A 72089-nucleotide genomic window follows, 5' to 3' on the forward strand; every position below is an offset into this window, starting at 1 on the left:
TTGTTTAAACTTGTATTCGTTGATTCGTATATGTAAAGTGTACGTAAGTGCACTCTTTTCAATGTATTTAACATGTATGAGATGAGGCCGGAGGCCAATGACATGTATCTCGTTTTCTATGCACTTTTGTTTTCAAAGTTTATTATGAAAATATTAGAAAATGTTAAGTCATTGCGTCATAACTTTCGCATCGGGTGTTGGAATTTCATATCTTTTCTGCCCGGACTCAGAATTAGACGATTCTTGAGTCTAATTTTGTTCATTTTTCATTGTCCTTCCAATGGTGTGCACGGTGGCACCCTTTTCAGTGAGAAATGACCATTTTGCCCTTAGTTCATCTCTTTTCGGGTTAGGCATTCTTGCTTCATTTGCTTGGCTCATTTGAGTTCCGTGGCTTCATGGAGAGTCATTTTGGGGCCTTAGGGATGACGTACATCTCTTGAGGTCAGTTGGCTTCTTTCGCTTCTGCATTTCGGGTCCGTTATCGGGTCAACTTCCGGTTCATCACTAACGCACCAGGTTGAGAAATCCGGGTCGTTACACTTTTGGACGTCAAAGGGAATTCGAATAAGTTAACTCAAAACTCTCATTTTCTTTCAAAGATATAATCTTTATAGATTAAAAAGGTATACTGACATAATAGGTACCTTGAGTGAGGTATTTTCTTTCGAAGATTCCATCTTTTGTCATTAAAGCACTCTTCGCAACTTTATAGGGGACTCGAATAAGTTAAACTCAAAACTCTAATTTTTATTCAAAGATTCAATCTTTATACGTTAAAAAGGACTAGTAACATAATAGGTACCATGATTGAGATAATTTCTTTTAAAGATTCAATCTTTACTCATGAAAACACTTTTCGGAACGTCGAAGGGAACTCGAATAAGTTTAACTCAAAACTCTCATTTTTCTTTTAAAGATTTAATCCTGAAACAATAAAAAGGTCTACTGATATAATAGGTACCTTAATTGATGTAATTTCTTTCAAAGATTCAATCTTTGCTCATTAAAACACTATTCGTGACGTTAAAGCGAACTCGGATAAGTTTAACTTAAAACTCTCATTTTCTTTCAAAGATTCAATCTTTATATATTAAAAAGATCTAGGGACATAATATGTACCTAGATTGTTGTAATTTCATTCAAAGATTCAATCCTTACTCTTTAAAACACTCTTCGTGACGTCAATGGGAACTCGAACAAGTTTAACAAAAAACTTTCATTTTTTTGTAAGATTTAATCTTTATAAAGTAAAATGGTCCAGTGACATAATAGATATCTTGATTGAGGTATCTTCATTGAAAGATTCAATTTTTGCTCATTAAAACACTCATCGGGACGTCAATCGGAACTCGAATAAGTTTAACTAAAAACTCTCATTTTCTTTCAAATATTCTATCTTCATACATTAAAATGGTCGAGTGGTATAATAGGTACCTTGATTGATATTTTTTCAATCAAAGATTCAATTTTTACTCATTAAAGCACTCATCTGGACGTCAAAGGGTAGTCAAATAAGTGTAACTCAAAACTCTCATTTTCTTTGAAAGATCCAATCTTTATAGATTGAAAAGGTCTAGTGACATAGTAGGTACCTTGATTGAGATATTTTGTTTCAAAGATTCAATTTGTAGTTATTAAAACACTCTTCGTAACTTCATAGGTAACTCGCTAAGTTAAACTCAAAACTCTAATTTTCATTCAAATATTTAACCTTTATACATTGAAAAGGTCTTGTGACATAATAGGTACCTTGATTGAGATAATTTCATTCAAAAATTCAATCTTTACTCATAAAAACCCTCTTTGGAATGTTAAAGGGAACTCAAATGAATTTCACTCAAAACTCTCATTTTATTTCAAAGATTCAATCTTTAAACGTTAAAAATGTCTAGTGACATAATAGGTACCTTGATTGAGGAAATTTCATTCAAAGATTCAATTTTCATTCATTAAAACATTCTTCGTGATGTTAAAGGGAACTCGAATATGTTTAACTCAAAACTCTCATTTTCTTTCAAAGATTTAATATTTATACATTAAAATGGTCTAGTGAGATAATTTGTTCACTGATTGAGGTATTTTCTTTCAAAGATTCAATCTTTAGTCATTAAAACACTCTTCGCAACTTTATAGGAAACTCGAATAAGTTAAACTCAAAACTCTCTTTCTCTTTTAAAGATTCAATCTTTACACATTAAAAAAGTCTAGCGACATAATAGGTACCTTGATTGAGGTAATTTCATTCAAAGATTCAATCTTTATTCATTAAAACACACTTCGTGACGTCAAAGCGAACTTGAATATGTTGAACTAAATACTCTAATTTTCTTTCAAAGATTTAATCTTTATACATTAAAATGGTCTAGTGACATTTTAGATACCTTCATTGAGGTAATTTCATTCAAAGTTTTAATGTTTATATATTAAAATGGTCTAGTGACATAATAGGTACCATGATTGAGGTATTTTCGTCTAAAGATTTAATCATTAGTCATTAAAACACTCTTTGGAACGTCGAAGGGAACTCATGAAAACACTCTTCAGAACGTCGAAGGGAACTCGAACAACTCAAAACTCTCGTTTTTCTTTCAAAGATTCAATCCTGAAACATTAAAAAGGTCTAGTGACATAATAGGTACCTTGATTGATGTAATTTCTTTCAAAGATTCAATCTTTGCTCATTAAAACACTATTCGTGACGTCAGAGCGAACTCGAATAAGTTTAACTCAAAACTCTCATTTTCTTTCAAAGATGCAATCTTTATATGTTAAAAAGATCTAAGAACATAATATGTACCTTGATTGTGGTAATTTCATTCAAAGATTCAATCCTTACTCATTAAAACACTCTTTATAACGTCAAAGGTAACTCGAACAAGTTTAACAAAAAACCCTCATTTTTTTCTAAAATTTAATCTTTATAAATTAAAATGATCCAGTGACATAATAGATACCTTGATTGAGGTATTTTTATTAAAAGATTCAATTTTTACTCATTAAAACACTCTTCAGGACATCAATCGTAACTCGAATAAGTTTAACTAAAAACTCTCATTTTCTTTCAAAGATTCAATCTTTGTACATTAAAATGGTAGAGTGGTATAATAGGTACCTTAATTGATATATTTTCATTTAAAGATTCAATCTTTACTCATTAAAGCACTCTTCTGGATGTCAAAGGGTACTCAAATAAGTGTAACTCAAAACTCTCATTTTCTTTGCAAGATCCAATCTTTATAGATTAAAAAGGTTTAGTGACATAATAGGTACCTTGATTGAGGTATTTTCTTTCAAAGATTCAATTTATTGTTATTAAAACACTCTTCGCAACTTCATAGGTAACTCGCATAAGTTAAACTCAAAACTATAATTTTCATTCAAATATTTAACCTTTATACATTGAAAAGATCTTGTGACATAATAGGTACCTTGATTGAGATAATTTCATTCAAAAATTCAATCTTTACTCATAAAAACCCTTTTTGGAATGTTGAAGGGAGCTCGAATGAATTTAACTCAAAACTCTCATTTTATTTCAAAGATTCAATCTTTAAACATAAAATAGGTCTAGTGACATAATAGGTACCTTGATTGAGGAAATTTCATTCAAAGATTCAATTTTCACTCATTAAAACATTCTTCGTGACGTCAAAGGGAACTCGAATATGTTTAACTCAAAACTCTTATTTTCTTTCAAAGATTTAATCTCTATACATTAAAATGGTCTAGTGACATAATAAGTCTAATGACATAATTCATACCTTGAATGAGGTAATTTCAATCAAAGATTCAATCTTTACTCATTAAAATGTTTTTCGTGACGTCAAAGGAACTTGAATAAGTTTAACTCAAAACTCTCATTTTCTTTCAAAGATTTAATCTTTTTACGTTAAGACGGTCTACTGACATAATATGTACCATGATTGTGTTATTTTCATTCAAAGATTCATTCTTTACTCTTTAAAACACTCTTTGGGACGTCAATGGGAACTCGATTAAGTTTAACTCAAATCTAACATTTTCTTTCAAAGATTCAATCTTTATACTTTAAAATGGTCGAGTGACATAAAAGGTACATTGATTGAGGTATATCCATTAAAAGATTTAATCTTTAGTCATTAAAACACTCTTCGCGACTTCCTAGTGAACTCGGATAAATTAAACTCAAAACTCAAATTTTCTTTAAAAGATTCAATCCTTATACATTAAAAATGTCTAGTGACATAATAAGTGCCCAAATTGAGGTAATTAAATTCAAAGACTCAATCTTTACTCATTAAAATACTCTTCGTTACGTCGAAAAGAATTCAAATAAGTTTAAATCAAGACTCTCATTTTCTTTCAAAGATTTAATCTTTATATAATAAAATGGTCTAGTGAAATAATAGGTACATTGATTGAGGTATTTTCATTCAAAGAATTAATCTTTAGTCATTAAAACACTCATCACGATTTCATAGGGAACTTGAATAAGTTAAACTCAAAACTCTCATTTTCTTTCAAAGATTCAATCTTTATGCAATTAAAAGGTCTAGTGACGTAGTTAGTACCTCGATTGAAGTGAGTTCATTCAAAGATTCAATCTTTACTCACTAAAACACTCTTCGTTATCTCAAAGAGAACTCGAATAAGTTTAACTCCAAACTCTCATTTTCTTTCAAAGATTTAATATTTATACATTAAAATGGTATAGTGACATAATAGGTTCGTTGATTGAGGTATTTTCTTTCAAAAATTCAATCTTTAGTAATTAAAACACTCTTCGCAACTACATAGGGAACTCGCATAAGTTAAACTCAAAACTTTAATTTTCATTCAAAGATTTAACCATTATACGTTAAAAAGGTCTAGTGACATAATAGATCCTTGATCGAGATAATTTCATTCAAAGATTCAATCTTGACACATATAAACCCTCTTTGGAATGTCGAAGGAAACTCGAATGAATTTAACTCAAAACTCACATTTTATTTCAAAGATTCAATCTTTAAACATTAAATAGTTCTAGTAACAAAATAGGTACCTTGATTGAGGAAATTTCATTCAAAGATTCAATTTTCACTCATTAAAACACTCTTCGTCACGTCAAAGCAAACTTGAATAAGCTTAACTCAAAACTCTTATTTTCTTTCAAAGATTTAATCTTTTTACGTTAAAACTGCTTACTAATATCATATGTATCTTGATTGTGGTATTTTCATTCAAAAATTCATTCTTTACTCTTTAAAACACTCTTCGGGATGTCAATTGGAACTCGATTAAGTTTAACTCAAATCTCACATTTTCTTTCAAAGATTCAATCTTTATACATTAAAAAGATTGAGTGACATAAAAGGTACCTTAATTGAGGTATTTTTATTCAAAGAATTAATCTTTAGTCATTAAATTACTCTTCGCGACTTCTTAGGGAACTCGAATAAGTTAAACTCAAAACTCAAATTTTCTTTAAAAGATTCAATCTTTATATATTAAAAAGGTCTAGTGACATAATAAGTACCCAAATTGAGGTAATTTAATTCAAAGACTCAATCTTTACTCATTAAGACACTCTCCGCGACTTCCTAGGGAACTTGAATAAGTTAAATTCAAAACTCAAATTTTCTTTAAAAAATTCAATCTTTATACATTAAAAAGGTCAAGTGACATAATAAGTACCAAAATTGAGGTAATTTAATTCAAAAACTCAATCTTTCCTCATTAAACACTATTCGTTACGTCAAAGGGAATTCGAATAAGTTTAAATCAAGACTCTCATTTTCTTTCAAAGATTTAATCTTTATACAATAAAATGGTCTAATGACATAATAGGTAGATTGATTGAGATATTTTCATTCAAAGAATTAATCTTTAGTCATTAAAACACTCATCGCGACTTTAAAGGGAACTAGAATAAGTTAAACTCAAAACTCTCATTTTCTTTCGAAAATTCAATCTTTATACAATTAAAAGGTCTAGTGACATAGTTAGTACCTTGATTAAAGTAATTTCATTCAAAGATTCAATCTTTACTCACTAAAACACTCTTCGTGATCTCAAAGGGAACTCGAATAAGTTTAACTCAAAACCCTCATTTTCTTTCAAAGATTTAATATTTATACATTAAAATGGTCTAGTGACATAATTGGTTCACTGATTGAGGTATTTTCATTTAAAGATTCAATCTTTAGTCATTAAAACACTCTTCGCAACTTTATAGGGATCTCGAATAAGTTAAACTTAAAACCTTATTTTCTTTCAAAGATTCAATCTTTATACATTAAAAAGGCTTAGTGACATAATAGGTACCTTGATTAAGGTAATTTCATTCAAAGATTCAATCTTTATTCATTAATACACATTTCGTGACGTCAAAGCGAACTCGAATATGTTGAACTAGATACTCTAATTTTCTTTCAAAGATTATATCTTTATACATTAAAATGGTCTAGTGACATATTAGATACCTTCATTGAGGTAATTTCATTCAAAGTTTTAATGTTTATACATTAAAATGGTCTAGTGACATAATAGGTACCATGATTGAGGTATTTTCGTCTAAAGATTCAATTTTTAGTCATTAAAACACTCTTTGCGACTTCGTAAGGAATTTGAAAAAGTTAAACTCAAAACTCTCATTTTCTTTCAAAGATTCAATCTTTATACATTAAAAGGTCTGATGACGTAATAGTTACCTTGATTGAGGTAATTTCATCACAGATTCAGTTTTTACTCACTAAAACACTCTTTGTGACATCAAAGGAAACTCGAATAAGTTTAACTCAAAACTCCTATTTTCTTTCAAAGATTAAAACATTGTATAATAAAATGGTCCAGTGACGTAATAAGTACCTTGATTAAGGTATTTTCATTCAAAGATTCAATCTTTACTCATTAAAGTACTCTTTTGGACGTCAAAGGGAACTCGAATAAGTTTAACTCAAAACTTTCATTTTCTTTGAAAGATTTAATCTTTATAGATTAAAAAGATATACGGACATAATAGGTACCTTGATTGAGGTATTTCTTTCAAAGATTCCATCTTTTGTTATTAAAGCACTCTTCGCAACTTCATAGGGAACTCGAATAAGTTAAACTCAAAACTCTAATTTTTATTCAAAGATTCATTCTTTATACACTAAAAGGGACTAGTAACATAATAGGTACCTTGATTGAGATAATTTCTTTCAAAGATTCAATTTTTACTCATAAAAACACTCTTTGGAACGTCGAAAGGAACTCGAATAAGTTTAATTCAAAACTCTCGTTTTTCTTTTAAAGATTCAATCTTGAAACATTAAAAAGGTCTAGTGACATAATAGGTACCTTGATTTATGTAATTTCTTTCAAAGATTCAATCTTTGCTCATTAAAACACTATTTGTGACGTCAAAGCGAACTCGAATAAGTTTAACTCAAAACTCTCATTTTCTTTCAAAGATTCAATCTTGATATATTAAAAAGATTTAGGGACGTAATTGGTACCTAGATTGTGGAAATTTCATTCAAAGATTCAATCCTTACTCATTAAAGCACTCTTCGTGACGTCAAAGAGAACTCAACCAAGTTTAACAAAAAACTCTCATTTTTTTTCTAATATTTAATCTTTATATATTAAATTGGTCTAGTGACATAATAGATACATTGATTGAGGTATTTTCATTCAAAGATTCAATCTCTACTCATTAAAATACTCTTCGGGACGTCAATCGGAACTCGAATAAGTTTAACTAAAAACTCTCATTTCTTTCAAAGATTCAATCTTTATACCTTAAAATGGTCGAGTGGTATAATAGGTACCTTGATTGATGTATTTTCATTCAAACATTCAATCTTTACTCATTAAAGCACTCTTCTGGACTTCAAAGTGTACTCAAATAAGTTTAACTCAAAACTCTCATTTTCTTTCGAAGATTCAATCTTTATAGATTAAAAAGGTCTAGTGACATAATAGGTACCTTGATTGATGTATTTTCTTTCAAAGATTAAATCTTTAGTTATTAAAACACTTATAGCAATTTCATAGGGAACTCACATATGTTAAACTCAAAACTCTAATTTTCATTCAAAGATTTAACCTTTATACGTTAAAATGGTCTAGTGACATAATAAGTACCCAAATTGAGGTAATTTAATTCAAAGATTCAATCTTTACTCATTAAAACACTCTTTGTTACGTCAAACGAAATTCGAATAAGTTTAAATCAAGACACTCATTTTCTTTGAAAGATTTAATCTTTATACAATAAAATGGTCTACTGATATAATAGGTACAATGATTGAGGTATTTTCATTCAAAGAATTAATCTTTACTCATTAAAACACTCATCGCAACTTCATAGGGAACTTGAATAAGTTAAACTCAAAACTCCTATTTTCTTTCAAAGATTCAACCTTTATACAGTTAAAAGGTTTAGTGATAAAGTTAGTACCTTGATTGAAATAATTTAATTCAAAGATTCAATCTTTACTCACTAAAACACTCTTCGTGATCTCAAAAGGAACTAAATTAAGTTTAACTTAAAACTCTAATTTTCTTTCAAAGATTTAATATTTATACATTAAAATGGTCTAGTGACATAATAGGTTCATTGATTGAGGTATTTTCATTCAAAACTTCAATCTTTAGTCATTAAAACACTCTTCGCGACTCAATAGGGAATTCGAATAAGTTTAACTCAAAACTCTCATTTTCTTTCAAAGATTCAATCTTTATACATTAAAAAAGCCTAGCGACATAATAGGTACCTTGATTGTGGTAATTTCATTCAAAGATTCAATTTTTATTCATTAAACATACTTCGTGACGTCAAAGCGAACTCGAATATGTTGAACTCAAAACTCTAATTTTTTTTTAAAGATTTAATCTTTATACATTAAAATGGTCTAGTGACATATTAGGTACCTTCATTGAGGTAATTTCATTCAAAGCTGTAATGTTTATACATTAAAATAGTCTAGTGACATAATAGGTACCTTGATTGAGGTATTTTCATACAAAGATTCAATCTTTAGTCATTAAAACACTTTTCGCGACTTCATAAGGAACTTGTAAAAGTTAAACTCAAAACTCTCATTTTCTTTCAAAGATTCAATCTTTGTACATTAAAAGGTCTGATGACGTAATAGTTACCTTGATTGAGGTTATTTCATCAGAGATTTAGTCTTTACTCGCTAAAACACTCTTTGTGACGTCAAAGGAAACTCGAATAAGTGTAACTCAAAACTCTCATTTTCTTTCAAAGAATTAAACATTGTACAATGGAATGGTCCAGTGACATAATAAGTACCTTGATTGAGGTATTTTCATTTAAAGATTCAATCTCTACTCATTAAAGCACTCTTTTGGATGTCAAAGGGAACTCGAATAAGTTTAACTCAAAACTCTCATTTTCTTTCAAAGATTTAATCTTTATAGATTAAAAAGGTATACTGACATAATAGGTACCTTGATTGAGGTATTTTCTTTTAAAGATTTCATCTTTTGTCATTAAAGCACTCTTCGCAACTTCATAGGGGATTCGAATTATTAAACTTAAAACTCTAATTTTTATTCTAAGATTCAATCTTTATATGTTAAAAACGACTAGTTACATAATAGGTACCATGATTGAGATAATTTCTTTCAAATACTCTTCGCAACGTCGAAGGGAACTCGAATAAGTTTAACTCAAAACTCCGATTTTTTTTTCAAAGATTCAATCTTTATACCTTAAAATGGTCGAATGGTATAATAGGTACCTTGATTGATGTATTTTCATTCAAAGATTCAATCTTTACTCATTAGAGCACTCTTCTGGACATCAAAGGGTACTAAAATAAGTTTAACTTAAAACTCTCATTTTCTTTCAAATATTCAATCTTTATAAATTAAAAAGGTCTAGTGACATAACAGGTACCTTGATTGAGGTATTTTCTTTCAAAAATTAAATCTTTAGTTATTAAAACACTCATCACAACTTCATAGGGAACTCGCATAAGTTAAATTTAAAACTCTAATTTTCATTCAAAGATTTAACCTTTATACGTTAAAAAGGTCTGGTGACATAATAGGTACCTTGATTGAGATAATTTCATTTAAAGATTCTATCTTTACTCATTAAAATGCTATTCGAGACGTCAAATGGAACTTAAATAAACTTTACTCAAAACTCTCATTTTCTTTCAAAGATTTAATCTTTTTACGTTAAAACAGTCTACTAACATAATATGTACCTTGATTGTGGTATTTTTATTCAAAAATTCATTCTTTACTCTTTAAAACACTCTTCGGGACGTCAATGGGAACTCGATTAAGTTTAACTCAAATCTCACATTTTCTTTCAAAGATTCAATCTTTATACATTAAAAAGGTTGAGTGACATAAAAGGTACTTTGATTGAGGTATTTTTACTCAGAGATTTAATCTTTAGTCATTAAAACCCTTTTTAATCTTTCTAGGGAACTCGAATAAGTTAAACTCAAAACTCAAATTTTCTTTGAAAAATTAAATCTTTATACATTAAAAAGGTCTTGTGACATAATAAGTATCCAAATTGAGGAAATTTAATTCAAAGACTCAGTCTTTACTCATTAAAACACTCTTCGTTACGTCAAAGGAAATTCGAATAAGTTTAAATCAAGACTCTCATTTTCTTTTAAAGGTTTAATCTTTATATAACAAAATGGCCTAGTGACATAATAGATACATTAATTGAGGTATTTTCATTTAAAGAATTAATCTTTAGTCATTAAAACACTCATCGCGACTTCATAGGGAACTTGAATAAGTTAAACTCAAAACTCTCATTTTCTTTCAAAGATTTAATCTTTATACAATTAAAAGGTCTAATGACATAGTTAGTATCTTGATTGAAGTAATTTAATTCAAAGATTCAATCTTTACTCACTAAAACACTCTTCGCGACTTTATAGGGAATTCGAATAAGTTAAACTCAAAACTCTCATTTTTTTTCAAAGATTCAATCTTTATACATTAAAAAGGCCTAGCAACATAATAGGTACCTTAATTGAGGTAATTTCATTCAAAGATTCAATCTTTATTCATTAAAACACACTTCGTGACGTCAAAGCGAAATCGAATATGTTGAACTCAAAACTCTAATTTTCTTTCAAAGATTTAATCTTTATACATTAAAATGGTCTAGTAACATATTATGTACCTTCACTGAGGTTGTCTCATTCAAAGCTATAATGTTGATACATTAAAATGGTCTAGTGATATAATACGTACCTTGATTGAGATATTTTCATCTAAAGATTCAATCTTTAGTCATTAAAACACTCTTCACGATTTTATAAGGAACTTGAAAAAGTTAAACTCAAAACTCTCATTTTCTTTCAAAGATTCAATCTTTATACATTAAAAGGTCTGATGACGTAATAGTTACCTTGATTGAGATAATTTCATCACATATTCAGTCTTTACTCACTAAAATACTCTTTGTGACGTCAAAGGAAACTCGAAAAAGTTTAACTCAAAACTCCCATTTTCTTTCAAAGATTTAAACAATGTACAATAAAATGGTCCAGTAACGTAATAATTACCTTGATTGAGGTATTTTCATTCAAAAATTCAATCTTTTCTCATTAAAGCACTCTTCTGGACGTCAAAGGGAACTCGAATAAGTTTAACTCAAAACCCTCATATTCTTTCAAAGATTTAAACTTTATAGATTAAAAAGGCATACTGACATAATAGGTACCATGATTGAGGTATTTTCTTTCAAAGATTTCATTTTTTGTCATTAAAGCACTCTTCGCAACTTCATAGGGAACTCGAATAAGTTAAACTCAAAACCCTAATTTTCATTCAAAGATTCAATCTTTATACGTTAAAAAGGACTAGTGACATAATAGGACCTTGATTGACATAATTTCTTTCAAAGATTCAATCTTTATTCATTAAAACACTCTTCGGAACGTCGAAGAGAACTCGAATAAGTTTAAGTCAAAATTCTCAATTTTCTTTCAAAGATTCAATCTTGAAACATTAAAAAGGTCTAGTGACATAATAGGCACCTTGATTGAAGTAATTTCATTCAAAGATTCAATCTTTACTCATTAAAACACTATTCGTGACGTCAAAGCGAACACGAATAAGTTTAACTCAAAACTCTTATTTTCTTTCAAAGTTTCAATCTTTATATATTAAAAAGGTCTAGGGACATAATAGGTACCTATATTGAGGTAATTTCATTCAAAGATTCAATCTTTACTCATTAAAACACTTTTCGCGAAGTCAAAGGGAACTCGAACAAGTTTAACAAAAAGCTCTCATTTTTTTCAAAGATTTAATCTTTATATATTAAAATGGTCTAGTGACATAATAGATACCTTGATTGAGGTATTTTCATTCAAAGATTCAATCTTTACACATTAAAACACTCTTCTGGACGTCAATCGAAACTCGAATAAGTTTAACTTAAAATTCTCATTTTCTTTTAAAGATTCAATCTTTATACATTAAAATGGTCGAGTGGTATAATAGGTACCTTGATTGATGTATTATCATTCAAAAATTCAATCTTTACTCATTAAAGCACTTTTCTGGATGTCAAAGGGTACTCAAATAAGTTTAACTCAAAACCCTCATTTTCTTTCAAAGATTTAATCTTTATAAATTAAAAAGGTATAATGATATAATAGATACCATGATTGAGGTATTTTTTTTCAAAGATTCCATCATTTGTCATTAAAGCACTCTTCGCAACTTCATAGGGAACTCGAATAAGTTAAACTCAAAACTCTAATATTCATTCAAAGATTCAATCTTTATACGTTAAAAAGGACTAGTGACATAATAAGTACCTTGATTGAGATAATTTTTTTCAAAGATTCAATCTTTACTCATGAAAACTCTCTTCGGAACATTGAAGGAAATTCGAATAAGTTTAACTCAAAACTCTCGTTTTTCTTTCAAAGATTCAATTTTGAAACATTAAAAAGGTCTAGTGACATAATAAGTACCTTGATTGAAGTAATTTTATTCAAAGATTCAATCTTTACTCATTAAAACACTATTCGTGACGTCAAAGCAAACTCGAATAAGTTTAACTCAAAACACTCATTTTCTTTCAAATATTCAATCTTTATATATTAAAAAGGTCTAGGGACATAATAGGTACCTAGATTAAGGTAATTTCATTCAAAGATTCAATCATTACTCATTAAAACATTCTTCGTGAAATCAAAGGGAGCTCGAACAAGTTTAACAAAAAAACTCTCATTTTTTTTTAAGATTTAATAATTATACATTAAAATGGTCTAGTGACAAAATAGATACCTTGATTGAGGGATTTTCATTCAAAGATTCAATCTTTACTCATTAAAACACTCTTCGGGACGTTAATCGGAACTCGAATAAGTTTAACTAAAAACTCTCATTTTTTTCAAAGATTCAATCTTTATACATTAAAATGGTTGAATGGTATAATAGGTACCTTGATTGATATATTTTCATTCAAAGATTCAACCTTTACTCATTGAAGCACTTTTCTGAACGTCAAAGAGTACTCAAATAAGTTTAACTCAAAACTCTCATTTTCTTTCAAAGATTCAATCTTTATAGATTAAAAATGTCAAGAAACATAATAGGTACCTTGATTGAGGTATTTTCTTTCAAATATTTAATCTTTAGTTATTAAAATACACTTCGCAACTTCATAGGGAACTCGCATAAGTTATACTCAAAACTCTAATTTTCATTCAAAGATTTAACCTTTATACGCTAAAATGGTCTAGAGACATAATAGATACCTTAATTGAGATAATTTCATTCAAAGATTCAATCTTTACTCATAAAAACCCTCTTCAGAATGTCGAAGGGAACTCGAATGAATTTAACTCAAAACTCTCATTTTATTTCAAAGATTCAATCTTTAAACATTAAATTGGTCTAGTGACATAATAGGTACCTTGATTGAGGAAATTTCATTCAAAGATTCAATTTTCAGTAATTAAAACACTCTTCCTGACGTCAAAAGGAACTCGAATATGTTCAACTCAAAACTCTCATTTTCTTTCAAAGATTTATTCTCTATACATTAAAATGGTCTGGTAACATAATAGGTCTAATGACATAATTGGTACCTTGAATGAGGTAATTTCAATCAAAGATTCAATTTTTACTCATTAAAACGCTCTTCGTGACGTTAAAGGGAACTTGAATAAGTTTAACTCAAAACTCTCATTTTCTTTCAAAGATTTAATCTTTTTACGTTAAAATGGTCTACTGACATAATATGTAACTTAATTGTGGTATTTTCATTCAAAGATTCATTCTTTACTCTTTAAAACACTATTCGGGGCGTCAATGGGAACTCGATTAAGTTTAACTCAAATCTCACATTTTCTTTCAAAGATTCAATCTTTATACATTAAAAAGGTTGAGTGATACAAAAGGTACCTTGATTGAGGTATTTTCGTTCAAAAATTTAACCTTTTCTCATTAAAACACTCTTCGCGACTTTCTAGAGAACTCGAATAAGTTAAACTCAAAACTCAAATTTTCTTTAAAAGATTCAATCTTTATACATTAAAAAGGTCTAGTGACATAATAAGTACCCAAATTGAGGTAATTTAATTCAAAGACTCAATCTTTACTCACTAAAACAGTCTTTGTGATCTCAAAGGGAACTCGAATAAGTTTAACTCAAAACTCTCATTTTCTTTCAAAGATTTAACATTTATACATTACGATGGTCTAGTGACATAATAGGTTTATTGATTGAGATATTTTCGTTCAAAGATTCGATCTTTAGTCATTAAAACACTATTCGTGACGTCAAAGCGAACTCGAATAAGTTTAACTCAAAACTCTCATTTTCTTTCAAAGATTCAATCTTTATATATTAAAAAGATCTAGGGACATAATAAATACCTTGATTGAGGTATTTTCATTCAAAGATTTAATCTTTACTCATTAAAACACTCTTCGGGACGTCAATCAGAACTCGAATAATTTTAATTAAAAACTCTCATTTTCTTTCAAAGATTCAATCTTTATACATTAAAATGCTCGAGTGGAATTATAAGTACCTTGATTGATGTATTTTCATTAAAAAGATTCAATCTTTACTTATTAAAGCACTCTTATAGACATCAAAGGGTACTCAAATAAGTTTAACTGAAAACTCTTATTTTCTTTCAAAGATTCAATCTTTGTAGATTAAAAAGGTCTAGTGACATAATAGGTACTTTAATTGAGGTATTTTCTTTCAAAGATTAAATCTTTAGTTATGAAAACACTCTTCGCAACTTCATAGAGAACTCGCATAAGTTAGATTCAAAACTCTAATTTTCATTCAAAGATTTAACCTGTATACGTTAAAAAGTTTTAGTGACATAATAGGTACCTTGATTGAGATAATTTCATTCAAAAGATTCATACAAACCCTCTTCGAAATGTCGAAGGGAACTCGAACGAATTTAACTCAAAACTCTTATTTTATTTCAAAGATTCAATCTTTAAACATTAAATAGGTCTAGTTACATAATAGGTTCCTTGATTGAGGAAATTTCATTCAAAGATTCAATTTTCACTCATTAAAACACTCTTCGTGACGCCAAAAGGAACTCGAATATGTTTAATTCAAAACTCTCATTTTCTTTGTAAAATTTAATCTTTTTACGTTAAAATGGTCTACTGACATAATATGTACCTTGATTGTGGTATTTTCATTCAAAGATTCATTCTTTACTTTTTAAAACACTCTTCGGGACGTCAATGGGAACTCGATGAAGTTTAACTAAAATCTCACATTTTTTTTCAAAGATTCAATCTTTATACATTAAAAAGGTTGAGTGACATAAAAGGTACCTTGATTGAGGTATTTTGATTCAGAGATTTAATCTTTAGTCATTAAAACACTTTTCTTCGTGACTTCCTATAGAACTCGAATAAGTTAAACTCAAACTCAATTTTTTAAAAAAGATTCAATCTTTATACATTAAAAAGGTCTAGTGACATAATAAGTACCCAAATTGTGGTAATTTAATTCAAAAACTCAATCTTTACTCATTAAAATACTCTTCGTTACGTCAAAGGTAATTCGAATAAGTTTAAATCAAGACTCTCATTTTCTTTCAAAGATTTAATCTTTATACAATAAAATGGTCTAGTAACATAATAGGTACATTGATTGAGGTATTTTCATTCAAAGAATTAATCTTTAGTCATTGAAACACTCATCGCGACTTCATAGAGAACTTGATTAAGTTAAAAACTCAAAACTCTCATTTTCTTTCAAAGATTCAATTTTTTTATAATTAAAAAAGTCTAGTGACATAGTTAGCACCTTGGTTGAAGTAATTTCATTTAAAGATTCAATCTTTACTCACTAAAACACTTTTCGTGATCTCAAAGATAACTCGAATAACTTTAGCTCAAAACTCTAATTTTCTTTCAAAGATTTAATATTTATACATTAAAATGGTCTAGTGACATAATAGGTTCTTTGATTGAGGTATTTTCATTCAAAGATTCAATCTTTAGTCATTAAAACACTTTTCGCGACTTTATAGGGAACTCGAATAAGTTAAATTCAAAATTCTCATTTTCTTTCAAGGATTCAATCTTTATACATTAAAAATGCCTAGCAACGTAATAGGTACCTCGATTAAGGTAATTTCATTCAAAGATTCAATATTTATTCATTAAAACACACTTCGTGACGTCAAAGCGAACTCGAATATGTTGAACTCAAAACTCTAATTTTCTTTCAAAGATTTAATCTTTATACAGTAAAATGGTCTAGTGACATATTAGGTACCATAATTGAGGTAATTTCATTCAAAACTTTAATATTTATACATTAAAATAGTCTTGTGACATAATAGGTACCTTGATTGAGGTATTTTTGTACAAAGATTCAATCTTTAGTCATTAAAATACTCTTCGCGACTTCATAAGGAACTTGAAAAAGTTAAACTCAAAACTCTCATTTTCTTTCAAAGATTCAATCTTTATATATTAAATAGTCTGATGACGTAATAGTTACCTTGATGTAGGAAATTTCACGGAAATTCAGTCTTTACTTACTTAAACTCTCTTTGTGACGTTAAAGGGAACTTGAATAAATTTTACTCAAAACTCACATTTTCTTTCAAAGATTTAATCTTCATACATTAAAAATGTATACTGACATAATAGGTGCCTTGATTAAGGTATGTTCTTTCAAAGATTCCATCATTTGTCATTAAAGCACTCTTTGAGTCTTCATAGGGAACTCGAATAAGTTAAACTCAAAACTCTAATTTTCATTCAAAGATTCAATCTTTATACGTTAAAAAGGACAAGTGACATAATAAGTACCTTGATTGAGATAATTTTTTTCAAAGATTCAATATTTACTCATGAAAACACTCTTCGGAACGTCGAAGAGAACTCGAATAAGTTTAACTCAAAACTCTCGTTTTTCTTTCAAAGTATCAATCTTGAAACATTAAAAAGGTCTAGTGACATAATAGGTACCTTGATTGAAGTAATTTCATTCAAAGATTCAATCTTTACTCATTAAAACACTATTTGTGATGTTAAAGCGAACTCGAATAAGTTTAAATCAAAACTCTCATTTTTTTTCAAAGATTCAATCTTTATATATTAAAAAGGTCTAGGGACATAACAGGTACCTTGATTGAGGTAATTTTATTCAAAGATTCAATTCTTACTCATTAAAACACTCTTCGTAAAATCAAAGGGAGCTCGAACAAGTTTAACAAAAAAACTCACATTTTTTTTTAAAGATTTAATATTTATACAGTAAAATTGTCTAGTAACATAATAGATACCTTGATTGAGGTATTTTCATTCAAAGATTTAATCTTTACTCTTTAAAACACTCTTCGGGACGTCAATCGGAACTCGAATAAATTTAACTAAAAACTTTCATTTTCTTTTAAAGATTCAATCTTTATACATTAAAATGGTCGAGTGGTATAATAGGTACCTTGATTGATGTATTTTCATTCAAAGATTCAATCTTTACTCATTAAAGCACTCTTCTGGACGTCAAAGGATACTCAAATAAGTTTAACTCAAAACTCTCATTTTCTTTCAAAGATTCAATCTTTAAAGATTAAAAAGGTCTAGTGACATAATAGGTACCTTGATTGAGGTATTTTCTTTCAAAGATTCAATCTTTAGTTATTAAAACACTCTTCGCAACTTCATAGGGAATCGCATAAGTTAAACTCAAAACTCTAATTTTCATTCAAAAATTTAACCTTTATACGTTAAAAAAGTCTAGTGACATAATAGGTACCTTGATTGAGATAATTTCATTCAAAGATTCAATCCTTACTCATAAAAACCCTCTTTGGAATGTTGAAGGGAACTCGAATGAATTTAACTCAAAACTCTCATTTTATTTCAAAGATTCAATTTTTAAACATTAAATAGGTCTAGTGACATAATAGGTACCTTGATTGAGGAAATTTTATTCAAAGATTCAATTTTCACTCATTAAAACACTCTTCGTGACGTCAAAGGGAACTCGGATATGTTTAACTCAAAACTCTCATTTTCTTTAAAAGATTTAATCTCTATACATTAAAATGGTCTAGTGACATAATAGGTCTAATGACATAATTGGTACCTCGAATGAGGTAATTTCAATCAAAGATTCAATCTTTACTCATTAAACGTTTTTCGTGACGTCAAAGGGAACTTGAATAAGTTTAACTCAAAACTCTCATTTTCTTTCAAAGATTTAATCTTTTTACGTTAAAATGGTCTACTGACATAATATGTACCTTGATTGTGGTATTTTCATTCAAAAATTCATTCTTTACTCTTTAAAATACTCTTCGAGACATTAATGGGAACTCGATTAAGTTTAACTCAAATCTCACATTTTATTTCAAAGATTTAATCTTTATATAGTAAAAAGGTTGAGTGACATAAAAGGTACCCTGATTGAGGTATTTTCATTCAAAGATTTAATCTTTAGTCATTAAAACTCTCTTCGCGACTTCCAACGGAACCCGAATAAGTTAAATTCAAAACTCAAATTTTGTTTAAAAGATTCAATCTTTATACATTAAAAAGGTCTAGTGACATAATTAGTACCCAAATTGAGGTAATTTAATTCAAAGACTCAATCTTTACTCATTAAAACACTATTCGATACGTCAAAGGGAATTTGAATAAGTTTAAATTAAGACTCTCATTTTCTTTCAAAGATTTAATCTTAATACAATAAAATGGTCTTCTGACATAATAGGTACATTGATTGAGGTTTTTTCATTCAAAGAATTAATCTTTAGTCATTGAAACACTTATCGCGACTTCATAGGGTACTTGAATAAGTTAAACTAAAAACTCTCATTTTCTTTCAAAGATTCAATCTTTATATAATTAAAAGGTCTAGTGACATAGTTAGTACCCTAATTGAAGTAATTTCATTCAAAGATTTAATCTTTACTCACTAAAACACTCTTCGTGATCTCAAAGGGAATACGAATAAGTTTAACTCAAAACTCTCATTTTCTTTCAAAAATTTAATATTTATACATTAAAATGGTCTAGTGACATGATAGGCTCATTCATTGAGGTATTTTTATTCAAAGATTCAATCTTTAGTCATTAAAACACTCTTCGCGACTTTATAGGAAACTCGAATAAGTTAAACTCAAAACTCTAATTTTCTTTCAAAGATTCAATCTTTATACATTAAAAAGGCCTAGCGACATAATAGGTACCTTGATTGAGGTAATTTCATGCAAAGATTCAATCTTTATTCATTAAGACACACTTCGTGACGTCAAAGCGAACTCGAATATGTTGAACTCAAAACTCTAATTTTCTTTCAAAGATTTAATCTTTATACATTAAAATGGTCTAGTGACATATTAGGTACCTTTGTTTAGGTAATTTCATTCAAAACTTTAATGTTTATACATTAAAATGGTCTAGTGACATGATAGGTACCTTGATTGAGGTATTTTCGTCACATATTCAGTCTTTACTCACTAAAATACTCTTTGTAACGTCAAAGGAAACTCGAATAAGTTTAACTCAAAACTTCCATTTTCTTTCAAAGATTTAAACATTGTACAATAAAATGGTCCAGTGACATAATAAGTACCTTGATTGAGGTATTTTCATTCAAAGATTCAATCTTTACTCATTAAAGCACTCTTCTAGACATCAAAGGGAACTCGAATAAGTTTAACTCAAAACTCTCATTTTCTTTCAAAGATTTAATTTTATAGATTAAAAAGGTATACTGACAGAATAGGTACTTTGATTGAGATATTTTCTTTCAAAGATTCCATCTTTTGTCATTAAAGCACTCTTCGCAACTTCATAGGGAACTCGAATAAGTTAAACTCAAAATTCTAATTTTCATTCAAAGATTCAATCTTTATACGTTAAAAAGGTCTAGTGACATAATAGGTACCTTGATTGAGATAATTTCTTTCAAAGATTCAATCTTTACTCATGAAAACACTTTTCGAAACGTCGAAGGGAACTCGAATAAGTTTAACTCAAAATTCTCAATTTTCTTTCAAAGATTCAATCTTGAAACATTAAAAAGGTTTAGTAACATAATAGGTACGTTGATTGAAGTAATTTCATTCAAAGATTCAATCTTTGCTCATTAAAACACTATTCGTGATGTCAAAGCGAACTTTAATAAGTTTAACTCAAAATTCTCATTTTCTTTTAAAGATTCAATCTTTATTTATTAAAAAGGTCTAGGGTCATAATAGGTACCTAAATTGAAGTAATTTCATTCAAATATTCAATCCTTACTCATTAAAACATTATTCGTGAAGTCAATGGGAACTCGAACAAGTTTAACAAAAAAACTCTCATTTTTTTCAAAGATTTATTCTTTATACATTAAAATGGTCTAATGACATATTAAATACCTTAATTGAGGTATTTTCATTCAAAGATTCAATCTTTACCCATTAAACACTCTTCGGGACGTCAATCGGAACTCGAATAAGTTTAACTAAAAACTTTCATTTTCTTTCAAAGATTCAATCTTTATACATTAAAATGGTCGAATGGTATAATAGGTACCTTAATTGATGTATTTTTATTGAAAGATTCAATCTTTACTCATTAAAGCACTCTTCTGGACGCCAAAGGGTACTCAAACAAGTTTAACTCAAAACTCTCATTTTCTTTCAAAGATTCAATCTTTATAGATTAAAAAGGTCTAGTGGCATAATAGGTACCTTGATTGAGGTATTTTCTTTCGAAGATTCAATCTTTAGTTATTAAAACACTCTTCGCAACTTCATAGGGAACTTGCATAAGTTAAATTCAAAACTCTAATTTTCATTCAAAGATTTAACCTTTATATGTTAAAAAGGTCTAGTGACATAATAGGTACCTTGATTGAGATAATTTCATTCAAAGATTCAATCTTTACTCATAAAAACCCTCTTTGGAATGTTGAAAGGAACTCTAATGAATTTAAATCAAAACTCTCATTTTATTTCAAAGATTGAATCTTTATACATTAAATAGGTCTAGTGACATAATAGGTACATTGATTGAGGAAATTTTATTCAAAGATTCAATTTTCACTCATTAAAACACTCTTCCTGACGTCAAAGGGAACTCGAATATGTTTAACTCGAAACTCTCATTTTCTTTCACAGATTTAATCTCTATAAATTAAAATGGTCAAGTAACGTAATAGGTCTAATGACATAATTGGTACCTTGAATGGGGTAATTTCAATCAAAGATTCAATCTTTACTCATTAAAACGCTATTCGTGACGTCAAAGGGAACTTGAATAAGTTTAACTCAAAACTCTCATTTTCTTTCAAAAATTTAATCTTTTTACGTTAAAACGGTCTACTGACGTAATATGTACCTTTATTGTGGTATTTTCCTTCAAAGATTCATTCTTTACTCTTTAAAACACTCTTCGGAACGTCAATGGGAACTCGATTAAGTTTAACTCAAATCTCACATTTTCTTTTAAAGATTCAATCTTTATACATTAAAAAATTTGAGTGACATAAAGGTACCCAAATTGAGGTAATTTAATTCAAAGACTCAATCTTTACTCATTAAAACACTATTCGTTATGTCAAAGGGAATTTGAATAAGTTTAAATCAAGACTCTCATTTTTTTTCTAAGATTTAATCTTTATACAATAAAATGGTCTAGTGACATAATAGGTACATTGATTGAGGTATTTTCATTCAAAGAATTAATCTTTAGTCATTAAAACATTCATCGCGATTTTATAGGGAACTTGAATAAGTTAAACTCAAAACTCTCATTTTCTTTCAAAGATTCAATCTTTATACAATTAAAAGGTCTAGTGCCATAATTAGTACCTTGATTGAAGTAATTTCATTCAAAGATTCAATCTTTACTTACTAAAACACTCTTTGTTATCTTAAAGAGAACTCGAATAAGTTTAACTCAAAACTCTCATTTTCTTTCAAAAATTTAATATTTATACATTAAAATGGTCTAGTGACATAATAGGTTCATTGATTGAGGTATTTACATTCAAAGATTCAATCTTTAGTCATTAAAACACTCTTCGCGACTTTATAGGGAACTCGAATAAGTTAAACTCAAAACTCTCATTTTCTTTCAAAGATTCAATCTTTATACATTAAAAAGGCCTAGCGACATAATATGATTGAGGTAATTTCATTCAAAGATTCAATCTTTATTCATTAAAACACATTTCGTGATGTCAAAGCGAACTCGAATATGTTGAACTCAAAACTCTAATTTTCTTTCAAAGATTTAATCTTTATACATTAAAATGGTCTAGTGACATATTAGGTACCTTCATTGAGGTAATTTTTTTCAAAGCTTTAATGTTTATACATTAAAATGGTTAGTGACATAATCAGTACCTTGATTGAGGTATTTTCGTACAAAGATTCAATCTTTAGTCATTAAAACACTATGAGTCTTGCACTTGGAAGAGAAAAGGTTCTTCACACTCTTGTCCACCACACCTTAGCTTGGATTTCCATTTTGCTTCCATTCTCTCTTGGTTTCTAGAGATATAATTCTCTAGTGAGGTGGGGGTGTTTATGTTTATTTCCTAAGTGTTTGTTGTGTGCTTTGAAGTTAGTATACATTGTATGCTTGTTATATAAATTCTAGGGTTGTATATAGATGAATCTTGTATATAACTAACCTAGGGTTTCATTTAATTCAAGGCTTATATGTGATCTACTTATTGTGTTGTTGTTACTTCATTTGATATAGAATTAAATTATAGTATTATTTTGTTGTTGTAATTATAAAATTCTAGAATTATTCTTATTATTGATTATGTTGTGATATTATACTATATTGTTGTCTAAATTAGGGATTTAAACTTATTATGTTAGCATGAATGAGTTTCCTATGTTGACAACCTTGTAGTAGTATAGTTGTATTCACATTGAGAACTTGACATTGCAAATGCTATTGTAGGTTGAAGATTTAGGGCATGGTTGTGTGTGTATTTCGAATATTGGATGTGCATGGAAGGTGGTTAAATGTATTATATAACTATGTAGTTGTTGTGACACTATTGTTGATTTTGGAATTACTTGGGGCATTGATACATTGATTTGGCTAGGGTTAGGCTCTAGTGCAGGAGGTACGAGTTCTCCCCAATAGAGTGCACAATTAGGTGGTTCCTTGTGGGTTAGAAGTCTGAAACAACTAATTGTCTTGCGTTGTGAAGTTCATAACTGGATGTCGCTTCCAAGTTTTCCCTATTGTTTGATTTCGCGTTCATTTTACAAGTTGACATTACTTTGAAGTTGTAACTTGTTGTATTTCATTGGAGATTCCAATATTGTTATGTATTTTACCTATTGTGGATTACTTTCAAAATGTTTCAAATATAGCTTAGGATGATCACTTAGCTTCCCCTTTGAAACTAGACGTTAGAAGGCATGATCCACATGTATTTGATTTATATTACACTTACAAAAACCATTGAAACTTTAGGGTATATGCATACACATCATCCTACGGAGTAACTCGATTATGCACCCTAGTTGATATTTGTTTTTCAGGTAAAGAGACACTCTTTTTGGATGCACAACATCCCTAGCTTGGCTTGTGTTTCAATTGGACATCTTTTGTATATTTTGACATGCAAGTGTTAACATGATATAGTTATCTTTTGAGGTTAACAATGTGTAATGTATTTAGAAGCATGTCTTGCTTTCTTTTGAATGTGTAATATGCACTTAAGTACTCTATTTTGATGCTACTTTAACTTGTATGTAATGAGGCCAAGGGCCAAACACTTTTTATGTATGGAATGTATGTCATTTTACAACATGTTTTTATCTCTTTGACATAGTATAATCTTGGGGGCATTTAGGTCATTTTACGTTACTTTTTATTCGTGGTTTAGATTATGGTTGATCAAAGGACTCATTTTTAGAGACTTCTTCTCTTTCATTACTTCCGCATTTGGAATCTATTTTCGGGTTACTCGCTGACGCACCAGATTCTTTGAAATTCGGGCTGTCACATGTGCTGTGAAATAATCATTGGTTATTGAGATTACAATTGCCACCTTATCTGATTCAGTTTGTAGATTGTCTCATACTTTGTCATCTTATGCAAGGGTAATCTTGTCATTTGCTTTTTCCGATCAACTAATATGCCAGAATATCCTTGACTGCAACAAATTCATAGTTCAAGGAGGTTTTTTGTAGTTCAGGGGGGTTAGTTGCAATATGCTAATAGTTCAGGATTTTTTTTTTTTTTTTTGCATTTAATCTTAAAAGTAATTATTCCAAATATATTTTATTGAGAATAATTATCTTTTTATTTAATCACCTGAGTTGACTAATTAAATAATTTAAGTTTGACTAAGTTTGCTTAACTAAATAATTTAATTAAACATGAGACCCATATTTGATTGGTTAATTTATCAAAATAAAAGTGCATCAAATTATAGTGTCTACAACTCCAACACGGTAAACAAATGGAAGAGAAATTTTACTTAAACAAAAGGAAAGATGAATAATAGAAATGGTAAGAGAAGGATGAGAGACCCACGGAGGAAACACCCAAAAATGGAAAAACCACACAAAAGCGTCATGAACAATAAGTAGCACAGAAGGATAACAGGTTGTAGTTACAATTAGAAGAACAAAAGAAAAGAAAACAGCAAATAAATTAGATGCAGATAACAGGTTCTAGCCCAAACATATGCCCAATTTTTGTATATATTTCTTTTAAAAGTTGCTTTTGGGCTTGATAAAAAAATATGGATTGTATGATTAGATATGTGTAATGTATTGTGGAATCTATTCCCGACTCATTACCTCATTGTAAATTGTAATGGTCATTTTCGAGAAAATGATGACGTTGATTTTGATTAATTATTTGTTTTTCTTAATTTAATAAATGATGCACATATTGTTTACGTACGTTGTGTTCCTCATAAAAGAAAGAAGAGGTGTGAGAGAAAATAAGAAAGAAAGAATCAACTTCTTTTGTTCGGTCGAGATGATACAAAGAATGAAAAGAGAATATGAATGATGACCCACCCTTTTCTTTTACAAATTTTCATCCGTCAAAAAATGAGTGGAAGAAAAGAGGAAAGGCAAGTAAACTATTATAAAAGTTTTAAATTAAATATTATCATAAATTGTACAAGTTTTAAATTACAGTATTATCTTTTATAAATTACAATATTATAAATAGTATTGGATATAATGATAAAAATAATTAAATTTTCTTTCTTTCTTTCTCTTAATGAACATAGTAAATTATGAGCTTAACAAAAAAAAAAATGAAATACACCATCTCTTTCCTAGGATGTCTAATTTATCCCTTCTCCTCTTCCTTAGATCTAATTTTTTTCTTTCCTACCAATTAGAACATAAGAGTCTCATGGTTCTATTTTGTTGTTGGACAACTCGTCTATTATTTACCATATATCTATAATAGCACTCGAATATCCCCTTTTAAGATCCTAACATTAGGTTTAAGTCCTTTGATATTTGAGTTTTTTCTTTTGTTTCTCGAGTTTAATTTACTTCAATAATTTGCAATCCAAACTCGGTAGAATTATAAATGGATGACTCAATTGTAATAACTCGACTCCAACATGAACCTAGCTAGAATTATTTATTATTTTCATTTAGACTCCGTTTGTTTGAGCGTTAAAAAATATTTTCTTGTTTTCTGGTATTTGGTTGTCATAAAATATTTACGAAGAAAAAAAATATTAAAACCTAATAAAAATAATCTATTCATAAATTTTTGACAAATTATTTTTCACGCTCCACTCAATGGACTTGACCTCAACCTTAACCTTAATTTTAACTTAGACCTTTGTCAAACGGTGAGAAATAGAAAAATAAAAAAATGTTTTATTTAAAAAAAATTAATTTTTAAGAAAAATATTTTAGGTAGAAACAAATTGAGCATTAGTTTGTATTTATTATAAAAAAGTTGATTTTTAAAATTTTATTTCTTCCTACAAAATTGGACACATTTTTTTTTTTTTTTTTTCTAGCAAAATGACTAGGCACAAATTTGGTAGATAAGTTTGGACCCACACGCAAAAATAGAATTGACCACAACGAAGCCCAATCCATACACGTCTTCTTAAATTTCATTATATTTGCATTTTGATAAAAGTAATCCATTTCTATTTGATACATTGAAATGACATTCGTATCCTTAATTTATGAATAAATGCTTCCTAGTCTTAGGGATATACTTGTCATTTAAATTAAATAAAAAGACAAAAAGAAAGAGCATTTAACATACGAGAGCGCGTAAATCTCACCTATTTTCAAAATAGTGATATTTCCAATATAAATATATCTTTCACTTTTAGTAAGAGATCTCACGGTTACTCCTCTCACCAATCAAAGAATCTAACGGTCCCCACTTCTCTCTCACTCATTAATATATACTCCGTATTACTATATATATATATATATACACACAGCAACACACATGTATGTATATGTGTATGTATGTATCAGAAGCTTTTTTTTACGTGACTTAAAAGATAAAGAAAAGCCAAACACACTTGCGCTTTCTGAATTTCGCACATTTTTTATGCGCGTCAGAACCGACATATCTGATACTTTCAATAAACAAGCACGAAATGACGATTGTACCCTCCCTTTCTATTTTCTCAACCTGCCTTTAATTTAAACCTGTACTCCATATATCAATAAAAAGAGCAACTTACTAATTAAATTCATGTGATTGACGTAAACCCACTGCAGTGATGTTTTACTTGTCTTGGTCAGAGATAATTTGGCGACAAATGCTACTATGAGGTTTTTAATTGGTTAAAATTTCGTTCAAAAATTTATATGTAGTATATTAAACGAGTTCGTTAAAGTTAATAATATAATTTAGACATAAAAAAAAAGAATATAAAAATATTATTAATGAATTTTTGAATAAAATTTAAACTATATAATCATCGTTTAATCCTCCTTCAAGTAATTTAGTTCGTGCCTCAATATTTGTACATAATCACGACAAAAAGAGATGAACTCGTGAGAAATCTAAGGAGGGAAATCTCATTTATTTAATTTTAATTATAAGACACTGATTTAATACTCTTAAATGGACAATTCCGTATTAATTTTATTTATACAAAACATTAAAAATTAAAAATTATATATATATATATATATATATATATATATATATATATATATATAATCTTTGTTATTATTTTGCATAAATGGTTTGTTCTCAAATTCAAAATTTATTGTCTAATATATATCTTGCCTATGCAAGACATCTGAAAAAAACCAATCGTTCTTTAAAAAAAGAAAAAGAAAAAGGTTGTTCCAAAACTCAATCCTTTATCACCAAGTAATGACTTTTGTAAATCCAACTTTGTACCCTTAATGTGCAAGGGCACTACAGTAAATTGACACTTGAAAGCTCACATTTCCACGTCTACCCTTCCTCGATTCAGCGAATTTTCAACTTGCATCGCCTATATAAACCAACCCCAACTGCAAACTCCAAGCCTCGCAAAAATCTATCTTCTTCAGACATTTTCTCCCTCATTCAAACCACTTAACGTCTCTAAAACTGTAAGTAAGCTTTTTACTTTCATTTTCTCTTTATTTATATTTGCTTTAAGTTGTATCTATATCTATATCCTCTGTTAATTCTTTTTTTCAAGATTAACAGATCTGTATATATATTATATACACAATATATATAGATACATTCTTCTCAATCCATAGGTGGTATACATACACACACACACATATATATATATAATAAATAATTTGAATTTCATCAAAGAATGAATACCAGCAGTTGTATTGGTATCAGCACGATGAAGCCTTGTTGTAGAATCTTGATTGGTTGTAGAAATTCATCCATGTTCGGGTTTCCATTTCCCAAATGTTATCATTCCGTTGTTGATAATTGGTCGAAATCTCCGTCTAAATTAAACAATAATCGTCAATTTCACTGTTGTAACAATAGAATTTTAGGGTTTAGGCGTGTGATTGGTCCGGATCGGGCAGCTTTTTGTGGTTCCGATTCAAATTGGGGTCAGTCTATTGTTTTTACTAGTTGTAGTGCTAATAAACGTAGGTCTGTTTTAGTTAATGTGGCGTCGGATTTTCGGAATCATTCGACGTCCGTTGAAGCTCATATTAATGAGAAGGGCTTCGAGAGGATTTACGTTCAAGGCGGGTTGAATGTGAAGCCTCTGGTGATTGAGAGGATAGAGAGAGGTCCTGATGTAGGGAAAGAAGAAGAAGAAGAAGAAGAAAAAAAGCCCAGGTTAGAAAATAATGGTTCAAATGTTAATATAGATACTTTAAAGGGTTTGAATGGGGTCAAGGTTTTGACCTGTGAGAGAGAGGTGTCTGAAATTGAAAAAGAGGCGTGGAAGTTGCTTCGAGATTCAGTTGTGAATTATTGTGGAAATCCAGTGGGCACCCTTGCAGCTAAAGATCCAGCTGATACGCAACCATTAAACTATGATCAGGTTTTCATTCGTGACTTTATCCCGTCAGCACTCGCATTCTTACTCAATGGAGAAGGGGAGATTGTCAAGAATTTTCTGCTTCACACATTGCAGTTACAGGTAATTTATGATTTTCTTTGGTGCTGTTTGATAAAATTTAAAATTAAGTATGGAATATTTTAAGTACTCAATTTTAAGCGCTGAATATTTTAATCTGTAAACTTGTTTGATATTGTATTAATTTTAAGCATTGAATTCATTGTTAATGCAAAAGCTGAAATCTGAATGTTGTTCTTCTACACATAATATTATTATAAAAGATACTATATTAAAACATAAACACATATATAAAATAATGAATTTCACCAAAGAAATATCAATTTAACAGTGGATATTAATGTCAAAACTGATCATAAAAATTTCAAAATCAACATATAAAATGAATAACTTATGAAAATGAAATATTTATGAGAAGGAGATTAAAATTCACGCACAAATTATTCAATTTTTTTTTATTTATATTGTAGATTTGCATCATAACAATGGTGTGAGGGTTTCATTGTATGAATGTCGATTATAAACCTGAGTAAACTATGCAGTATATATGTACATATATTTATTTATTTATATTTTGTTGAATATTATTTATATTTACATTATTTGAGAAGAAAAGTGCAACGAAACATTTGAGAAATTAAAGTAAACTAAAAGTAAAAATCCATCAGAAGGGAATAGAAATGCAAAGTGGAAATAGAAAGTCCATCAATTCGTTTAATTTTAAGAGTAACATCAATACGTTTAATTTCAAAAGTAGAACAAGTAATGGACAACCTAAAAATATAATATTTGTGGGTAACATTGTCATTGACAAAATATTTTAAAACCTAAAATCACCATTTTATGTGATAAGCATTAGGCAAGGTCATTTTGGCCTGTTTTAAGTTAGTGCCTAATATTTTAAATAGTAACCTAAATGTTATCAAACACACTGAATAGCGATATCAAACAGTCCCTTAGTCTCCTCTCTTTTTCCATTTCAACTTTGATTTTTCTTGTAATGAATATGGTATATTAGATTGTCTTTAACATAGCATGTATATGATTACTAGATTTTTTTTTTTTGTATACCGGCTGGCATTTTGCAAATTATTTGTGCATACAAATGATATATCAAACACCATAAAATGATTGTTCATATCGTTTTATCTTTTCAAAAATAAAAATATGGTGCATCTCATATATATGCAAGGTATACAAATGTTATTGTCAAGGAATAGAACATATCTGCCAAATTCTGCAGCAACAACAACAACAACAACAAAAAAAAAAATCTTTTGACATGGGTTAGGACTCAACAATCAAAAAGAGAAAATAAAGAATCAAAAGAAGAATTTGCAACCTATGCACTAGAAGCTCCACCCTGCAAACATCTATCTATTCCTTCCGTCTCTGATACAATATTTGCAGAAATCTTTCACTCCCCTATTGCAGTAAAAGAGATTTTATTGCTCTTACCACATACTGTGATGATATATCGTGGCATAGTAATGAATCTGTTTTCATAGGGTATGTGGTAAAAATAGCTTGCGCAATGTAGTTTTTGTGTGGGCTTCAGCATTATATAACTTATAGTTTAAACTAAAATCGTTTTCCTATATATTTCCTAGAGTTGGGAGAAGACTGTGGACTGCTACAGCCCTGGGCAAGGGTTGATGCCGGCAAGTTTTAAAGTTAGAACTGTGCCTCTTGATGGAAGTGATGAAGCGTCCGAGGAAGTTTTGGACCCAGATTTTGGTGAATCAGCCATCGGGCGTGTTGCACCTGTTGATTCTGGTTAGATATAACTTTCTGAACTATAAACTCTTTTTGACTAACAGATTTTTGCACATAAATTTACTTGGCAATTTATTCATGTTGTTCCACAAGTGCTGCATATAGACCATCACTCTGTGCTTCTTATCAATTATAAAGTGACATTATTTTGATCTGTTATGTAACAATTGGATAGTGACACAGCAACTGACATCTGACGCACTATTTCTGGTGTTACTTCTTGACAGGGTTGTGGTGGATCATTTTGTTGAGAGCTTATGGAAAGATCACGGGTGACTATGGACTGCAACAGAGGGTGGATGTGCAAACAGGCATAAGTTTGGTTCTCAAATTGTGTTTGACTGATGGGTTTGACATGTTTCCTACACTGTTAGTGACTGATGGTTCCTGTATGATTGATAGACGGATGGGTATCCATGGCCACCCTCTTGAAATCCAAGTAAGTTTCAATATACCAATTGGAGCTCTAGAAATTTTCTTTTGTTTATACGAGATTTCTGCTGGATTTTGTTTTTAATATGTCCCAGTGATTGCAAGTTGAAGTACTTTATATTCAAAGGTTGCCTTTGTTACATGGCATCCCGGGTCACTAATAACTTGGCAGTATGGCTGTTCTTTATTATTTAGTGTTCGCCTGCACAATTGTCTTCATTCTTAGGCTAGCCACCTCGAGAGAATAACTAGTAAGCTTGCATATAGTATATACTTCGTAGTGAATCGATAGGCCTGGCATAAAAATTGGATCAGATGGTTGGTTAGGGGAGTGACAACCGCTTTCTAGTTATGGCCCTTAATTCCTCTGTCATTTGCCATTAGTGAATTAATCAAACACCTTCTAACAGCCAGGTTTGGCTCTTCTTGCTGCTATTGCTGCCACACTGCTTGTCAGCTACTTTGCGCATCTGCTACTGCAGAGGGGTGGACCTAGAAACTTCATTTGGAGGGGCCAAACTGTTTATATAATTTTTTTTTAATAAAAAGTAATATATTTCTTGTTTGATTATTTATGAACATAAGAAAACTATAAATAAGTGATATATTTTTCATTAAGTGCATAAAATGAGAAGAAAAAAAGGTATATTTTTGTTTTCTGATATTTCCCTCCAAATGTTGGCTTCCAAAAGTAATGCTTAAAAGAGTCAAGTTTAAGGTTCTCTATGAACATTGAGGAAACATGTTAATTTAATGTTTTCAAAGCTCACATTTTATCGAAAGACAATATTATTAGAGCACAAAATTTTGGGCAACCACGCATTGTTTAATTATACAAGTTCACTATATATATAGGAAACCCATATTCTCTAGGTCAATATATATAAAATATCTTAGTAGGTGTGCCCTTGACTGCAACTTGAAACTTGAAAGACCAAATACTGAAAACAAAAAATGTAACCTCCAATTATGTGTAACAACATTCTACACACCATGAGAAGATCCTTTCTGGAATTGGAACTTGCAGATGAGTTGTTTCCTTTTTGTTTCTTCAGTATAGTTTATTCCCTATTAAAAGGGGAATTGGTGGGGAATCCTAGGAATATCATTGGAACTCATGTCATATATCAAAAGTAAACAAATGCAACCCTATATGTGAGGCTCAATGTTTTAGTAAGAAATCTTGATGGCAGTAACCCTAGTTTTCTCTTAAGGGAGGTGACACCAAAGCCTTTGTTATTGTTTCTTATGCAATCAAAATTTGGCATTAACTATATTTGTTGGTGACGTCTATGTCATTTCAGGATACTATCGCCAAGATTCACTCATAGTAGGAGATTCTATTTAGTTTGGTAATGAAAATTTCTCAGTTAATTGAAGGGGGTAAAGCACTGTCAAAAGCATACAGTGCTTCGATTATATTATTCACCAATGATTTACTCCTTTAACTTGCACTTCTATTCTCTTTGACACTCTCCCCATTCCTTGGTACCTATGTTTTACTTTAAAATTCAAATGTATATTGCAAACTTTTAGTAAAAATGCACCAAGAATATACTTATTATTATGTTGTGCTGTTGAGATGCCTCTATGGCCTCTGAAACTTAGAATTGCAAAATGCTAAAAGGACAGATGTCTATGAATATAGATAGACATCTACGCCTTAGTGTTTTGGCTAAAGAATATAGAGCAAGTATTTTCAGGAAAAGGGTAAGATTTCTATTATCCCATCACAGATGTCTATGAGCAAATAACTATTTCCATGTATCTTTTCTGAAAATGACTTGACTGACATCTAGGATTTTCAGGACAGACGTCCGTGTCTATGTGATTTTAGAAAAGACAGAAAGAGAGAATTTCCATGAACAGGATAGACAAACGCCTATTGATTATAGATAGGCGTCTATGAATTTACTCTGTATATCCAAACCCTAATTGGAATGACTCACATACGTCTATTGTCTCTAGTATAGAAGTCTATGTCTTCATGTTTTCAGAATATACTGAGAAGACATATTTGGGCTCAAAGTCTCATGGACGTTTATGTCTATGGTACATAGACAGACGTCGATAGTTGGATGAGATTTTCAAAATGAAATATGCAAACACGTCCTCAGAGAGTAAGACAATCATATTTCTCAATGAGGCCTTTTGGGGGAGCATCCAAGAATTGAGGAAACATTTGAAATATTTTGAAAAGTTTAGCTCATTCATTCTCATTATTTGAAAGTTAGAGAAAGCTTTAGATTTCTATTATCTCATTTATATTCTATAGAGAGATCATTGATAGAGTTGTGATATACATTTGATAATCTTTCACATGTATCCATATTCATCTAGAGTTGAGCTTTCTATCTACTGCTTTAGAAAGAGAGCTTTGATTGTATACATTCATCCTTTGAAGAGGATATCTCTTGTACTCAAACTTGCCATATATTTGAGACTGTTGTAAAAGGGTTGGTGTGTAAGTGAAGTGTTCCCTTAGCAAAGGAGAGACAAGCTTGTGAAGCTTTGTAAGGGTTTGCTCTTCACCCATGAAGGAGAGCCTGACATTGGAGGTTTGGAAATCTTGAGAGAGGTGCTCTTGAGTCATGGACGTAGGCACGAGAGGCATTACCATGGAAAATCGCTCGTCCCCCCCACCCCCACTACCCATGAAGGAGAACCTGACAATGGAGGTTTGGAAATCTTGAGAGAGGTGCTCTTGAGTCATGGACGTAGGCACGAGAGGCATTACCACAGAAAATTGCTTGTCCCCCCCCCCCTTTGGGCAAAAAATATTTTTCTCATGATTTATTGCCTACAAGCATGGATAGAATATTAATAACAAAAACACAAATTTAGAGAAAGAGAAAAAAAAATAAAAAAAATATAAAATCGAACTGTTGATAGGATTCTAGCTTTTTTATTTCCATTTTATCGAGATGCAGCTTTCAAAATTTTGCATTGTTATGATCTGTTTGTTTTCTATAATTTTTGCATTATAACATTCTAAAGCTTATAAGAAAGATATTTGTTTGGATTAGTGTTTTGATCGACCATGTAAAGCATACATTTGTGCAAGGCTTTATGATCTTTGGCATCTTGGTGTAGATGAAGAAACAATGTTTTTAATCATTACAAGGGCAAATAACACTCATGTTACTAAAGGTTATTGCACTATCACTTTGTTTGAGTTATTGAAGTCCAGTGCAGTCATTGTAATAAGTTATTTCATGGAAACACTTGGTTATCTGTGAGTATATTTGGACCTTTTTCTGTATGATGGAACCTATAGTTTTGCTGTGGTCATTTTGTTGGCTTGGGTTTTGGCCTGATTTTTATCAGCTCAAATAGTAATAGATTGGATGATGTTATAATCATCCAATAAAGTAATATTAAAGCACTATTAGCTCTACTTTCCAAAATTTTCAAATAACTCAAGTCACAGACTTCAGTGAAGTTTGCATTGCCAACTTTGCAATAGTGATAAGTTATATCACCCCCTTTCTTCTATCTAGGATCATCTGGTTCCAGGAGTTAAAATGCAAAGAGTTTTAGGGATATTTTACTTCATCTCTGTTGAGGACATGCAAGGGAAGTGTCTAGGTTGGAAACCAAGTAGAGATTTTTTTTTTGGTTGTAAATTTGACTCCCATTGATTTCTTGGAAGCGTATTGAGGAATTTAGTGCAAGTCTTTCCTCATGACCCTTTCTGCCAAAAAGTAAAAGAAAAAATAAAAATGAATAAATAAATAGAACACATGCAGAGTTATATATTCTGTTTTCAGTATTCGGCAGGCTTCTGTATTCAATGTTTAACAACCATACTACTGTTTCCTCATGCATCTAATTTCAGTCTTCTCCCCTCATACCTAGTCTATCTTTTGCTCTAACTATTTGATTTACAGGCTTTGTTCTACTCGGCTCTACGTTGCTCCCGTGAGATGCTCATTGTCAATGATGGAACCAAGAATTTAGTGGCAGCCATCAATAACCGACTTAGTGCACTCTCATTTCATATCAGGGAGTACTATTGGGTAGACATGAAGAAAATCAATGAGATATATCGCTACAAAACAGAGGAATACTCCACAGATGCCATCAACAAGTTTAACATCTACCCAGATCAAATTCCTTCTTGGCTAGTGGACTGGATTCCTGAGGAAGGTGGTTATCTCATGGGAAATCTACAACCCGCACACATGGACTTTAGGTTTTTCACTTTAGGAAATCTTTGGGCCATTATATCTTCACTGGGTACTACCAAACAGAATGAGGGAATTTTAAATTTGATTGAAGCAAAATGGGATGATTTTGTGGCTCAGATGCCTCTTAAGATATGTTACCCTGCTTTGGAGTATGAAGAATGGCGTATAATCACCGGCAGTGACCCGAAGAATACGTATGGCCCTTCTAGAATTTTTTGTGAATTTCTTGCCTTTCAATAATTTTTGGAGAGCTTAGCTACTGCATTTCACTGAATATGTCTGCTTACTCGCAGCCCATGGTCATATCATAATGGAGGATCCTGGCCAACTTTGCTTTGGCAGGTACAATAATGTTCTGATTTCGTTTATCTTATAAATCTTTTGTTACAGCTTGTAGGATGACTAGTGAGTCAACAGTTTTGAACTTCTCTCACCTTTGTTGCCATTGGCATCTTCTAATAATTTTTTTCTTTCTTGGGAATTGCAATGGTGTCTGTCTAGAAGCAATTAGTGAGTATGGTTTAGTCATGTCATGACAATGGATTTTTGTCGGATCATAGTGATATGTATTTTTCCAACTCTTAACACCGTTGCTGCTTGATATTTCAGTTCACATTAGCCTGCATTAAGTTGAAGAGGCCAGAACTAGCAAGAAAGGCCATCGCATTGGCCGAGAAGAGGCTTTCAGTGGATCAGTGGCCTGAATATTATGACACGCGAAATGGAAGATTTATAGGGAAGCAATCTCGACTGTATCAAACATGGACAATTGCAGGGTTCCTGACCTCAAAGATGCTGCTGGAAAACCCGGAGATGGCATCCTTCTTGTTCTGGGAAGAGGATTACGAGCTCCTTGAAATTTGTGTCTGTGCGCTTAGCAAAACCGGTCGGAAGAAATGCTCACGTGGTTCTGCCAAGTCACATATTCTGTAGTGTTTACTAGCATAACAATCAGGTAAAAACATTAGAAAAAAAGAATAACATTTTCAGCCTGACACGAGCTGACTTATTTTTATACAAATAACGAACATGGTACTTTCCAAATTCTACACTGATGACCTAATTGTCACCCCCGACATAGTGCTGTGTATTTTCTAACAGCCTACATCAGTGTTAAATTACTTGATATTTGTTAAGGTAGTCACCTGATTTTTGTATTCAGAGGACAGATGTTTTGAAGAACCTCTAATCTATGTTATTGGTTTCTGACTGAACAGTCGCATGTATGTTTATAACTTATAAGAATCATAACAAAATTGTACTTATTCAGACATTTATATGAATTGGTGTAAATGTGTCGAATTTTTCAAAATTCTATGTTGCTTTGAGTTTTTCCTGAGGAGCGATTGTCTGGTGCATTGGTCTACTCTATTCATATGGGATTAAGGCAAAGGGTAATGATGATGATTGTCCTGTTCGTGCGAGGTTTGAGTTTGGAAGAAATTATTTTGTGTAATATAATACCATCGAAAGAGCACTAGGTGGGTGGCCTCATGCTGAGGTTTTTAAGTTTGTTAATTTTGTTTCATGATCATATCTAGACTGGTTAGTGGAGTAAATCTAGCATGCATGAATGAATTTGATTTTAATTATCATTGATAAGATTAAATTGGTAGGTATTTTTTTTTTTTTTTCCTAACAAACTCGGAGAAGGGGAACTCGAACACAAATACACCTCGGGGAGCAAGGTGCTTTATCAATTAGGTCACTGATTAAATTGGTAGTTGAGAAATGTAATTATAGAATAAGGTATTTTAGAAAGAAAAGGTGTTCTTATAGTGATTTTTCCCCAACTGACCTAACACCAACCCACTAATAAGGGTAAAAAGGCAAAACAAGAACAAAAGAAGCAGCCAGCCCTCAAACACAACCAAAATATTGAGTTTCAGTTGGTGGATGAGTCAAATTTGGGGTCTTAAATATTTTAATTATAACACTACAAGGTGGGTCGCTAGCAAAGCTGGAAAAAAATAAAGATGTTTGATTTGTTGGATTTGGGCCCAAAGATCTAGAGTTCTGGCTTATGCAGTATGAACTCTATAATAATGGTACATGGTCCATTTGATCCTGCAAGTTATGTCATGTAGGATGTGCAATGTATGTATTTATACTTGGATGCCATAAGAAAATATTGTGAAAAACCAAAAGGGATTGCGTGTTTGTATATATATATATATATATATATATATATGTATGGTTATTATTAGGATATACAGTCGTGATACAACGTTTGAAAGTTGGACGCATTCGACTGTGAGTACGGATTATGTCATCCTCCATTTACACAAAATAGCTGCAGATATCGTGATAACGTCATCTCCCAATTATGTAAAACAATTGGTTACGCCTGGACGTTATTTCATTTTCTGATGACATATCACTCTTAACTTGTCCTCAAGATTCCATTGGAGTCTAAGGGCTTATTCGCATTTTGTTTTAATCCGAAACAAAACAAGTGTTTTGTTACAGAGTGTTTTGAATAGTAGTCGAAGGCATATTTGGTAACGATCATTTGTTACATGATTTTTGAAAGTAAAAACATGAAAATATATTTAGTAAAAAAGTTATGCACGTTTGAAAAATGTAATGGTTACTTTAAAAATATAATTTAAGAGTTTTTTTTTAAAAAAAATTACTGTTCATGGCTATAGTACCAAACGTTACATTGTGTAAACATATAAAAGCAATAAATTAGTGTTTTGATTTTTAGCCACTATTTACGAAACGTTTAAGCACTGTGCAAAACAAAATAATTTTTATTAAACTTTTTTTTTTTTACTATTCATTATTATAGTGCTGACAAAAATAGAAACACCAAAAACAAGACCCATACCAAACTAGCCCTAAGCAGCGTAAAATTTTGTTACCAAGACATTATTGAGAGAGGACATTGACAAGAGGCAGATGGCCAACTTTTTGAGAGGTCTTGAAAGCAATGATTTTGAGTAAAAGCAAAAGAGGCTAATGAAATGGCCATGTTTGCATGTTACCCAAAGATGGACTATCTCTGCAAACATGGACCCATTGTTGGAGGTCCCTAACACAAATAACTAGCTAAAATAGGGTATGAGGCACATCATGTGAGTGCTTCAGTTCAACCCTTGTGTGTGTTGTTCCTTCTAACACCAATAAGTAGAGAGAGAGAGAGAGAGAGAGAAAAGGGGGGAGGGGTAAATAACTAATTAGTCAAACAAAAGGCAAAGGCATTTATTTAGCTTTCCAATGCAAAGTTGTGGATATCATCATTATGTGCTTGAAGTCATGTCTCTCTCCAATCTCTTTGATACTCAATTGAGTCAATGCCCATAACTAACACCATTAGTCTAAGCAAAATAATTAGCATCAATTTTTCCTTGATCATTAAAGATGCTCATAATACCATGTGTTTAGTCATTTAAGATGATGATAATTGCAGGCCCTACCTGCAAAAATTGAATTTTTAATTTTTAAGAATAAATTTGATCGGAAAGAAAGTCAAGAACAATTAAGAATATATGTATATAAATTAGTGTTCAGCTGCTCAAATTGGTGGTTTGTGTAACAACCAATGCAATTTGATCTTATGGTTAAAATTGAATTCGTGGATGATTTTCTTTACACCACGGGAGCTATTGAACATAGTTGTATACATAATATATAAGCATAATAAAACTTGATGATATATATATATATGTATGTATTTGCTGATATGTTCCCAATGCAGTGTGGGCATCTCTGAACGAACAGTTGTTGTGTAAATTTTAATCAAAAGGACATAAAAATTCATAATCTGAATGATGATTCATCATTTTAGCTTGCAAGGCACCAAGTTCCAATTCCATTCAAAGCTTGAGAGTATATATATATATATATATCAATATATAATTTGCCACAGGCACATGCCACACATGCTTGGTGCACCTGGTCCTCCACCACTTGCCACGTGCCATGAATTTCCAAATTAGCAGTCAATTTTGCTAGGATGTTTGGTGATGGACTCAAACAATTAAATCTATCTATATATATATATATATATATATATAGATATATATATATTACTTTTCAAAAAAAAAAAGTTTAATTAAATTTTCTATAAATATCTTAATTAACATTAGTGTTTTAAATACAAAATGCAAAATGAAAAATGACAATATCATTACATGTCTATATAAAGGTCCATTAAATAGAGGCTTTGCTAATTTACAAAATCATTTAGGTATAATGTCTCATAAAACAACTATCAACATTTGTGTGTGTATATTTTTTAAAGAGTAGTGATAATTTGGGACTGCCATAGCCGTATATGACATAAGTTTATTAGATAGTCTTGTACCATTGATATTTGATGAGTCAATTCAATTCAAATTCTTGGATTGAAAAAAGTAGTCCCACCTGACTGTGTTATTATATTACAAATAAATTTGAACAACAACCTGAATTAAATTGGTGCATCAAATGTCAAATGGTTCAGGATTATCTAATAATTTATTAGCTCAGTGAGGCATCCCACTATTTTTTTTTGTTTTTACTATTTTACCTACTAATTTTACTCTTTTAAATTATATACCTAAAAATTTTTGAGTTTGCCCCGACTGAAAATAGAGAAAAATTCCTTTATTGCCCCTTTCACAACAATTTTTTTTTTTTTTTTTGATGTTAAAAATTGCCACCCACATACTTTTCTTAGTGTGTGTGTGCACACACACACATTTATATTCACACACTAGGAAAAAAAGAGAAAAAGAAAAAAGCAAAAGACATGCATGATTAGGGTTTTGACATTAGGTTACAATTTTCTTTAGAAATTGATTGATGGGTTTGTCCAAGCATATCAATTTGACAATTTCCATAGAAACAATATAAATGCTTTCATCTCATAGTATTTAATTATAATAAAAAACCACACTGATCAGCTTTCCTATATGCTTCTAATTGTCTCATACAGAAACAGTAAACAAGTTTTTCCTAGAAAAAGAAGAATAATAAAATAAAGTGGAATTATACAAGTCTCTCTCTCTGTCTCTCACACACACACACACACACACACACTTGGATTTCCTCTATCTAATCGCATTTATGAGCTGTGGAAAAAAAAAAAACACTTCTCTCCCTAGGGCAATCACCTTTCTACGGACAACTTTTGTGGTACAGATGAGCCTTTTCCTATGAGAGAGTCCAATAATACAGTTTAATATATATATATATATATATATATAAAAGATAGCTGTCACGAGGATAACACTCTCACAGATCTTGCAACAGTATTTATTCTCTTACTCACTCAGCCAACAACACATAAAACAACATATAAAACAACGAAACTGAACCTGTAAGAGCATATTTCTGCCCCATATAGCACCATTTGAAATCGATGGCCTAACAGAAGAAACACACACAAACACAAACACACACACACAAACAAACATTACAACTATACTTCAAAGAACATTAATATTTGATCATAAAGTTTATTACATGAATTAAATAAAAGGTTGGACCAAATTGAATTGAGATCTCCAATGCTTGTATGAACTTGAGAATTAAGGTATCCTAAATGCCCACCTTAATTGTATAAACAACTTAGTAAAACATTGTAATCTAGATGTTCACTAATAATAATTAAGGAGCTCGACCTTCGATAGATTTTTTCTTTATGCGTGACATAATTTATATAAGTGGCATCAAACTTTGAAAACCTACATCAAATTACGCGAAGGGATGTACTTTAAATCTAATCCGAATAGCTCAGGAGGGATAGACAAGGAAGGACAACATGAGTTGGGCGAAAACGAGGACACAAAATAACCAAACCCTAATCAGTAATTTCTGATGTAAGATTTTTAACAAAATAAAAAACGAGAACAGAAAACATAAAATTGGGTCTTACAAGGTCAAGAAAAGGTCTTACAAGGTCAAGAAGACAAGAAATAAAAAAAAAATAAAAGGCAACAAGTCAAAAAATAAAAAGAAAGAAAGAAAGAAAATGAAGAAGAGGTGGTTGAGGAGGAGATAGAAAAGCTCAGGTAGGATAGCACCCCATTAACAAGAACTAGCCACCACTACAGTGGAGCTTCCAATGCCAAATTGAAAGCCGCCGGTGATGTTTGATGGATCAACAACCATTTCTTCTAGCCCATGGCTTCCAATTTTTGAAGGTTTGGACACTCTGCTGGTGGTGGCGGTGGTGGTTGATGGATCCATATAGTTAATGGCTTGAAGGTCATGACCTGCACAAAAATTTAATACTATATGCATGAGATAAATATAAAGAGAATGAAAATGTTAATTAGTTCAAGAAAAAAAAAACCGAACTTATATATATATATATATATATAAATTGGTGATACCCTAAGCCTAAGATTATACTATATATGCACATAAGATAAAAATATAAAGAGAGTGACAAGATGTATTAATTCAAGAAAAAGCAACTTTAATACTTCTAGCTAGTTATCTATATATATATATATATATATATATATATATATATATATATATGCAAATTGTTATACTTAAACAAGTTAAAGATGTTCAAGGGAAAAAGTCGAACTAGTGCTCAATTGGGCAAAATAAGAAAACAGTGTGTCAATTGACTATATATATACATTTATATATATAAATACACACATACACAGAAAATAAAAGTTTGAATATGCCATATTAAGGTTTCATACCTGCTTGTAGAAGTTTCTGTCTATCTGCTTAGAAAGCTTTTCTCTCTCCCCATACAATTTAGAGAGAGAGAGAGAGAGAGAGAGAGGAATGGAAGGAATGAAGAAAGTTGAGGGATTGCTTGGGCTTATATGAAGGGGAGTGGGCTTGCCCTGATGGACCTTGATAGTGACTGGTCCAAGGCCCAAAAAGAATGTAAAAATGAAATCGAACCCTGTGACGTCATCACGTTCAACTGCCCTAAAAAGCTGCCCGTGCTGCCCGGCCGACCCAATCATCGCTCGTTCCCTTTGTTTATTTTTTACGTTGCGGTCCGTACGATGCCTGAGGTCCTAAATGGTCCTTGGATTGTCCAAGTGGCAGTGTCTGGTCCGTTGATGGAAATGGTCCAGTGAGCACGGGCGATTCACGGAGGCGGCATGTGTCTATGACCAATCGCTTCTTCTTCACCCACCCACTTTTATATATATATATATATATATATATATATATATATATATATTTCTTTTTTGGACTTACCTAAAATTTAAATGTTTGTTAATTGAATTTTATATTGTTTAACATTGTGAGCATCAAATATCGGAGAGGTTGCACCTTCTTCTAAGATGCCCTTTTTTAACATTTCTTAAAACACATTTAAGGACAACATAACAAATGCCCCCTCTATACCTTATGAGTTCATTTCTTAGGAGTATTCACACCCACATCTATGCGTCCATAGTCTGTTAAAAACGCTTTTTCTTACCATACATTATCATTCTTGTTTTCTGCCTTAACCATCTCAACCATGAACCCGTCTTGCCTTTCGTATCTGTTGGGGTAGTCAGCCAATCCATTTTGTTAAGGGCGCTGGGAAGAAAAGATAACTCATCTTGATGCTTACCCAAAGCGACTGTCGTAGCTGCTGTTATCGGAAGCGGTTTCGGAACCTTCCCCTTAGAGAATCTATATTCATCATATTAATGACTTCGTATTGCTTGCTTTCTATTCTTTAATTGCGAATAAGATCAAGATGGGCCAATTTCTCGTACTTGCTCAGTGTGCCCCCCTTTCGTCGAGTGCCCCACCCGGTTCACTGGGCTGTTGGCCTACCAAGCACTTGCCCGCTTTGTCTCGCCCCTATCTCGAAAAGTGGAACTTACGGCTCTAGATCGAGATAATGGCCTGTTACAATTGACGTCTTTATCGAACCCTATACGTGTTCATTTCTTGGTTTTTTATTGAGCTAAACAGACGAGGGATGACTCAATGGGAAATACTGAGAAAGAGGTAGAGAAAGTGGCTTAAAGGTCACTACAAGGGGCATAGAAGAGAAATGTTGAGGACAGCGGTGCCCATTCTTCAATGAGTAAGAAGTCTAGAAAAATAAAAACTTCTAATAATTGTGCATTTAGGAAGAACCAAAATGTTATATCTAAACTTGATATTCAGTATTCCAAAGTTTTACTTATAAATGTGAGAAAGTTAGTTTTCGTCACTTAGTTTTCGTCTTTACAAATTTTAGTGTCAAAACAGGTTAATCGATTTGTAATTTAATGTTTAATTTGAAAAACTGAACACAAGTGATGAACTCAACTTTAGTACTCATTAATCAAATTGGAATATCATTTAGATAGGGGGTAGAGCCAGAATTTTATTTCAGAGGGGGCACAATGCACTTGTTAAAATTTTTTTTTAATAAACATGACAAATAGGAAGTATAATTTTTTTAAATCAAAAAGACAAATAAGAAAAAAATAGTTGTAAAATAATATGCTAAATAAATATTGTAAAAAATATAGTTACAAATATAAGAATCAAAATATTAATTAATAATATTTTAATTAAAAACAATCACAAATGTCATCGATAAAAGAAATAAGTTTAAAAAAATAGAAAAATACATAATTATACATAAGTGAAAAAAGATTTTTTTTTGAAAAAGGAAACAAAAATTAGAAAAGGAAAAATATATTGTATACTTGAAGAAGGGATATATATGTAACTTTTTTTTTTTTTTTTCAAAAGGAAATTAGAAGAATTTGAAAATTTGAGAGGGGGCACTATTTAAAATTACCATGTAAGTATATATATATACCAAAAATATGTACCTATATATAGTAAATTGAAGCAAAGTGAGGGGGCACGTGCCCTCTCTGAGCCTTAATTGGCTCCGCCCCTGCATGTAGAGGAGGTTAGTGAGTATGTGAGTACAATTGTTATTTATTTGTTATTTGAATGTTTTCAAGAGTCAAAATATGTTCCTGGAACTTGAGTTGAGTGGCCTTTGAATTAATATTGTTGGCATGAGCTGTATTTCCTAATATATTTATGTAAATTCTCCTAAATTGATTTGGTAATTACTTAAGATAGTTACTGATATATTGTAATTTATGTTTCAGGATTCTTTACTTTAGGAAGTTTTTTCCTATATTTTGTAAATTAGTTTAGAATATATTATTACTATATCGTGTAATATATTCTAATCATGTATAGGTTTATCAAATAGGGTTTAGGTTTCTTTCTCTAACTTGTCACCTGTATAAACCCATGTGTATCTCATATCTCATACATAAATACAATATACAGTATCTCTCTTTTTATATTTAACACAATATTAGAGCAACTCTAAGAAATTTTTTTTTTTTTTTTTCTCTTCTTCTTTGTATTACATATTCCGAATATCGTATTTCAAAATTTATTCCTGTTGTTAGTCTAAATGGCGATTACTTCAGGCGCAACTACCGTACCAACCCCGACTCCGTCACCACAAATCATAGTCCACCAAGACAATTTTGCATTTCCAACTTGAATTATACTGGATGCGATTAATTACTCATTATGGTCTCAACTCATGGAGATGCGGATTGGTGTTCTTAACAAGGCTGGGTATCTCACCAGAGAAGTGAAAAAACCCGTCCTAGAGATCCGAAATTGGAGGCATGGATAACCGAAAATCATCGAGTTAAGAGTTAGCTCATTGACTCGATGATCACATAATTGATGTAGCGATTTATTCGTCTTCCCACGGCTAAAGAAATATGGGAGGCGGTGTCTACAACTTTCTATGATGGCTCAGATGAAACATGTGTTTTTGAATTGAATTAGAGGTCTTTTTCTACCAAGCAGAATGGCTGCCCTCTGCGAACATAATGAATTTGTTGCTATTTTCTAAGAGATTGATCACATGACTATGTCATAAGCAGGAACAGTTGAAGGAGTGGTGCAATTGCACTTGACCATAGTGAGGCTTCAAGTTTATATTTTTCTAAGCAGAATTGACTCTGAGTTTGAACAGGTTTGTGGAGAAATCTTGCGAAAAGATTTAAATCTTGACCTTGAGAGTGCGTATGTATATGTCCGGAGAGAGTATCAGTAGAAGCAGACGATGGGAGGATCTCATCCAATCTTTGAGAGCTCGGTGATGATAGCCAACCAAACTCGACAAGGACCAGCATCGGGCCCTTCGAAAAATCAGAGTAATTAGGTTACTGGAAAATCTGGAGGGCAAATATGTACTCATTGTGGTGAATCGGGCCATTCAAAACAGCAATGCTATAAGATTATTGGCTATCCTGACTGATGGGAATTTATGAAGAAACCTCGGAAGAATATTAGAGGAAAAGCCACGGTGACTTCTACGGAAGAGGAACAGGTGTAACCAATGACAAATATTGTTCACCCAGGTATACTTGGTAAAGCTTCTGTACTCTTTTTTACTTTTAAGTAGTGCTTGGATTATTGATACAGGTGCATCCGATCATATGACTAGGGACTTTGGTTAGTTAAAATCTCTTAACCCTCCTTCTCAGTCAGTTATTTCCATAGCTAATGGTAGTACCTCTCCTATTACTGGGGAATGGTCTGTTACTTTGTCCGATTCTCTCATTTTAGATACTGTTGTTCCATCCCTTGAATATAACATTCTTTCTGTTAGCCAAATACCTCTACCCTTGCGTGCATTGTAACTTTTTGGCCTTCTTTTTATGTTTTTCAGGACATTCTAACACGGAAGATTCTTGGTTATGGTGTTAGACGGGGCAACCTTTATTATTTCGAGTTGATGGAAAAAGGGGGGTCAAAGTTCAGTCAAGCGAATCAAACAAGTAGTGAAGATAAAGCTCGAGCAATCGTATGGTTATGGAACCAAAGACTAGGGCATATTTCTTTTGGTTATCTTAAGAAGTTACCACCGCATTTGTTTTCGTGTTTAAGTGATTTAGACTTTCATTGTGAAATTTGTGAACTAACCAAGAGCCATTGTATTTCTTATTTACCGAGTTTGAATAAAAGTTCAGAACCTTTTGCGGTTATTCACACGGATGTTTGGGGTCCTGAAAAAATTCCTTCACTTTCTAATGCGCGTTATTTTGTTACATTTATTGATGAATGTACTCGAATGACCTGGATATCTCTTCTTCGAAGTAAAAGTGATGTAGATACAACATTTTAGGAATTTCATAATATGGTGACAACTCAATACCAAAGGCAGATTCGCACACTTCAATCTGACAATGGTAAAGAGTTTGTGGATAAGATTTTAGTTGTTTTCTTAGGCCACCATGGAATATGACATTAAACCTCCTGCACCTATACTCCACAACAAAATGGATTAGCAAAGCGAAAGAATAGATAGATTATGGAAATAGTTCAGGCCTCCCTCTTTGGCATGAATATGTCGAAGTTTTATTGGGGGGAGGCAATGAAATCAACTTCCTATTTAATCAACCGAACACCATCTAGTGTGATAGTTCCAAACTCTCCAAAAAGATGCAATTATTGCTTTCCGTTCCTCATCTCCCGAATCTTGAACCACGAGTATTTGGATGCGGTCTATGTTCACGTGCCTAAAGTCCTGCAGAGTAAACTTGATCTATATGCGAAACAATGTGTCTTTATAGGTTACTCGGAGTTTCAGAAGGGATATTGTTGTTATGATCCTCAAACTTGGAAGTTACATGTGACCTTGGATGATTCATTTCGTGAATTAAAACCATACTATTTAGGGGGAGTTTCTGGGTTTTCTCTTTAGGGGGAGAGTCACAGTGAAGAGAATAAAGATAGTGGAAATGAATTATTCGAATTGGAGGAAAATGGCAGATGTTTTGAATTTTTGAGGAAACAGGCCCAAGCGTTGTGGCGCCTATTAGTCAAGGTTGCAGCGCTGACCCGGAATTATGCACAGATCCGCGTTTTTCCAACAATAATCCCCTTCCTTTCCAGAGTTGTGCACGTTTACACCATTAATCGAAGGATTAAACCAAAATATTCTTCCTCAAGTAACCTCGAATCCCATTCTTAATGAACCTAATGAAATTCATGTCCATGCAGAAGATGTAACCAATAAATATCCACAGAGGTCAAACAAGGGAGTTGTAATACCTCTAGTTTCAAAAGGATATAATTGAAAATTAATGGTTTTATTTTATTATATTTTAGTGGTTTACGTGGCTTTATATTATTTGTTTATTTGTATATTTGCTTGTTTTTCATTAATTGATTATTGTTTTGTTTAAGTGGATTGGTTATTTAATTGACTAATTGTTATTTAATTGAATTTTTGTTTGTTTAATAGTTTCTTTAATTTCTTTAATTGTATTTTATTTCCTGTAGTTAAATTATTAGTTTTAATTGTTTACATGTTTTATTAGTTTTTTTAAAATGGAATTAATTGGATTAACGGAGTATTCCTAGATGTAATGGAAAAATAGGGTTTTAGTCTTTTAATATCTCACGCCGACTAGATTGGGACTTAATCAGGTTTTCCATTGCGGATTAGAATTGGGTTTAGGGTTTTATGGGTGCCTATATATATATACTGTTATATGTTTTCAAAAGGGTTTAGAACCCTATACATGTACAGTATGATAGAGAGAAAACAGAGAGAGGGATTGTGAGGAAAACAGAGGGGTTTTCTGTTAAGGTTTTGGCCAATGGAGTAAGCTGGACTAAGGAGGAGGGTTGAGGGTTGTTCGAGGGTCAGAACCAGAGCAAAGGAGTCCTTGACGGCAGTCATGATCGCCGAAAAAACTTAGGAAGACAGCGACGAGGTTTTTATTCAAAACCCACAGAGGCAAGTTCTATTCTGTCTTTCTCCTTTCGGCTTGTGTTCTGTGAATACTTAGATGATCTCTAGGATCTTAATTGGATATTAATTGGATATTACATGCTTAAAAAATGATAAATTACTCGTCTGTATGTATTTAGCTTAAACTGTGATGGTTTCTGAAAGTTGAAATATATTGCCTCTTGTTAAAACGTAATTAAATCGGCAATGGTTTTTATGGTTCTTTTTGATGCAAACTGGTTGGAATGAATAATTGGGATATTACTGGATGCATATTAGACCCCTAATAAATGAAGAACAGAGGGGTTGGAATCAGCCGGAAACGAAGTAGACGAAGCAAGGAGGAGCAGTGCTCTTAGAGGGGGAGAGAGCCGGCTCCAGGAGGTTGGGAGCCGGCTCCCCTCTTCACAGAGCCGGCTCCAAGGTCATGGGAGCCGGCTCTAGGGTGGTTAGAGCCTGCTCCATGGTTTTGTGAGCAGGCTCTGTGGTCTTGTGGTTTACTGGAGCTTGTTTACGCACTGTTTGGTTCAAATTGGGTTATTCTGAACTGTGTTTGGGTTAGGGAGATGATTTTAATCATTAATTCATGGAGTATTAAAGCCCTAGGATACATCAATTTATTTATATGCTAATGTTTTAAATAGTAGGAAAATCTAGAACAAGTTGCATGCTGTTCACGGATGTAACGGATAGGAAAGATTTAATTGTTCGAAATGTGTCTAGCAATTAAATGGATTGTAACATGGTTTCCAAACATTATACCATGCTATATTAGAGCCACATTTAATAAATTAATGTCTTTGTGCTCATGGATTTAACCATAGGAAAGTATACAACGGTGCAGGCTGTTAACGGATGGAAGGAGTTTAATTGTCTAATTTAATTTTAGCAAATTAATGGAATATATATATATATATATATATATATATATATATATATATATATATATATATATATATCTTATTTTGGTTGCATGCTAGGGTCATTTATTTATCAATTTTGATATGTGCATACCTTGGATGTTAATTGTTGAAATACTAAATTCTTTTCTGCAATACATGGATTTAAGCATGGATGTTAATTGCTGTAATATTAAGCACTACTCAGCAATTATTTGGATTATGGTTTGGACTTAAATTGCTGAACTAATACTTAGGTTCTGTCAATCTTATGGATGTTGGCCTGGAGTTAATTGAAGAATTAATTATATATTTTCTGTCAATTACCTGGATGGATGCTAGATTTTAAATTGGCGAACAATTAAACTTGGTCTCGTTAATTACATGGTTATTATTATGGATAATTAGTTGATGAAATGTTTAAATTCTGTATTTGTCAATTATATGGAGTATGTGGACTTTATTTGATGTACTGTTTAAAATGTTGCATCATTTACAGATCATTTGCATGATATGCATCGGTATGGGACGGTGGCATATGGAGGGATGGATTAGATCAAAATGTTAATTCCTGCTCATTCATACATACGGAATGGGTTAAATAAAACAGTTAAATCCTACATGGTTTCATGTCCTATCAACTAAAACAGCTGAAGGACATATTAGATGGTTGTTTATGTTTCTATATTAGGAAGGATAGAGATTTAATTAAGACATTTAAATCCTAATTATGTGTCGTGTCTGGACGACGAATAGTTGACCGACACAACATTTTATTTGGATGAAATTTGTATACATGTAATTTATGTTAGTCTGTGCAGCTGAACTGTAACGACCCAGAAAATTCCCTTCCTTTTCTTTTTCCTGAAATTTTACGAATGAATTTTTTTTCGTTTAATTTCCTTCGCTGAGCTCAGTTTCTCATTGCTTAGTGTCATCTCGACTGCTCATGAATGGGTTCTGAGACTCTTTTCCATGGATTGACAACTTCCTTTGAGGATCGAGTCATTTCCACATTTTTCGTTTTTCGACACTATGCACTATTTCGTCCTTTTCCCTATTCTGTCTTATTCCCGTTTGTCAGTTTTTGGCATAACCTCACTTTTCGTGCTCGGAGTTAGTTTTTGACTTCACATATCTTGATCTTGCGTGGTTTCTACGAAATACGTATCTTCACTTTTTCAAGAAAGTACTCTGGTTGCTCCCGGTGTCCGTAGGGGCATGGATGCACAATTCTTTAGAATTAATTTCTTTTCTTGGGGTGTTTTTCATAAATATCTTTTGAAGATATTTTATTTCAGGGGTATCTAAGAAAATATCTTTTGGAAGATATTTTCATTCTGGGGCAGTTTTGCAGTTAACCCTTCTTGTGGGGGCCATTGTGCAATTAACGAAAGTTATTGCAAAATATCTTGTCTGGAGCCTGGATTCTTGTACGGGATTCATTTTCACATTTCGTCGAGTCTTGTACTCATAGAATTCCGTTCTGGTCGTTTTTCTCCAGTTTCAGAGTTTCTGGACCCGGTTGCTGCCGAACTTGTTCGAGGCATATCTCTATGCTCGGGACTCGGTTTTTGACGCCGTTTCTTCCGTTGTTCATGTTTTCTCATTTAGAATCTTTTTTGTTTATAGATTTTTACCGTTTGAGCGCGTCTGCTCAAAATCCACTTTTCTAGACCCGGCGGGGCACTTTTTGAGATTTTCTATAAATAGGGGGTCTTAAGAAGAAAAGTCAGATTTTCTTCTCTCTCTCCTCTCTCTTAGCCGGCGGCCATGGTTGCCAAGGGGCTGCCATGCTTCTTCTTCATTTTCTGGCCACTTCCCTCGAGTGAAAACTCTTCGGCCTTAACTATTAATCCTTCTCTTGACGCCGCGCATCTTATGCCCTTATTAGAATTCATTTTCGACGATTTTTCGAGTTCGGGTTTGGAGTCAAGTTGAGATTTTCATGGGGCTTCTTGTGAATTCTTGTTCCCGGTGTAGTCCCCAACAAAACCCTTCGGTATCGTCGGATTCGGGGCACTTTTATTTTGGTGGGCCTTCGAGATTTTCATCTCAAATCGAGGTAAGGGATGTTCTAGGTTTAATTCTTGTTATATAGCATGATATTGATGCTTATACTACTTGTTTCCATGCTTAAATATAAAATCTAGAGATTTTATTATTTATTTTTCTTGTACTGGATCTGATTTTTTCGGTTGCTCATGACTTGGTTTAAACATGTAGCATGATATTATATTACCCCTTGACATGTTCAGATTTTATTATTTATTTTTCTTGTACTGGATTTGATTTTTCCGGTTGCTCATGACTTGGTTTAAACATGTAGCATGATATTATATTACCCCTTGATATGCTCACTGTCGTGTATTAAATTTAGAGCAATTGAATAAGTATTAAAGTTTTTATTTAATATTTATCTTAGGTGAAAAATTAATTCACATGGCCTTAATTAGCTTGAAATCAATATGTGTTAGCATATTATATTAGGCCCTAGTATACTCCTCAACATAGATTAAATTGAGACTATTCGGAGTTGTTTTGAAATCTAGTATTTATTAATTAATTTGATTAATTAATTTAATCTGGGTGTACTATTCACCCCATTGGAATTCCGACTTGACATTCTTGATATGCATGCTATATGGTTTCACATATATTAAATCTAGAATATTTGATTAGGTTTTGAACCTTTCATTTATTTATTTTCTAGTATTAAAGTTTAATACTCATGGTCTTCTCTTGCATGGAATTCACTTGTGTCGTGTTTTTAAATCAAGTCTTGGCATATTGTATAACATATATTAATTTGAGATCATTTAGATGAATTTCAAAACCTAGAGATTTTAATTAAATGAAGTAATTAAAATCCATTTCATGGTTCATTGGTCTTGACTCAGTTTCTAACCTTGTATTCATGATTTTCTAGACAAGTTCATTCACGTGTACCAAATCGAGAATAATCGGATAAGTTTTGAAACTTATATTTAATTAATTCCTTTGTATGGAACTTAATTCACATGGTTGTATCTTGCTTAGAATGAACTTGTAACTTGACATCGGACTTACCTTGTGCAATGATTTGCACACTTCACATTAAACATCCTTTACGCATAGCGTGTAACGAATTGCACACTGAAGATTCGACATTCATCATATCATATTAATGTGAACTTAGGGCATGACTTGTATGTTTCAAAATCTTGGTTGTGCATGAGACGTGGTTAATGTGTTTCTAGTATTTTGATACAATCTTGACTTGCACAACTTGTTGATTTTGGGACTTGGGATATCAATCAAGAATAGGGGAAGGTACCCTTGGGTGATAATCTCTAAAGTGATCCCAAGAATAAGGGAACGTACCCTTGGGTGATAGTCCCTAAAGTGATCCCAAGAATAGGGAAAGGTACCCTTGGGTTGATAATCCCTAAAGTGATCCCAAGACTAGGGGAAGGTACCATTGGGCTGGTAACCCTAAAGTGATCCCAAGAGTACGGTTTTAATCCGGGTGATATCCAAGTTTCCATATTGTTTGATTTCACTTTTTAAATTTCAAGTTGCTATTCCTTGAAGATTTAAACTTGTCGTGTATGTGAAATGCTCCAATCCTGTTTACTTGCATAAATATTATGCCCTGTTCTTGATTCATGTATAATTCTTTTAGTTTTTATTAGAATGTCCCATCCTTGTTATTTGCATAGATATTATGCCTTATTCCTGATTTTGTGTATAACTCTTGTCTTGCTAATTGGATTATCCCAATCTTGTTATTTGTGTAGATATTATGCCTTATTCTTGATTCCTTGTATAACTCCTATCGTGTAAATTAGAATGTTCTAATCTTATCATTAGTGTAGATATTATACCTTAATCGTGATTCAAGTATACTTCTTTTCGTGTCTTATGAAGTGTTCCTTCCCTGTTTACTTGCATAGATATTATGCTTCGTTCTTGATTTCAAGTATACTTCATGTCGTGTATTCTATCCTTATTTACTTGCATAGATATTATGCCTACTTCTTGATTTCGAGTATGCTACTTGTCGTGTTCTTGGGTTGTCCCAAATCTTGACTTGTTTCATATGAGTATATTTCATGATTCTCGTTGTTAGTACTCTAGGGTAGCGTAGGATGCTCCCTGAATCTTATTGTGACATAGATGTTAGGTGGTATGAACCTTCTTAACATGTTTCACCTTAAGGTGACAAAATTGTAAAATGCTAGGTCGATGCATGTTCATCTCCTACGAGTAGCTTTATGTTGCTCACCCCTACGTTACTGGGGCATATTTCAGGTACATGACTCAAGACTTGAAGATTTCATTGCTTGGGTGATTTGTGGCTTCACATGACAAAACTTGTATTCTTGATTCTATGTATATAAAGTGTACATAAGTACACTATTTTCAATGTATTTGACATGTGTGACATGAGGCTAAGGGCCACAAACCTTTAAGTTCAAGTCTATGTATGTAAACTTTAAGTTTTACCTTTGAAATGTAAATTTTTCCAACTTTAGAGGTTTGACATGTCAAATCTTATAAATGGAATGTAATAAGGCCATGGGTCATTGCAACATGTTTAATTATCCATATTACACTTGCGTGCATGTTCACATCGTCACACAGTTGTATATTTTGTGAATTGAACATGCCATGGGGATTTCCAAGTAGACTTTCAGATTTGGGTGCATAACAGGTGGTTTTTGCACTTTCTCGAGTCATTTTGGTTGACCGAAGCCTTTTGGTTTTTGATTGAACTTTAAAACATGCATTTCCAGTAGCCATTTTCACTGTTCAGGGCCATTTCGGTCGACCGATGGCTTATTTCGGTCAACCGATGGTTCATTTCAGTCTACCGATACAACCAAGCCTTGAAAACATGATTTCAGCACAAAATTAAGTCATTTTGGTTGTCCAATGGGTTATTTCGGTCGACCAAAATGGCCTGATCCCGAGAGTAGCCTCAGTTCAGTTTCAGTACTGCTGCTCCGACTTTGAATGGCCATAACTTCTTCGTTTCTAACCCAAATTGGGTGATTCTTGAGCCTAAATTCATGAGCTTGAAGTCAGCTTTCCAATGACACCAACCATGAATTCAAACTCATTTTTGGTGAGAGTTATTCATGTTTTAGTGAGAGGGTGTTAGTTTTTACTTCAACTGAGAAGGGGCATTTCGTGGGATTCTTGTCCAAAGTTCTTAGAACCTTTTGGAATGTTGGGAAATGATTGGATTAGGCTATGTGGACCTCACTTGACTTGTTTAGAGTCAAATATCCCATTTTGAATTGCAAATTGACCACTTTGCCCTTTACTAAAGAGTTTGCTCGCTTCTTTTCATCTTGTTGTTTCTCCTTCGTTCGGACTCCGAATCATGCGATTCTTGAGTCCATCTTGATTAGTTTTTCATTGCCTTTCTAGTGGTGTGCACGGTGACACCTAAATTCATACTTTTAGAAATGACTACCTTGCCCCTAGGGGCTTAAATTGTCATTCTTCTGGTCCTTTGCTTCCGCACCTTGTTTCTTTGAGTTCCGTGACCTCATAGAGGGTCATCTTAGGGTCTTAGAGGTGTGTTGTGCCTTGGAAGACCATGGTTTTGTTTCTTGCTTCCGCATCTGGATTCATTATCGGGTCAATCTTCGGTTCATCACTGTAGTACCGGGTTGAAAATAAACCCGGGTCGTTACATGAACAAGCTGAACGACTAACGGGATTTCTTATGGATGGATAGGATTGGACTTTAAATATATATTTATGGTACCGCGGTATGAGCTTAAGTCTCAGGATCGTCGGTTAGGGAGCGTATGTGCAGTAAGATGCGTAGCTGGCTATGGTGGTTGAGGTATACCCTGATAGGCTTAGGTAGTTATGCCCACTCAGGTGCGTTTTGCATGTTGCCTTCTATTCAGGTTGAGACCCTCATCATAGTCCAGTGAGAGTCCTGTAGTGTGGATATATATATATATATATATATATATATATATATATATATATATATACGGACTATATAGATATGGTTGAGGTATCTAGGATATATCTGTGTATCGGGTCTCTGTTTGGATTATAGTTAGGATAGAACTTGTTCATAGGCCTGACCCACTATTATTTTTCAGGTAATGGACGGTTCCAGGTCTTAGAGCTTGTTCGTACTGAGCAGAGACGACTACTCATTCTTCCGACGACGTAGGAGGTTTCTTCATGGTTTAGCATTGGATTTCTTTTCGGTTGTTCATTTTCCAGTGTCGGTTTTTATTAGGGGTCCACCAGATGGATTCCCGAGTTGTATTAGAAATGGAGAAGTGGGATGTATTAGAATAATTTCTTATTTATAAAATTTTATTCTGAGGGTTTTAGTTTTTGGATTATCATTCTAGTTTCTTTTTAGCAATTTTATTTATTCTTGTTTATCTTAATTGTATTCTGTGTTCATTTATCGCTAATTGGTTTGATATCCTCGGGTAATCGGGCATGGGCTTGGCCAACCCGCATCCAGAAATCTGGGGGTATCACAGGAGTATAGAAGAAACAATATGAAGCCAGATCCCAAAGCCAAGACTAAGTACCTAACTAGTAATTATGTTTCCCCTTATAGGTTGTCAGAATCGTATGCATTTTCTGTTAATCAGTTATCCACTGTGCCTATTCCTAGAGTGTGCCGGATGCATTGGCAGATCCAAAGTGGACCAGGGCAATGAATGAAGAAATGGAGGCTCTTAAGATGAAGAACACTTGGCAACTTTGTCCATTACCCAAAGGGAAGAAGACGATTGGGTGTAGATGGGTGTTCACAGTGAAACTCAAGTCTGATGGCAATGTTGATAAGTACAAAGCGAGGTTAGTTGTAAAGGGATATACACAGAAGTATGAAGTGATCATCAAGAGACTTTTGCTCCAGTTTCCAAAATTAATACCATCCACATTCTTATATCCATAGCAGCAAATCGAGATTGGCCTTCGCAACAATTCGAAATCAAGAAAGCTTTCCTCAATGGAGATTTAGAGGAAGAAGTCTGTGAGATATATATTTTGTAATTGACTAATTTCGTTGTCAAAACAAGTCCGATCGAGTTGTAATTTTTTGGTTCAAAATTTTAAGATTGAAGATCGGATGCAGATTTGAAGAAGTTCAAGTGTTTATGGTTTACTACACTCCCGAATAATGAGAACAATGCTTTAGGAAGTTTTGTGAGGTAGTGAGAACACTTAGGAAGATTTTGGAAGTTTTCCTTGGAAGAAATACATTCTGTCCAACCTGAACTAGTTCAAGAATATTCGAACAGGTCCAACTTTTAGGGTTCTGTAGAGAAATTCAAGACTGGCCATCTTGAATCGGTTCAAGAATTTCTGAACCGGTTCAAGAATTTCTGAACCGGTTCAAGAATCTGAGGGATTCTCTGAATTCCTTGTTGGCCTTCTTAAATCAATTTAAAGAATCCTGAACCAGTTCAAGGTATCCTGATTAGTTTTGGTAACTTACCTTTCTTATTCTTTTTTATTCCTTTTTGGATTAGACTTCTTTCCAAGTCCTATGCACGAAATTTTCTATATTTTCTGAAGGTGTAGGTCTTCTAAACTTCTATATAATACATCTTTCATTCATTATTGAGGTATGGCATTAAGGAACATCAATTCAATATTTTGAGAAAGCCTTTAGAGAGATATTATTAAGAAAATCAAATCTAATTATTCTGAATTTATTTTTGAGAGCACACACATATATCCATGAGTGATTTAGTAGTGTTGTTCTTTATCTCATCAGAATTGGAGCTTAATTGAAGATTCAGGGATTCCGGGAAAAAGCATGATTTAATTCTTCTACATCGAGTTCAGATATAGAAGACATGAAGTAAAAACGATCACACTTTGAAAGGGTCAAAGCATTTGAGGAGTGTTGTTTGATCTACCTGCTACTCTTCTACAATGATCAAGCATAAACTTAAGGTCAAGTTCCAGCTGGATGAGATGTCGCAAAGGTAGAGGATTGTCAGCAACTGGTGTTTGGTAGAACGATAGGGTGTGAGCCAGAGTTAAACTTTAGTGTACTTGTTTCAAACATAGTGGATCGGTTTACTTTAGACTGCATATTCCACGAGGTTTTTTCTTTGCAAACAATTGGCCCATTTTACCAACTGGAGTATTCTCGCTAAAAATCCTGGTGCAATCTCTCTAACTCTACTTGCTTTACTTTTCAGTATTTATATTTATGATTGTGGATGGTTACTTGATCAGATAATTTAATTAATCATAAACTGGGCAAGCTAACCTAATAATCAGATCTAGGTCATTAAAGGAGTTAATCATAATAAAATCAACTAGTAGCTTCCACACCCCGCATTTAAACTGTTTTCACAATTGGTATTAGACCGGGTTACTCGACATACTGAGTTGATCATAATTGTCGATTTGTTGTGATTTTTGCATCATGTCTGAAAATTCAGCTTTTGTTGATGTGTTACCTTTACTCCTATTTTTAAAAAGGATTTTGAAAACTTGTTAGAAAAATTAAATCTTACGGAACTTGATAGAGATATTTATAAGTTAAAAGTTTCTGTCTCTGATAAAAAATTGAAAGAACTTGGCCATAGAAATTTGAATCTTCTTTATAAAGTTAATTTTCTGGGAAAGGAACTTGAGAAAGTATATTTGTTTAATAAATCACTTGAACTTAAAATTGATAATTTGAGTAGTGAGTTTGTTAAATCAAAACAGTCTTTTCAGAAATTTGACACTTGCAAAATTGATAAATTGAAAGGAGTGGTTGAGAATATTAATACTAACAAAGAATTGGCTTCAACTTCAAAGGATTTGTATTTTAAAAAATCTAACGATGTTTTTGTGAAAGTTGAAACCAAGCCGTATGTTATCTCTAGTTCTCCCAAACTTATTTCAACATGTCATTTTTGTGGTGAAAAATGTCATATCAAGTATAAGTGTCAGAAAAGAAAAATTGAACTTGGGAAGAAATTGAAAAATCTAGAAAGTTTAAATTTGAAAAAGAAGTGGATTAGGATTTCTGAGTCTTGTGACACTTTGCCTAGAACAATAGGGAAATCATTGCATAATAAATCTAAAATTGTTTGGGTAAAGAAAGAGAAATTTAATTCCTTGCCATGCACACTACACTTAGAGGTGGTTGGTACTTTAATAGTGGTTACTTTAGGCATATGACATGAGATAGAACATAGTTTATCACTTTTAAGGAATGCACAGTTGGTATCGTTAGTTTTGGTGATGCTAATGCTTATAGTGTAAGTGGTAAAGGTAAGATCAAATTTTCAGGCATTGGGGAATTAAAAAATGTTCTACATATTAAAGGTTTAACTGCTAATTTGTTGAGTATTAGTCAAATATGTGATGAGGAATTTGAAGTCAATTTTACTCAATAAGGGTGTTTTATAAATAATGAAAAAGGTGAACGTGTTTTGAAAGAAAGTAGAACTTCTGATAATTGTTATGTCGTGTTTTTAGATCCTTCACTTATATGTTTTTCTGCAGTTACTGATGAGGCAGTTCTATAGCATAAAATACTTGGACATGTGAATTTTAATGATTTGGTGAATTTGTCTACTAATGATCTTGTTCAAGGTTTGCCTAAATTGAAAATGCCTAAGAATGAAATATGTGGTCCATGTCAATTAGGAAAACAAACTAGAGTGTCACACAAGAGACTTATTCATAAAGTCACTTCTCGACCTTTAGAATTGATTCATATGGATTTAATGGGTCATATAACACCTGATAGCATTGGAGGAAAAATATATATGCTTGTTATGGTTTATGATTTTTCTAGATTTACTTTTGTTGCATATTTTAAAGAAAAATCTGATGCTTTTGTGAATTTCAGGTCTATTTGACAACTTATTCAAAATGAGAAGGGATATCGAATTACTCGGATTAAAAGCAACAATGGAGGTGAATTCGAACCTAAGGAGTTTATTGAATATTGTGACAAGTTTGGCATTATGCATGAATTTTCAGCACCTAAAACACCACAACAGAGACAATAGCAGGTATGGCTCATACTATGCTTCATAAAAATAAAATTGCTAGTCACTTTTGGGCTGAATCGGTACGTACTGCTTGTCATATCCTAAATAGAGTTTATCTTAGGTGTGGAACTAAAAAGACTTCATATGAATTGTGGTTTGATAGAAAGCCCACTGTTAAATACTTTAGAATCTTTAGAAGTAAATGTTATATCCTTAGAGATAGGGAACACTTGAGAAAATTTGACTCTAGAAGTGATGAAGGTATATTTTTGGGTTATTCACAAAAAAGTCGAGCTTATAGGGTTTTTAATCTTATAACCAAAGTGGTTATGGAGTCTATAAATGTTGTGCTTGATGATACAAAACCTAAGATAACCTTTTCTCAATCTGATGAAGAAGAAACTAATTTTAAAATTGCAGGATAAAGGATAGACCCTACAATTCATGGGGAAGAAAGAGTTGAGAATTTAGGTGGAGAAGGTGAAGAGGTTGAAAAAGATGATGATGAGGAATTAGAGGTCACCACTGATGAACTTATAGGAATTCATGCACCATCCTTAGACAATCCCACATCTAACAGTTCTAGGATTCGATCGAGTTATCCAGTTGAAAATGTGATAGGTCCATGGGATAAACTAGTTACTAGGAGTAAAGTCCGTAATCACTTAGGACACTCATGCATGGTAGATGATATAGGACACTAATGTCACATGGCTCAATTTGAACCTAAGAATGTTGATGAAGCTCTTTAAAGTTCTGATTGGCTTATAGCTATGCAAGAAAAATTGCTTCAATTTAATGAAAAATGGTGTTTCAGAATTAGTGCCTCGACCTAGTGATGTCAATATCATAGGGACCAAATGGATCTTTAAAAAAAAAACTTGATGAACATGGTTTTGTGATGAGAAATAAAGCTAGGTTGGTTGTATAAGGATATATTCAAGTTGAAGGAATTGATTTTGATGAAACTTTTGCACCTGTTGCTAGACTTGAGTCTATTCAACTTATTTTTGCTCTTGCATGTCACTTTAAATTTAAATTATTTAAATGGATGTAAAAAGTGCTTTTCTTAATGGTATATTGCAGGAAGAAGTTTATGCAGAACAACCAAAAGGTTTTATTGATCTACATAATCCTGATTATGTTTTTCATCTTAAAAAGGCTCTTTATGGTTTAAAGCAAGTACCTAGAGCATGGTATGAGAAGTTAACTTCTTATCTAATGTATAAGGGCTTCAGAAGAGGAAGAGCAGATAAAACATTGTTTATTTTCAGGAAAGGAAAAGATTTTCTTGTTGCTTTAATCTATGTGGATGATATTGTTCTTGGTGCTACTTGTGATAACCTTATTTATAATTTTAGTAAGGATATGAGTAATAATTTTGAAATGAGCATGGTTGGTGAACTAACTTTCTTTCTAGGTCTCCAAGTGAAACAACTTGATGATGGGATTTTCATATCTCAATCAAAATATGCAACGGAGCTAGTTAAGAAATTTGGTATGAAAGATTCAAAGCATGTGCAAACTCCTATGAGTACTTCATCCAAATTAGATAGAGACTCTAATCCTAACAAGGTTGATCCTTCCTTGTATAGGAGTATGATTGGTAGCTTGTTATATTTGGCAGCAAGTAGGCCAGATATTTTATTTAGTGTAGGTGTTTGTGCTAGATATCAACTGATCCTAGAGAATAACATGTTCTTACAGTCAAGCGCATTATGCGTTATTCTTCTAAATCTAATTATGAGATTGCAGGTTATACTGATGCTGATTGGGCTGGTAACAAGGATGATAGAAATAGTACTTCAAGTGGTTGTTTCTATGTTAGTATTAATCTTGTTTTATGGTACAATAAGAAGCAAAATTGTATATCATTATCATCTTGTGAGGCTGAATACATTGCTGCAAGAAGTTGTTGCACACAATTGCTTTGGATGAAACAGATGCTTCTGGATTATGGAGTTGATTATCTTTTGTGATAATACTAGTACAATTAATATTTTAAAGAATCCAGTTTTGCATTCTAGGATTAAGCACATTGACATTCGACATTACCTTTTTAGGGAACTTGTTGAACAAAATGTCGTGTCTTTGGAAAAAGTGCATACTAATCAGAATTTGGCTAATATTCTCACTAAGCCATTAGATGCTCCTAAGTTTTCTCATCTTAGGAAATCTATAGGCATTTATTGTCTTGATTAAATGCATTGCAAATACATAATCTCGAAAGGAATTTCATGCATATCTTAAGTGTCTAGATTATGTTTTTGGGAAGTTAAGCAAACCATATTGATTGAGTATGTTGAACGCAAGGAGTTTTATGACACATGAATTATATGTGTAAAATATATTATGACTATGAATTGATGAAATTGGTTTTGCTTACTTGTTTCGTATAGTAAATGGATCATTAATAGTTCATTTACTTGTGGTTGATGTCATTGTTTTGGTCAAAGATAATGTTGACATGATTGATCATTGTCTTGGAATTTAAATATGATTTATATGTTTTAGACCAACAGAGTGAAAAGAAATAAAAGAAATTGAAAAACTGCTTGCAATGAAAAGTTTTTGAAAAAGAATGAAAAATATTTGTGTTTTAAGAAGAAAAAAAAAAAAAAAAGAGGTGGAAAAGGCTACCTTTGGAAATTGTCCGAAGCTACCTTAACTTGAAACAAATGGGAATAAGGGAAAGAGCTGGCTGCCCATAAGCGTGAAAGCTGCCGATGTGCAAAAAGAAAAATGGAGCACAAAGAGAGAAATAATAATAAAAAAATCTTTTGCACATGTTGATTGTTTGATTTATAAGGATATGTGATATCATTGATTTATAATCTGAAATCTAAACAGTAGACATATCACATGTTTTTGAAACTTGATGGTGATTTTTGTACACTTACTAAGTTTGTGGAACTTAATTGAATTGATCTTGGTTATTTATATTGATACATATTGTCTTGTGGAGTCTATTTTTCTCATTGGTTTCAATTTACAAGATTTATATGGTTAGTTGCTTCCTACTTCAAGGATATTTCTTCCTTTAGACTCCTATTAATTTGTCACAAAAAGGGGGAGAGAGTTGTTAGTCTTATCATTCAGGAGGAGAGATACTTTTGCATTAAGGGGGAGAAATTTTGCATTGAGGGGGAGAACCATTGATCATTGCATTACATTGCATTGAGTTTCTGGCATTATTAGCATTGCTATTTTATGCTTGTTTTTATTTTCTTAATTAAGCTTCACGGGTAGTTGTGTTTGAGCTAATGTGCAGATTACAGATTACTACATGTGTTGAAGCTTCATGAGGTTCATGAAAAATTCCGTGGTTTATTTCCTTTAATAATCATTGTAATTTACTTTTTCTGCTTGGGTAGATTACAAATTGTTTTTAGGGTTTTGTCACGAAATTGCCAAAGGGGGAGATTGTGAGATATATATTTTGTAATTGGCTAATTTCGTTGTCAAAATAAGTCCGATTGAGTTATAATTTTTTGGTTCAAAATTTCAAGATTGAAGATCGGATGCGGATTTAAAGAATTTCAAGTGTTCATGGTGATAAGCGCTAAAAAATGCGCATTTAAACCCTTTAATCTTGAATGTTCGAGGACCTTATTCTATCTTATTTTTCCGTTTTAGTCTAATTTCATGTTATTTCCCTTTTCAGGCACTTATCCCTAAAATAAGTCGATTTAACTGAATTAGAGCATTAAAAGAAGCAATCTTAAGCCTAGTGGAAGAAAAGAGCAAAGTGGAAGCAAGGTGGTGAAAAAGCCCTCTCTGATCTATTAGACTAAGCTATGATTGATCATGCTATGATCGTTCCAACCCTACCATGATGAATCGAGCCCTCTGTCCTTATCTTCAGAAAAATTTCCTATTCGATCGATCCAACCTTTCCTTCGATCGATCGAACCCTTTCAATATTATCCTCACCATCCACTTTTGTCCTTTTCCCAAAAATATCTCAGCCTTGTCCTTATCCAAAAAGTGAGCCGCCATGGTTCGATCGATCCGAGCATCCTTGTGATTGATCGAACTACCTCAAATTGCATGAAAAATAGATTTCAAGCCAAATTAAATGGGTGCTCGTGGTGCAATCATTTGGAGGTCCTAGTGCAAGAGGTCTAACCATTGGGTGTGACATTTGCACTACCTATATAAGGAATTTGGCTATTTTTAGAAGAAGAGGTTAGTTAGAGAGAGGGACTTGGCTTGAGATTAGAGGAAAATACATACAATTTGGGAAAGTTCTTTCCATCATCTAGGGTTTCTACCAAGAGCACAAGAAGAGGAGGATGAATTCTACCATGGAGATAGTCCTTGAGGGTTGGATGACAACATCAATGAGTGGCTAAACCATTCTCTTGGGGCTAGAGATAGCCCTAAGTATGCCTCATAGACTTTGATATTTTGTAATTAATAGGGATTTGTGTTGTAATTCTTGTCTTGACCTCTTATATATATAAATCTTGTTTGTACACGATTTGTGTGGTTTAATACTTCTAATTGATCATTTAATTCTATCCATATGTCTATGTATGCTAGAATAAATGTTCATATGTTTATCTCTATATTTTGTAACATTAATACATGTTTATGTGTGTTGATATTATGAATCTAGTGATGGCTAAGGCATGGTGCTTGAATAGATTACTTTTATGGTTTATTTGATGGTTCATACTTATTTCTTGATGGATTGTGCCACTTCCTTAGTTTAATTAGTTTACTTCCCATGTCACTATCATAGTTGTAGTGTAATTGCCTTACTTTCTTGGATAGATGGACAATCCATTCTTATTGTTTGATGTTCCATGCTTATGAATGCAAGTGGTATAATTCTTTAATTTATTGAGTGTGCATTGATTATGGACTTATGGAAGGATTAATGGCTTAATTTGATATGTTGTGCTATTCACTAGATTGATTAGACAATTTATGCTTACTTGGCTATCCATGTTTAATATTTTAATTAATGGCACACACTTTCATTTACAACACACAATCCCCCTAATCTATTAAATATTGAATGTCTAGGAAGGCAATGCTTAGTGGTGAACTCTATGTCCCAAGACTCCTCTCTTATATTCTCTACACCTCATTTGTTTTAGTTGTTTTACATTGCATTTCTTTAGTTTAAATTGTAGTATAATTCAACCAACAAACTTTCTTTTGATCATTCGACCTACTAATCCAACATTGATTCCAAAGTACCATTTATTTCCCTTGGGATGATCCCTACTTACTCTAGCTACATTAATAATTAGTAGTGGTAGTGGCATTCTATAAATTCAAACTTGGCTACATCTTTTCACATTTCACACACTAGTTTTGTGCAACTAGGTGTTGACGACGACAACATACACGCAAGTTTTGGCACCGTTGCAGGGGATTTGGCAATGCCGTATTTTGGAATTAATTAAGAATTAGTACTCTTTTGATCTTGTCTTTATTTTATTTTATTTCACTTAGTTTACTTATTGTGTTTATTCTTGATTGGCTAGGTACATTGTGCCAAGGGAAGTGAAGCAAGGGAATTCGAAAGCAAAGAAGCAAGCAGCTAAGCCAAGCAAAAACATTAAAAGCTAAAAATAAAAAAATTGCAAAGCAAAGCAAGGCAAAAATTGAAAATAAATTGAAGATGCTTAAGGACCCTTTGTGAGCTTTTCTAACTCTCTCTCCAGTTAAATCATCGACCAGCGTGGTGACAAGTTTTAATTTCTTAAATAGATCGTCGGCCCGCGAGGAGGCAATTTATTTTTCTTGCACATTGTTGAAAGCATGGGAGTATGGGATCAATGTATGTGGAGGTTTGTTGATTGACTTGTTGCAGAGGAGAAATGATTGCTACTTGCTAGTTGTTGTTCATTTTGATTGTGTGTTCATGGTTATAGGTCATTGAATCCTACTCTTATCCCATTGAACTTTAATCTTGAATCCATTGTTCGTAATTCTAGGGGAAGGGGTAATTCTAGTGACTCTATTTCATTAATGGAGGAACATAATAAGGACTATGTGGAGGACCTTGGTCACATCGACCAACAAGGCATTCTTCACCCTAATGTGCATTAACATCATGATAACATTCAAGTACCATTAGGCATGCCTAGACCCTTCATTCCATAACAACAAAGCCAAGTTCCAATGGGAATGCCTCGGCTAATTTTTGTTCCACCTCCTCCTCCCGTTGTTCAAGCAAATCATGGTGCTCGTGTAGATCCACCAGTTGTGAATCCTCCCCTTGCTTTAAGAGACCATTATGTGCCAAATGAGTATAATGCACCAACATGCATTCAATTACCTCCATTTAGAGTACACCATTATGAGATTAAACCGCAAACAATTCAAATGCTTCCCAATTACCATGGGCTACCAAGTGAAGAACCTTACAAGCATTTGGATGAGTTCCTTGAAGCGTGTTCCACCGTGAAATACACAGACATGCCAAAAAAGGTTTTGAGATTAAAACTTTTCCCTTTCAACCTTAAAGATAAAGCAAAATAATGGTTTAACCATTTGAGGCCTTTTTCGATAACTTCTTGGGCAGAGATGCAACAAGAGTTCTTGAAAATTACTATCCAGTATCAAAGACCAATGCAATGAGAACTTCAACTCTTGAATTTTCTCAAGGGGAAGGGGAAATATTTCATGAGGCATAGGAACGATTGAACGATTTGCTTAGGAAGTGTCCACACCGTGACATCCCTAAATGGCAATTAGTTCAATTCTTCTTTGAAAGTTTGTCGGATAATTATAAAGGTATGATTGATGCTTTTATGGGTGGTTCTTATCTTGATAGGCATGAAGATGATGTATGGTGCTAATATGAAAGCACGAGTGAAAATTCAATGTATCGATCTTTATCATCTAAAAATGGTAGAAATATAGGTGGAAGGAAGAATGTCAGCTTATATCAAGTTGACCATTCCAATTATCAATTTTTGATCAACCAAAATTCGGTGAACCAAGTGTTTTCCTCTCCTAATCATACTCATCATCCTTCCAATGAATCGTGCATGACTTGTTCTAGTGTTTTACATTCTACTTCCTATTGTCCTCATGGACATGTTCAAAGTGAACACCATGAACAAGTGAATGCCACTTTTGTTAACCAAGGGAATAATCCCTATGACACTCACTACAATGCCGGGTGGAGGAATCATCTAAACTTCTCTTGGAAAAGCCAAGGGGAAGGCTCAAACCCTCCCCAAAGTGGTTTCAAAGTAAATCTGTTCCGCCCCCTTTGAAAGGCCAAGGTTCCCAAGGTTATCGTTCATCTTACCAAGCACCAAATGGAAACCAATTTTCAAACTCTCATTTTCCAAACCAATCATCATATTCTCAAGGAAATTCAAAAAGTTCCACATTTGAAGAAAAAGTTCTAACCACTTTGGGTATTTTGGAGGCAAATTCCCAATTGCTTCATTCTCATTCCTAATCGATCGTAAAGCTAGAAACCAAAGTCGAGCAAATAGCTAGTACATTAAATGCTAGGGAAAAGGGGAAAATGCCTTTAAATCCACCACCCAAGCAATAATTTGTTATGGAGACCAATTCCTCTTCAGAAGGTCATACTGTGACAACCCTGGTTTTTAGGCCAACGTGTCCTGTGATGAACCGTAAGGATGATCTAATAACGGATCTGAAATACGAAAGCGAAAACAGAAAACAAGACTTTAAGAAGTCAAAGTGACCTTCTATGAGGTCGTGGAACTCAATGAGAACTGATGCGGAAGTAAAAGATCAAAAATATGACAAATAAGCCCCCAGGGGTAAAATAGTTATTTTTGAAAAATGTGGATTCGGGTGCCACCGGGCACACCGCTGGAAAGACAACAAAAAAATAATCATGATGGACTCAAGAATCGCATGATTTGGAGTCTGGACGAAGGAGAAACGGCCTGAAGAAGAAAAATGAGCTCTTAAGGCTAAAAGGGTAAACTGGTAATTATTCAGGAAGATCCAGGTGCAACCGAGCACACTGTTGGAAAGACAGCGAAAAATTAGTCAAGTTCAAAAAAAAAGTTCATTCGATTTAGAGTTCGGATGAGTGAGAAACGAGGGTTTGAAGTTGAGACGTCGCGGCGGCCAGACGAATGCCATGGCGCACACGGCGCCCATGCACAAGCCCACCGGCGCCCATGCCGGCGCCGGATGGCATGCACATGCTAATAGCAAGAGAAAAAAAAATGAGCTACCAGAACTGAGGCTTGAAACGGAGGTCAAGACGAGTTTTTCTGGAAAAACATGAAGAAGAAACCCCCCCTAAAATTGAGTTTTCTATGTGATGAATGAGAGAGTTAAAAAAAAACTCATTGTAAAATGCCCAAAATGCCCTTAGATCAGAACTAGTCAAGAGAGGCAAAAAGTTGCTAAAATGCAAACTGGAAGCTGAAACTTCACGAGGGATTTCCGGTACCAAGACGACATTTTCTGGAAAAACACGAAAAAGAAACTCCCCCTAAAATCACATTTTCTATTCGACCATTTCGAAAGAAGAAATTAAAACTGATGTGAAAGGTCTAGAATGCCCCTAGATCAAATTATGCAACAAAATTTCAAAATGAGTCCATAGGAGGCTCATTTCACCAAAGAAAAAGGTTTGCTAGAAAACAACCATGCACACAAATGTAACTTACGTATTTGGACGTGCTACAATGGTCCATGGCTTAAAAATACAACCGCTACAAAATCCGACCCCCCAATGGGCAAAAAGGCAAAAATGGAACTTGGAATGAAAACTCGGAACCCAAAAATACAAAATGGGGTCAAATGACCGTTTGGCCCTTGACCACACTTCAAACATGATTTATAAGACCCTAGTAAAGAATAAAAATTGAATTCCCACACCCGATGCAACCATGGTAAGACAATGACTTGGCGTTTTTCAATATTTTCATAATATTTCAAGAAGTTAAAAGTTACATAGGATACAAATTAGATGTCATTGGCCTATGGCCTCATCTCATACATGTCAAATACATTGTAAAGAGTGTACTTATGTAAACATTACAAAAATAGAATCAAATTTACACATTTTGACATATAAGGCTATAAATGGCATTTCAAGCCAACATTTACATGAAATGAGAACTTCAAGTCTACAAATCATCCAAGCATGATGTGAATCCCAAATCTTGATCCCGGTACCTGAAAAATGTCCCTAATACGTGGGTGAGTAACATAAAGCTACTTGTAGGAGATGAGCATGCATCGATCTAACATTTTATAATTATATCACCTTAAGGTGAAACATGTCAAAGGGGCTCATGCCACCTAACGTCTATATCAAAATGAGACTCAGGGAGTATCCTAAGCTACTCATGCAATTTAAAGTGAACAACGGCATACAAGTATACATGCTCATGTATACTAAACAATGTTAAACACGTTATACAACATACAAGCATACATTTCCAAGTATACTAAACCACATTAAGACAAGTCATGCAATGTCTAAGCATATTTACACAAGTATGCATTTTATATGAAAATCTCGTAAATCAAGTATACGAACACAAGTATACTAAGCTAAAAGAGATACGCCTAAAATAAGTATACACGGCCCAAGCATACTAAATGAAATCTAAACTCAAAGAGCAAGCATAGAAGTTCAAGTACACTATAAGAGATCTAAATGCATAAAACAAGTATACAGTTTCAAGTATACTAAGTAAGATTCAAATATCCAAAGCAAGCATTAATTCTCAAGCTACAAGTAATCCATGATTAACAACTTGAAATTGAATGCGAAATCAAAGTAGAAAGACTAGGACATGTGGTCACTAGACCAAGTAAGTGTTTCTGGGTAATTACGACCCACAAGGCACTACTTAGTGCGCACATGCTTAAGTTATTCTAGGCAATTACGACCCACAAGGTACTACCTAGTGCGCACTTATGACTTAGAAGACTCTTGTCTTCGTACTAGAGCCAAACCCTAGTCATCACGTGAAATATGTCCTTACAAGCTTTCCAAAATCAATAAGTCCAAAACTTATACAAAAATCAATAAGTTAAACCAAATTTATACCAAATCCACTAATGCATAAAGCCATCTTCCATGCACAAATAAGGTTGAATCCACATAAACCATGTCCTAGAATTCAAGTCTATATAGCATATGACATGTCAAGCCTCCAATATGCAATTTATACACTAAAACAAGAATATTTTATAACAATTGAACCACATTACCACACTAAGCCACAAGTACTAAATAAGTCCTAATTTAGTAACTAGCTTCTAAGGTAAACAATTATAATATTCTAACAAGCTATACACCCACCCAAGATATATCTAAACAAGCTATGCAAGTCAATGATATTCTATATAATGCTAAGTCCAATTACCATTTCAAGATGCCTCAAGTACTAATTCTACATCAAATTTGTAATATGATCAAAAGGTGATTAAACGGACTACGTTTCAAGGGATTAATAACCTATTACCTCTGATATCAATTTAAGTGACCAACACACTTAAAATAAAATCAATTAAGCTCATTAATTAATTTTTCTCTAGATTTTCCAACATATCCAAATGTCCTCAATTTAATATATGTGAAAGAACTCACAAAGGCCTACTTTAATATCACATTACAAGTTGATTCCATGCTTGATACAACTAGGTGAATTAAACTTTCACAAAAGATAAATATTAAATAAAATTTGTAATTCTTATTCAAATAACCCCACAATTTAATATATATCAACCACCATACCAAGGCCTAAATTTCTAGCATGCCACAATTTAATTCTAAGTTGCCTAGCGTCATGAGAATTAAATCTTAAACAAAGAAAATAATTTAATTAAATTCTATAACTTGAACAAGGCATGCTCGCAAGTTGTATATGCTCATATAACAATCTATACAGCATTAATATAACCCTAAAACATCCCCTACCTCAATTTGAGATGAAAATCCCAAATCCCCACCGAATTGAAACGACTCTGAATCTGACGAAACTCCTAACTTTTGTCGGGCACAACACGATTTATATGAATCCCCAAGAAGCCCCATGAAAATCCAACCTTGACCTCAATCCTGAACTCGAAATTTGGTCAGAAATGGTTTCAAATAAGGGGTAATGGTGCGCGTAGTCAACACGAACACAAAACGTAAAGGCACTTTAACTTTTTAACAAAGGAATGAAGTTCAAAAGAGGGTAGAGGTGGTGGTAGCCTCCCTTGGGCTTCCATGGGAGCTTTGGTCATGCAAGGTGAGTGAGGAAGATGAAAAATGAAATATTTCACCCCCCTTTTAAAGAAATCTCAAAAGGTGCCCCGAACGGGCCCAAATGATGAAACTCTGTGAACGAAAAAGATTCAAAATGAGAAAATAAGATTAATGGAGGAAATGGCGTCAAAAACTGAGTCCCGAGCAGAAAGTTATGCCCCAAACAAGTTTGGCGCATACCGGGGCCAAAAACCCTGAAACTGGAAAACATCGGCCAGAAGGGACTTCTAAGAGTTTATGACTCGACGAAAAGTGAAAATGAATCCCGTACGAGGATCTAGGCTCAAAATAAGATAATTTGCAACAACTTTCATTAATTGCACAATGGCCCCCACAAAAGGGCTAACTGCAAAACTGCCCCAGAATGAAAATATCTTCCAAAAGATATTTTCTTAGATACCCTTGAAATAAAAAATCTTCAAAAGATATTTACGAAAAACACCCTAAGAAAAGAAATTAATTTCGAAGAATTATGCATCCATGCCTCTATGGACACCGGGAGCAACCAAAGTACTTTCCTGCAAAAGGAAAGATACGTATTTCGTGGAAACTTTTCACGATAAAGATACGTGAAGTTAAAAACCAACTCCGAGCACAAGAAGTGAGGTTTTGCCAACAAAGTGACAAATGGGGAAAAGACGAAATAGGGAAAAGGATGAAATAGGAATAAAGACAAAAAAGTGAATAGTGTCAAAAAACGAAAATTATGGAAATGACTCGGTCCTCAAAGGAAGTTGTCAAACCAAAGGAAAGAGTCTCAGAAACCATTTTCGAGCACTTGAGACGACACTAAGCGAAGACCAACTGAACTCAGACAAGAAATTTGAATGAAAAAAATTCATCCGTGAAATTCTGAGGAAAAAGAAAAGGAAGGAAATGTTCGGGTCATTACAACCTACCCTCCTTAAAGAGATTTCGTCCCCGAAATCAGGAACATTCCCAGAAGAACCGAAGAAGGACCGTACACAAGGTCACACGAAAGAACAGATTATAAAGTACCAAAGGACAACTCCAAAGGTCTCAAAATCAACGAAGAGACACGAAACCGCGAATAGTGAGACACCTCTCCAAGGAATTGACATACTAACCCAATGTCAACCACCCAAAAGAGATCAAGGCAACCACATAACTAAACAAGGAACACAACCAGAAGCAACATGGCAGCACGAATACTGACTAGAACCAGCCCACAACGTACCTGTAATACCCCTAAAACTTAAAAAAGGATATAATCGGAATTTTATTATTTATTTTATTATTTTCAGTATTTTTTTTTAATTATGTTTGAGGTGCTTACGTGGCTAGGTGTTGATGGGTTTAATTAAAATAATTGATTATTGATTTGCATTTATTATTTGCGATTTGAATTAAATGGATTTAATTATTTTATGTGAATTAGTTGAATTATTTAAATTGTGAATTTGTATTGTTCTATTTAATTTCCACTATGGTAAGATTAGGTTAGGGTTTTAGTGTTATTATCACCTTCAATTATGCAGCCGACGTTGGTATAATATAGGTTGGTCTATGGGTCGGATAAATCATTTAGGGTTTAATGGAACCTAGAATTGGTGGTCTATAAATATACCAGTGATGTTCTGCCTAGGGTTGAGGGTTGTATTCATGATATAGAAAAGGCAGAAGTAATTTGGGAGAAGTCTGGGAAGCAACAGAGAGGGAAGAAATAGAGGGTTGGCCGGAGACTTTAGGACGACGTCGGTGTAAGGCAAGTTCTAATCCTAACTCTATCCCATTGATTCGTGTTCTTTGCATGTCTAACATAACTCCAGGGAAACTGTTAAGGATTAAAATTAAACTGGATTTCTTGTACCTCTGTTGTTTTAAAACTGATTGTAGTTGTAATGTGTGTACTGGATGTTTTAATTTCTTCCTTATGTAAC

The 72089-nt window shown here is 32.5% G+C and overlaps 1 protein-coding gene and 1 long non-coding RNA gene across 2 annotated transcripts; one reads left to right on the plus strand and one right to left on the minus strand.

Annotated features, from left to right (window-relative positions):
* Nucleotides 1-27951: 27951 nt before the first annotated feature.
* LOC132286229 (alkaline/neutral invertase A, mitochondrial-like) lies at nt 27952-36706 on the plus strand. The gene is made up of 6 exons (XM_059788536.1): nt 27952-29032; nt 30580-30745; nt 30973-31184; nt 35068-35561; nt 35661-35709; nt 35977-36706. Exons 1-6 carry the CDS (start codon nt 28238-28240, stop codon nt 36298-36300), a joined length of 2040 nt encoding a protein of 679 aa, XP_059644519.1. The 5' UTR covers nt 27952-28237; the 3' UTR covers nt 36301-36706.
* A 4077-nt stretch (nt 36707-40783) lies between these two features.
* LOC132286295 (uncharacterized) lies at nt 40784-42119 on the minus strand. Its single transcript, XR_009472749.1, has 2 exons — nt 42021-42119; nt 40784-41573 (listed from the first exon to the last, which is right to left on the minus strand). It is a non-coding gene; the product is annotated as an uncharacterized LOC132286295 (long non-coding RNA).
* Between the last annotated feature and the right edge of the window lie 29970 nt (nt 42120-72089).

This window comes from Cornus florida, unplaced genomic scaffold (genome assembly GCF_030987335.1).
Source record: "Cornus florida cultivar Cherokee Brave unplaced genomic scaffold, ASM3098733v1 CherokeeBrave_3.0.0_Hap2_Chr01, whole genome shotgun sequence".
NCBI lineage: Eukaryota > Viridiplantae > Streptophyta > Magnoliopsida > Cornales > Cornaceae > Cornus > Cornus florida.

What these genes read in the sequence shown, in the direction of transcription:
- LOC132286229 (XM_059788536.1), top strand. Translation starts at nt 28,238, where the DNA reads ATGAATACCAGCAGTTGTATTGGTATCAGCACGATGAAGCCTTGTTGT. An exon ending in TGTTGCACCTGTTGATTCTG is followed by an intron (nt 30,746 to 30,972) that starts GTTAGATATAAC and finishes ACTTCTTGACAG; the next exon opens with GGTTGTGGTGGATCATTTTG. An exon ending in GGCCAACTTTGCTTTGGCAG is followed by an intron (nt 35,710 to 35,976) that starts GTACAATAATGT and finishes TTGATATTTCAG; the next exon opens with TTCACATTAGCCTGCATTAA.